Here is a 72089-nt window from a genome sequence, read left to right as displayed (position 1 = left end):
TTTTTCTAACAGGATGTGCCGACTGGGGCCAAAACCCTGTGCCAAAGTAATAGCGAAGTTGCTGTTCGCGGTAGTCCGTCTGAGTTCCCGGTATTTGGGAAATGGTCACTGAATAGCACCGGCTGGGGTGCAAGAGTTGAGGGGAGGACCCCAAAAACCACTGTGGTGGGAAGGGGGGTCCACGGGGGCTCCATTCAGAAAAAGAACAATTGGTGGTTTCAGGCAGCTGAGGTGAGGGTAGGCGGGAAATGAGACGGCCTATTAGGGAGAAAACACTGACCCTTGCCTCTATCCAAAAAAGGAAAAAAAAAAAAAGTGGTCTTGAGTGCACAGTGCTTCTTCCTTTAGCAGCTATTTAGCACTCTCAAAAAAAAAGGTTATCTCACCATCTCTTGTCTGCCTCAACTTCCTCACTTCCCTGGAAGGAGAAGGAAGTAAGCTTTATCAGGTGCCCAGCATACACCCAGTTTATTTTAGGACCCCTTCTGGCTATCACAGTTAATCTTCTCCAAGCCCCTCCCAGGAGAACACTCCCCTTTGCAGATACGGAAACTGAAGCTTAGAAGAGCAGCATGACTTGCCCAAAGTTACAAGGGTGGAGCCATGATCAGAATCCAGTCCTGACGCCACAATCTCTGCTACACTGACTCTATGCTACCCTGAGCTACGGAAAGACCCCTTCTCAGGCTCGCAAATCACTCATCCTTGAGCTACATGGACCCAGACTTAGACCCCCGGATTTGAAAACCACAGTTGAAAGCAGCAGAGAACACAGTAATATTTGCAAGAAGACAAAAGAATTCACCCAAGTAATCTTGTTTAAGACAGGGAAAGGATTCCTAGGATTTATCTGCTTGGGTAACCACGGTTTGTATTTGCTTCTGTAAAAATACCGGTTTATCAAGTCAATGGACTTGATGGCAATCTCCCTCCCATCCATCATAAGAGTTTTCTGTTTGCACGTTGCCCAGCAGCCAGGTCTACACAACTCCCCAACTGCATGAGCTCTGTCAAGATAAAAGGTGGTTTGGAAGGGATGTGACCTTCTCTAGGGTTTAAAAAAAATCTTGCAGAGCGCTTTACACTAAAAGTCACCTTGACTCCAATAAGATAAGGAGTTTCTGGGATTCGTTTGTTGAATCATCCAGCAAGATTCATTGAGGACCTACTACCTGCCGAGGATACCAGGACGACAAAGAGATAGTTCCAGTCTTTACAGTCTTTTACAGTTTAAACACTGAGAGGCGAAGTCTGAAAGAGATGCCTCAACAAACGCTAGAGGGTAGGTGCGCTAGAGTTGGTCTCCTGAACAACTGAATTTTCATATAGGTCCCATCAGGCCTGCTTGCTGTCTTTCTTTATCTAAAGGTAGCCCTGAAATCCTTTCTCAGACTTTCTCAAGTATTCTCTTTGGAAAGAATAATTATATTAGGTGTCTGATCCATTCCAGGGAATTTAATCACTGTGATCTTAACCAATTGCCGGCTCTTAAAAGACGGGAAATGTGACCATTAACTCCCGTTTACCCAAAAGTCAGGGGATGGAATAGTCTCATTAATTTAATAGTCTGGTGAATTTAAAAAGACTAGAGATAACAAAAGATGGATTTCTAGATTTCCAGAATACAATAAAATGTAATACATTTAACTTCATATGAAATAAGAATGCTTTACAGCTTAGAGAGGACTCTGAAGAACATTGCCAAAGATGATACAACAACGCCATGAGGGAAATAACAGGATTATCTGCATTAGAGATAGAAAAGCTTGGAGAGATTTGATTATGTTTCCCAGATCACCCAGCAAATAGGAAGCAGAACTAGAATCTGAGCTGTGTCTCTTAACTCCTCACTCAGTGAGCAATGTCCTGCCCCACATTTTTGATCACTCTTCCTTTCCACCCAAGGCAAGCATTGCCAACATGGATGGACAAACTGAACTTAAAGATAATGAGCAAACCATACAGAAGTGCAGTTAGTCATCTGTCTTAGTATAAAGTAAATGTGGAATTTATTATGGAATACAGATGGTTTATAAGCTCCTTGAATGCAAGGGCCATGTCCTGTTGACATTTGTATGCCTAGAGCTCAGCACAGAGTGAATGTTTGTTGAATTCGACAACTAACGTGTTACTATTCTATTTGGATAACAAAGTGTTTGGGGGGAGTCCTGAGCTATGAGTCAACTTTCTTCCAATTACTCTATCAAGTCAGATCAAATCGAGAGCTCATACTTGGGCTGAAAATATTCCTGAACAGAATCCTTTGCAACCTTTCACCTAACAACATCATCAGGTGCTGTCAGGAGATGTCTCCTTGAGAGCAATAAAAGAAGCACTAAATGACATCAGGCTGATGAAATCAGAGCCTCGTCCAGATCAGCCATTGGGTACCAAACCAAGGATGGATGTCCTTAAGAGAACCAGAGGATCAGACTAGAGGTATCCCCAGCCTCCTGTAGATGCCCTCGGTCATGGAGGCCTGACAAAGCTCCCATGAGGCCAAATGACAAGACTACATTTTCAGAGATGACCAGTTACCCGTCCTTGCTGTTGCCCACCGACCGCTGCTCATGCCTGTTGCCCACAGCCCAGATAGGTCAATGCAGATGGGAATGAATGGCCAAAGGCTTGGGTTTCAGACGGTTGTGGTTATAAAATCTTGATTTTGCTAGCTGTGTGACCTTGGGCAAGTTGATTAGCCTCCTTCAGCCTTAAATTCCTCTTTTGTAAAATGAATGGGCACAAAGATTACATGAAATAACGTGTGTAGAGCATCCAACACATAGTAATGGAGCTGAATCTCATATGACAAATAGAAGTTACATATAGCTCAAATTACCCTTGAGACTCCCTTAAATTGCCCAGAAAGGGCCATATACATTGTCTTTTATATTTAATCTGCCACAATAATATAAACATATAAATATATGATGTATACAGTAGTCAGTATGTATGTAAAATATATGCAGATATATAATTTTACAGTATTATAATTATATACAAAAGAGTATGTAGCTGAATTTGCATGGGTTAAATAGACATATGGGAAAACTCCACTCTAAATAGAAGCTGAGCATTTATGATATTACTGTCCTGGGGGTAGTAGAAGCAAAGAAACATAAAACTACTAATAATAGTGAATTAAGCATATTCCCTAATCAGGTTCTCGTCTAAGCACTGTTTCATTTTTCTTCATTTGATCTTCACAACAATCCTACAATGTAGTTTCTATTAGTATCCCCATTATTAAGATGAGGAAACTAAAGAACAGAGAAGTTAAGTAACTTAAATAAGTCAACATAGAGTCTGGCCCACAAGGGAGATTGTGACCTAGTTAAACAGATGAACTAAAACTGAAATCAGTACTCTCAGTACATAAATACTTACAGGATGACAGCCTGGAGGGATAAAAATGAAGGACAAAGGAGTGATACACATGGCGCTTCATAAACTTAGGGTCTCAAAGCTGGAAGGACCCTGAATACATCTGTTCATGTAAGGGAAGGAGGGTTCACTGCGGGGTCAGCAATTCAGAAAGGACATTCTAAAGGTGAGACCTAAGCTGTGCCCTAAAGGATGGTGTTTCCTAATCAGGCAATAAGAAAGTGGAAGCAAGAGTACGTATGTTGATCATGGGGTGAAAAACTGGAGGCAGGCACATGACATCTTGTTTAGTGGATATATATAGAAAAGCCTAGTTGTAGCTATGATGGGGAAGGATAGAGGTGATGTGAAAAATGGACCAAGGTCATATTATGTTGGTCTCTGGGGTAACACTCCAAGGAATTTGACTGTGGACCTTAGGGAGCCGCTGAAGACTCCTGAACTGTGGAACAAGAAGATAAAAAGGATATTTGGGGAAAATCGATTCTACTCCTAACCTAACATGTTTGGGCCATCAAACTCGATGGGCTGCCCCTCCAAAAGACACAGCTAAAAGCAGTTCTGCAGAGGTCATTTTTACTCAGCAAGCACATAACTAAACAAATATGTCTTCTTTCAGGATGAATCTGGACTTTCCGAGCCCTTGGGGGACATCTTCATACACAGCCCACGGGGCCTCTGCTGAATGTCCTTTGTACCCTAATGACAAAGCCATTCCTGGCACTTTACAGTGATGTTTTCTTTTTAACGTGCCTGGTTAATTAAGTCTCCTGGAAAACACCTTCCCTGAACCTTCTCCGCCTACACTTAATTCTTTACATTTTCACCGCTTCCCCAATTTGAAGTTATATGTATACTTGGAAGATTGTTGGCAGTGATGTAAACCTTGTCTACAGAGACATCCTGACTTCTGGTGCCTAGAGATTTCGTAGTAAAATAAAGTGTTTTGTCCCCAATGTCTTCTTAGTCTACTCATCCCACTTTTAAAATGATCCGCTGATTTAGGCAAGTTTATTTTGCAAAGCTAGGAACACAAAAAATTTAATCAAATGGAGCTCCATTCATTTTAAAGAAATTGAAGGTAACTCAGCATTAAAGTGGCTCCTGTGTTGTATGGCAGTGCCTAGTGGCAAAGCGTGATGTTATAATCGGCCCTGTTTATTTGAGAAGAAAAAATGTAAATCCTTTGGCCTGGAATTTCAGGTTCTTTATGTCTGACTCCAGCCAACAAGTCAAGTCTTTTTCTCATTGCTGCCCTTCGTGAAACTGACTTGACAAACAAAACCATTGTCCACTGTTCTTCATGGAAGCCCAGCATTTGCCAAGCTCTGTGCACCTGTTTAATCTAGTCCTTCTGTCGGGCATGTTCTCCAGGCCGCCAGTCTCATCTCTACACATGCAAATCCTTCCCTCATTCTTTCCATTCATTTAGTATCCACTGTATGTCAACTCTCCATTCGGTTCAGCGTTTACTGCAGTAAGTATTCTGCCAAGGTAAGTACAGGGTTGTGGGCGACAGCACAGAGGAGGGGCATTAGCCAATCAGGAATGCCTTCCTGGAGGAGGTGATGGCTTGGTTGAAACCAAAGAAGTTAGCAGTTAGAAACCATCTCCCTTTACTCTGAACATCCACAGCATTTTTCTTGATCTTTCTTAAGATGCCACTGTCTCCTTTATATTAATAGGGTTTTTTTTTTTCATCTATTTTATGACCCCTGCTACACTGAGAGCTCCTGAAGGACAATATCTGTGCTGTTTCATCTTTGAATCTTTTTTACAAAATAAGTCCTCGATGGTGGGCAGGAACACAGACTTTGGAATGAGCAAATGAGTATTAAAAAGGCAACTCCAGGGGCTTCCCTGGTGGCGCAGTGGTTGAGAGTCCACCTGCCGTTGCAGGGGACACGGGTTCGTGCCCCGGTCTGGGAAGATCCCACATGTCGCGGAGCGGCTGGGCCCATGAGCCATGGCCGCTGAGCCTGCGCGTCCGGAGCCTGTGCTCCTCAACGGGAGAGGCCACAACAGTGAGAGGCCCGTGTAATGCAAAAAAAAAAAAAAAAAGGCAACTCCACCATTTATGATCTAAGTGACCTTGGTTGGACTAGTTAAATTACCTCTGTAAGACTCCTTTCATTCCCACATGTGGCATACAGCAAAATCTCAGTAAGTGGTAGCTTTGAATTTCTGATACATAGTCAGTGATTATTTACTTATTTTACATACTTCTTAGCCCAGTACACAAGAATAGCCCCATGTGAACACGTACGAACTTGAATTATTTTATTCTAGTCCAAATCTATGCATATAAGCATAATCGCCATATTAATTAAAACTGTATCACAGATATTTCCCTTGCAAGGCAGATTTTTTTCTGACCCCAAAACTAATAAAGAAACAGCATTTAAGGTTGAAAAAGCTAGTGCTTAATCATATACCACCTTCTTCAGGGTTTATCAATCACTAAACAAGTAAGCCTAGTAAGTGATTCATTGCTGTCAAATGCAGGTATGTGTGGCAGGAGAGGGAGATGGTGTGGGATGGAGGAGTCATTTAATCAAAGAAAGAAAAGGAAAAAAATTTAAAGAATCCGCACCTAGTGAAAAGTTAAAATCACGTTATTCTTTCTAAGCGGCGACTGGTTTGTTCTCAGTTTAGATGGTGGTGCTTTTAAATTACCCAAGATACAGGAACACTGATCGAAGAAAGGAAATCCCATTAAATATTCTCAAGTTAACCTCCTTAATTCAGGCTAATAGAGAGGGAAGGGCAGATCATGAATTTGAAGTGTTTTCAAAAAAATGCCATTGTATTACCTTCAAGTGCACATGGGGACCTCAGCTACCTCACTACTAATTAAACAGATTCACGCTGAAATTCCCTGGATAGAATATATACTAGATTAGAATACTGAGCACACAATATGTGCTATACCACTCTAGGGGGTAGGGGAGAATACACTCATGAAAGAGACCTAAGGTCTTCCCTGGCTGGGTGAAAGGCGTTCAAATACCTAACTTCATTTTAAGATAGAGTGAAGTAACACAAAATGGAGGAAAACTGCAGACTGTATGAGCTTCCAGGATGGAGCAATTACTGTAGTTGGGAGTAACCAATTTCCTATTTTAGAGGAGATACCATTTTAGCTGGGCTTTGAAGATGAAACTCACAGGAAAAGTTAAGGCATTCATCTTTGTTGAGTACTTACCCTGTGCCATGTATGTTATATGCTATACTTCATTTAATTCTTACAGGTCTCTAAAGTAGTTATCCGTATCACACTCTCATTATAAAGAATTATAAGAAGGTCGCACCACCAGAGAGTAGGCCTCAGGATCCTAACATGGGCCTGGATGATCCCAGAGCCTGCGATTTTGCCTCCCCTTTTGCCTTGTAGTTCCTGCAAGTCAGTTTGAAGTCAGCTCCACGGCAGAAAATGGTTAAAACCATAGTACTAGAGTCTCTGTCCTTGTAGACAAAAAAGTGAATGACTGAAAGCCTTTGTAAGCAGTTCATTCCTGTAAGTAGATTATTCTCACTGCCAGCACTGCTTATACTATTCATTACCCAGTATAGATTAACTAATTTACAGCTAATTTATACAATGAATAAGGATGATTGGAGTGAATTGAATGAATATCTCTCTCCTCAGAGACAGTGTAAAGGTTAGCTTTAGCCCAGTGCAAGGCTAATTATAAAACATTTTACAAAATACTGAGTTCATCAAAGGTCTAATAAGGTATTCCCAGGGCTTCGATTAGGGCATCAGACCACCAGGTACTAACAGAGCTGATGTCTGTGTGAAAGACCAGGGAAATATAAGAAAGCATTGTTAAAATGTGGGTAGTAGAAATCTTAAAGTGCTTATAGAAATAACAACTCAATGCCTTTCCCCAGTGGAATGGCTAAGTAATTGTATTTCCTCCATACAGTGAAGTGTTAGGTAGCCGTTAACTACATCATTGGACACTATTCTTCCGTCTTTTCTACAGTCTCCTTCTCACCTCTCCAAAGAGGAGTCTTTGGTCCTTTTACTAATCTACTCTCACCCATTTAATCTCACGGATTTTAACACTGTTCAATGCTCAAAACCTCCAAATTTATATCCCTATACCTCTCTCCTGCACACTAGACTCATATATCTAACTTTCGGCTTGACCCCCACCCCCAAAAAGGTCTGATAAACATCTCAAACTTAACATAGTCCCAATTGAATGATTATAGAAGTACTGATTTGGACCTCTCCTTGCCTCCTGTCTGCATCCCTGATCTGTTCCTCCCAAAGTTTTTTTCAGCCTCAGTTAATGGAAACATCAGGCATTCCGTTGTTTTAAGCTGAAGGAACTTGGAGTCAACCCCTGACTACTCACTCTCTCTCATACTCCACATTCAGTCCATCTATCTCTACTATTATCTCATCTACTGTCAAATGCTCTACTATCATCTCAACCTATAAAATAGATGCAGAAAAGGAGCACTTCTGGCCACATTTCTGCTACCACCCTGGCCTGAGCCACCATCATCACTTGCCTGTATTTCTGCATTGCCTTCAATGATCTCCCTGCTTCCATTCTGGTCCCCTACATTCTATTCTCACAACAACCTGAGGGGTGATGATGGCTCTCCATCTCAACAGAGTAAAAGCCCAAGTCCTTGCTAGTAACTGTAAGGCCCTACATGAGCTCATGAACACACACACACACACACACACACACTTTCCCTCTGTCCTTATATCCTTGCCATCTCTCCCTTGTCAACTACAGTCTAGCTACACTGATCTTGTTGCTTTTCCTAAAAATGACACACAGGTTCTCACCTGGGTCCACCATCACATAGATTAGTAGGCCTCAATATCCTCATCTACTAAACAAGGTAATTGAACCAGATGATCTCTTGGGTCCCTCCACAAAGATATTATGACTTTGTAACTGTTTTCATCTGCAAAAAGTGAAGACCGTGAAACCCCAAGGCCTAACGATGGGGCAATATTATGAGTTCTGACCAATGGCAAAGAAAAATGTTCATTTCCATATCTCTTCACCATTGGCTCTGCAAATCAAAATTAGATCTAATAAGCCATTTTTATAGTGAGAAGTGGAAAATTAACAATGGTCTATGGGAATAGTATTTAACTATCAATATTAACTGTTATGGTCATTGTTACTGTATTATAATAATAAGGAAAAATATTCTGTTAAAATGCTAAGGGAAGGGAGGGAAACTGTTTTACAAATACTATTATAATGAAAATGTGAAAATAAGTAGGAAGATTTATAGAAGAAAAATCATCAATGTGCTAAGAGTAATGGGGCTAAAGTCATGGAATTAAGGGTGATGCTTTTTTCTTTTCAAACTTTTTTACTATATGGTTTCTACTATGTGGTTTACTTTATCACCAGTATAAATAATGAAGATGTGAGTGTTATGTGTATTTAATCTTTTAAATATTTAAACCAGGAGATTTCTCTCCAGCTAGAAAAAATACGTTATATTCTTTCAATTACTGGGTCCATACACTACAGGCAAATTAGACACAGTGTTCTTTGAACAAGAACATGGTAATAGGGCTTCCCTGGTGGCGCAGTGGTTGAGCGTCTGCCTGCCGATGCAGGGGACACGGGTTCGTGCCCCGGTCCGAGAAGATCCTACAGGCCGCGGAGCGGCTGGACCCGTGAGCCATGGCCGCTGAGCCTGCGCGTCCGGAGCCTGTGCTCCGCAACGGGAGAGGCCACAACAGTGAGAGGCCCGCATACCGCAAGAAAAAGAACATGGTAATAAAAGATTAACAGGCAATTTCCCTACATTGATGTGAATCAGCCATGCAGTCAACTCAGTTGGCAGCCAAGAGCCAAAACACATGGACTCGGGTATTTTCTTATCACATAGACAAGGTTAGTGGCGGATTCAAATTGATGGACGCGCTCAGAGGCCCTCGGAGGGATTCTGTATTCTTTTTCTTTTCAGTGATGCCAAGATGCTATTCTTAGGTAAGCCTCATCATTCAAGAATATTCACTGAGTCCCCCAAATTGCAATCCAGTCTATCCAGTACGTTCAATCTATATTATGGATTGAGGAATGTAGAGTCCAAAGCTGTAGACTCAGGGTTTTTGATACAGAAACTCTTTGACTTTGGCCAGGTTACTTAATCATGGGTCTCAGTCTTCTCATCTATAAAATGGGGAAAGTAAGACCTTTGTCACTCTTGAAGAAAGAAAAAAGGAAGGAACAAGGGAAGGAATGTCTTCGAACTTATGGGGTTGTTTTGTGCATTCAATATTATAACAAGTTAGCATAAGATTGGGTTCACAACAAACACTCAGAAATTCAGTCCTTTATCCATTCAACAAGTGTCTATTAAAAACAGGACGTGCCAGGTCTATGCTAGGAGATGTGGATACAACAGTGAACAAAGCTTATTCCTCTGCTCTAAAGACGTGTCTTGGCCGGAAGGAGAATTCAAGGAGAAAAAGACTATTACAATCCTTTATGATATTCATTAGGTGCACAGAAAGCATAGTGTGACAGGGGCAGAGGTGAGGATGGGATAGTAGGGTGATAAATAACCTCTAAATACACTAAAAATTGTTTTTAATATCAACAGTAACTTGAGTGTTCATTAAATGCCAGGCACTGTTCAGAGCTTATCAAAACTTTTTACTTGTGTTATCTCATTGATTGTATTCTATTATTAATCCCTATTTTAAGATAATTGAGTCACAGAGGGGTTAGGTAACTTTCTTAGAATCACAGAGCTAAGTAATCATTGGAGCCAAGATTTGAAGCCGGGAAGTCTGACTTCCAGTGTGCATTTCTAAGCACCATGTACACTGCCTTCTCCATTGGCTATTGTGTTTATCAAGTAAGGTAACAAATGTAAAGTTTATAGAATACTGCCTGTCACACAGCAAGCGTTCAATAAATGTTAACTAGTGTTAGTAATAGCAGTAGTAGCAAAAGCAGTAAGAGTAATAGCAAAACTAGTAATGAAATAGTAATAGCGGTACTCGTAGTACTAGCAGTGGTAGTGGTAGTAATAATAGTAGTAGCAACAGCAAAATATAAAGCACTCTACAAATGCCAGTAGTTATTATTAGTCTGGACTCAGACGCATTCTAAGAAGGAAGGTGAAAAGTGTTCTTTACTTCTGTGTCATATGGTTTCGCTCTCATGAAACCCACTTCTTGGTACAGAAGAAGGACCCACACACATCATACAGCTGGCAATTTAGAATAAAAACTATTTAAGTTTCAAATCCAAAAGTTGCATTTCCAAGAACCAAGTTATTTGTGAAAATGTCATCTTTTAGGGTCAGTGCGGAAGAAACATCATAGTTAAGTCTTACGAGCACAGTTAGCACACCCAAAGCACTATAGCAAGCACATCACAAGGACAAGGTCATCTATTCCTTACAAGTGCTGTGTGAGATAGATACTGATTTATCCCCTTTCCATACATGCGAACACTGGGGTTCAGAAAAGGTAAACTGTTTACTCGAGATGACACATCGAGTAAGTAGACAAGTCAGGATTTTAACCCAGAGCTGTTAATTCTGCTCACCTGGCCACTGGGATGAGGGTAAAGTACAACCCAGGTGGAGATGGATCAGACTTGGACAAGGAAGAAGACAAGCCAGGGCACACAGAGAAGAGGGGCTGCTGGGGAAGAAGGCTGGATGGAGGTGCATCCGCAGAGATGCGGGCAGGGAGGAGTGAGCGGGGCCAGCTGTCAGGCGGGAGCCTGGCCCTGCCCTCCCAGAGCTCCCCACCCAAGAAAAACCACACGGAGAGACCCACACTTGTTTACAATGTCTTGTTTTGAAGTTGCATTTTGTTTTGTCATCTCTGCCAAGGTGTACAAGACAGAAGACAGAACACTGAGAGAGACAGCTTTTGGTTTTTATTTGGTTTCTTCCAAAGTGCTCCTACATAAATAAAACTTTTTTTAAATGCTACTTTGTGTTTGGGACAATATTTGGGGCCACATTTATACACCCATTTGCCTCCCCCCCGATTAGTACTCACCTGAAGCAATCACAGAAGCTTTAAAATGACAGTCACTCATTCAATCAACAAACATTTATTGAGCACTTACCCTGTGTCAGACCACGTGCCCGGCAATGTACACATGGCAGTGAACCAGAAGAGGCACAATCCTTGCTCCCCTGGAATTCACATTCTATTTGGGAGAGGTGGGCGATAAATGTGAAACCAATAAATAAGATGATACCAAATTGAGACACATCCTTGGACGGATATAAATAGAGTAACATGAAAAAAAGCTATTTGGGTAGAAGGTGTATAATAGGCTGGGTGGTCAGGGTTGGCCCTGAGTAAGTGATGCTTGACCTGGGAAGGAACAGAAAGAAGGGGCCCTCAATGTGAAGGTCTGAGGCCAAAGGGAGCCAGGGGGAGGGAACAGCTAGTGCAAAGACCCTAATACTGACGAAAGTTTGGGGTATTTGAGGAACACAGAAAAAACCAGTTTGGCTGGACCACAGTGCGTCAGGGAGAGTATAGTAGGTGATGAACTCCAGGAACCAGATCAGAAAGGAGCTTGTGGACATGGTACGAGGAGCTTGAATTTGACTCGAAGTGCTGTAGAAGCCATTTGAGGTAAGAAGTAAGCAGTCCAGAGAAGGGGCTTATTTTTACTGGGGAAAGCATCTACTTGACAACTGTGTAGAGAATGGATTATAGGGGGCAAAGGAAGGTGGAAACCAGTTAGGAAGGTATTACAGCGATGAGGGTGGGTGAGGACGGAGCATGGACTAGGGTGTTTGGGTTTATTTGGAGCAAAGCAGAAAGGTCTGAAAAATGTTTTCAAGGTAGAGGTAAGAGGTCTCACTGACAGGGTGGATGTGGGGAGGATAAGAGAATTTGTCAAATCCAGGAAGATCCCTAGGTTTGGGCCTAAGGAACTGGATATGTGGTGGTGTCGATCAATAAAATGTGGAAGTTGAGTGAAGAGCCAGTTTTGGGGCCATTGGGAAGGGAAGTGAAGGGTTCAGTTTGGGCATAATAGGTTAGAGATGGTTATTAGACATCTATGTAGGAATGTCAAGTAGGCATTTATATGCAGGAATCAATCCACAGTTCAAAGGATAGGACAAGGCTGGAAATAAAGATTTTGGCCTTTTCATCATATAGATGGTAAGTCTGGCATGTGACTGGATAATCACCCTGGGGGGAGAGAGAAGGGGAAATTAGGTTCAAACCATCTCAAGATGGCCACTGTGAGCCTCAGTGTCCTTATTTATAAAATAGAGGTAATAGCTGACACCCCAAAAGGTAGTTTTACAAATTAAATTCTATTTGTATATAAGGCCCTTATCTGTATGACCCCAAATCCTTGGTCCGTTCCAATGTCATACTAAGGTCCCAGAAAGGCCAATTTCATAAAGGTTAGGCTTTCTCAAGAGACAGAGATAATTAGTTGATTTGCAAAGCCAAGATCCTGTGGTCCTGAGGTCTCCACCCACCCTGCTTTCTTTCTTCTTTCTCCTTGACCAACTGCATCTCCAACATGTTTTCACCTAGCACACAAACATGCACATTACATTTGGGCCATTTCCCCTGGGCTGCTGAATCCCAGGTCCTCAGGAAAGAAAAGACCTTCAAGAGTGCTGACCTAATGGCACATGACCCCAGGAAGTTGTAACTGGCATGGGTGAAGCCCCATTACACAATGTCAAGTGGCAGCTAATCCCCCTTGGCTGGCATAAGCAATGGCTATCCTTAGAGCTCGTGATTGGTGCCCAGTAGGGTAAGTGTCAGGCAAAGGAGTCTTCAGTCAGTGGGATCCTTGAGGACACCACCATGTGTGTGCCCTGAGCTACCCTCTCTGCCACACCTCGTTGTCCAAAACAAAGAGCGACAGTGTCCACAACAATAATAACTAACTTTTATTGAGCACCTATTCTGTATCAGGCACTTGTGCAAGCACTTTCCACATATTACCTTATTTAATCCTTCCGGCAATCCAGGAAGGTTGATATTATTAGAACTCCCAAGTTGCACATGAGCAAACTGAGACTCAGGGATGACAGGTGATTGTCCAAGGTCAAACAACTAAGAAGTGAAGGAGATTTGAATTCAGGTCTGCTCTCAGTCACTATGCACTATCATCTCTTAGCAGTATACAGTATTTACCCTTTTCAGTTTACATTAGCAGCACTGACCTCCCAGGCTTACAGTGGGAAGAGCCCTGGATGAGGAATCAGGATGAGTTATAGTCTCAGGTCTGTTACTGATGAACGACGTGGCCTGGAGTAAGTCATTTACCTTCTCTGAGCCTTAGTTCTCCTATCTTCAGGGCGGAGAGAGTAACCTCTGTCTCCTCAGGAGTACTGGGACCACACAATGTGATAACTGACGTGAAGATCATTTGCAAAGTCTCAGGGGAGGATTGCACATAAAAGATTATGAGGAAATAATGGTAATGGTGAAGATATTGATGCTGATGATAATGGTATACACACACATAAGAATGAACACATCTCAGAAGTCTCAGAAGAAGTTATTAAAACAATTAGAATAGAACCTGGCCCCTAGATAGTGTTCAATAAATATTATTAAATAAGTAAGTAATGAAGAGGAAAGGGAGAGAGTTGATAAAGGAGAATTCAGTAGGTTCAATGCTCTTCAAACATTTGGGTTCAGAAATGAATCACCTGAATACGCATAAAGTTGGGGTCAGCATGAAGTTCAAGGTTCAAGGTGTTAAGAGCAAGATAAGGATTCTGTACCTCTGTTCAATTGTAACCTTCTGGGACTTCAGGAAGGCTCCACCACGGCTAAAGAACATCCCCCCATCTAGCAGTTAGTATAGTGTTTAGCACACAATAGTTTCTTTAAAATGGTATCTTTTCATTATCTCCCTTTTCTTCTTTCTCAGTGTCCCTCCCTTCTCATTTCCCTGCCTTTTCCCTCTCTTCTTACCTCTCCCTTTTTCTTTCTCCCCCCCTTCTCCCTCTCCTCTCTCTCTTTCTCTCTCCCTCCCTTTCTCTCTCTCTCCCTTTTATATATTTTCAGACTTTCCTTCAGTCATTTCCTCTTGTCTCAAATTTTTTTCTCTTCTTTGAGTCCCTCCATATTCTTTTCTCTCTCCTCTTTCTTCCTAGATCTTCCTTTCTCTTTCATCCTCCTCCAATCATTTTCCCTAACCCACTATGTAATAAACATTTTTCTTTGTCTTTTGGGTATCCACTAATATGTGAATCCAGCAAGTGCTTTCCTCCCAAGTTTTGATCACATTAGATAAGAAGTTCAACCTCATGGGCAATGCAGAAAGACATCTTCCAGCCAACCCAGCCATTGTCATCTTTGAACAGCCAAAGTCCAGTTGCAATATCCAATCCGTAGATCCACACATCACCAAGGGCACCCTAAAAACCACTGACATGATCAGGGTCACTGTCTCCATTAATACAGTAAAGAGAAACTTGTCAGTTCCAGGAAACATGTGTCCTTTTGTGTTGCTATTAGCCTGTTGTTTTAAAGAACCAGCTATGTGGGGTTTTGTCTCCCCCTCTGAATTTTGACCCTCTGGAGGACCCTATTCACATTTATCCTTTCATTTAATTCCCACAACAACCACATGGGAGGACCCTACCACGCCCCTGGCTGTGATTTAGAGATAAAGAAACTCAAAAGAAAGAAAAGGGAGGGAAGGAAGAAAGGAAGGAAGGAAGGAAGGGGAAAGAAAGAAAGAAACAAAGAAAGAAAAGAAACAAAGCAAGAAAGAAAGGAAGGAAGAAAGAAATCTTCAAATCACATATTTATTATTTTATAATCACATATTTATTAATTTATTATGAAGAGAACATAGAGTTCAAGGCCATGTCCCCTGACTCCAGTGGTGCTGGGAAGGCACAGCTGAACCCCCAAATCCTTACGTAAATTTCTGAAGATTCACCATCAGAGTTATTCAGGATAAAGAGAGTACAGGTTAAGGTTGTAAAACCAGATTGATCTGGGTTTATTTCTTAGCTCTAGGACTCACTAGCTTTATGACCTTGGGCAAGTTATTTAGGCTCTCTGTGTCTCATTTGTCCCAAGAAAAAAAAATTATCTTCCTTGTAGAGTTAAATGTTATAATGCATGTAAAGCCCTTCTCAGAGCTCCTGGGAAATAGTCAAGGAAAGTTAGCTATTGTTACTGTAAAGTTTTGATCCCTGGAAAGAATGGTCCCTTAAGCCACCATCAGAAGAGAGAATATGAGGGGTCAGGATACAGACTGGAGGATGCCCAGAGATGAAGTTGAAGCAGAGTATCCTCCCACCAGCTCATGGACAAAAAGAATCAATTGAGGAGAAGCAAGCCCCCATGGCCCTGGTGTCCAATTTTCTAGAAATCATCACAGTGGCCAATACCTAAAGGCATCTTATCTCCCATAGGTTTTCTAGAACATCTCAATAGAGCTAATGACAACATGATCCAGGCATCCCTGGGCTCAGAGACAGTCATCTCAGGGGCTCGATGAGACTCAGCCCTGGGGAGGCCTGGGTTGCACCAGGTCTTCTTCCTCCAGGGCCTCGGGGTCTTTAAGACAGTTACATAGTGAGGTGTCAGAGAGGGGATGGCATCACCAGGCCTCATTCTCCTGTTGACTAGGAGGTGGATTCAGTATCTATGTTCATGCTCTACAAAGCCTACAGATACAACTGGGGGTTAGACAGGAGATCAGCTACCTCAGACACCCTGTGAAAAAAACACAGGCTCTGGATGTTAGAACTAAGGAATGACCTCATACTCTTCACATTTCATATCCCTGACGGTGCTTCCTAGACAGGGACTCAGAAGAACCTCACAGCATTACGTGGTAAGTTAAAGCCAGAGGTTCAAACCCAGCACAAAGTTTAAAGTATTCTTGTGGGTTCTTCAACACTATCCATCACACTTAAGCCTTTTATTCCTTTAGATTATTAAAGCTACTATGAGCAAGACATTATGGTAGGTATTGAAAAAACAGAGATGCATCATCTGTCTTAGTTGGCCAGGATGATTGTGGACGATAGAAATGGCTTGTTGGCTTGGTTTCTCTTTCATAATATTCTGAGAAGTTAAACTGATCTCCAGAGAGACATGTGTCACCTCTCCTTAGATCTTTCCATGACCCTACTTCTGTGACTCATTCAAAAGCTCATGGAATGGGCCTTTTGGAATATTGGCAGTTGCTTTTTGTGTAATTGTCATTCTGTTCAAGGTCAAGATATAATGTTCCTTCCTTTCCTTAGCCCAGACATCACCATGTTTGGCCATTGTAAGGTTGACCTCCAGCACTCTGTTAGTTTCATTGAAGCCTTTACTCATATTCTTTTTTTTTTTTTAATTTTATTGGAGTATAGTTGATTTACAATGTTTGTTAGTTTCAGGTGTACAGCAAAGTGATTCAGTTATACATATACATATATTCATTCTTTTTCAGATGCTTTTCTCATACAGGTTATCACAGAATATTGAGTTCCCTGTGTATACAGTAGGTCTTTTTTGGTTATCTATCTTATATATAATAGTGTGTATACATTAATCCCAAACTCCTGATTTATCCCTCCCCACAATGTTTCCCCTGTGGTAACTATAAGTTTGTTTTCAATATCTGTAAGTCTTTCTGTTTTGTGAATAAGTTCATTTGTATCATTTTTTTAATTAGATTCCATATATGTGTGACATCATATGATATTTGTCTTTCTCTGCTTGACTTAACTTCACTTAGTATGATAATCTCTGTTTCTTTGTTGTTTATACTGGGAGTCAGGAAAAGGCAAAGAACCTCAGAAAACCCCTATTCTGCCATCTTTGAACCAATCTTGTCATTTTTAAGTTAAGTAAATGGGTCCAGAGATACAGAGTCAAGACGCCCCAAGCAGCAGTGCTGTACCAAATCCTGGTGTCTTGGTTTCAGCTGAGTGCTGGACAGCAATGATTGGGAAGGAGGGCTCCCTGGCTTGATGCCGTGATGATAACTCAGAGGCAATGCTGAGAGTGCATTGCCTCCAGCGGTTTACCCCTCACTCTCATGGCTGTCCCCAAGAGACCTCAGCTGGTCTCAAACACTAGGAAATGTAGTTTGTCCAGTAAGTTCATTACATGTAATTTACTATCTCATTTGGTGTGGAGAATCAAATTTGGTGAGAGAATTGTGGTTCCCAGTCAATTAACATTTATTAAGATCCATACTATATTTGATTCATTTATTCATTCAATATAGTTTGTGTCCTTTTCACACGGGAGAGGCAGCAGCATGTGGTAGTCTTAGAACTCCAGATTTAAAGTCAGGCAGCTTTAGTTTGCCTCCTGGACCGGTTATTAACTAGCTATTTGATTTGGGGTAAATCCTTTAATCTTTATGAACTTGACTTTCTGCTGTATAGAACTTTTTAAGTAAAATCATGGTTAAATAATTCACAGTGGGCTTCCCTGGTGGCGCAGCGGTTGAGAGTCCGCCTGCCGATGCAGGGGACGTGGGTTCGTGTCCCGGTCCAGGAAGATCCCACATGCCGCGGAGCGGCTGGGCCCATGGGCCATGGCCGCTGAGCCTGCGCGTCTGGAGCCTGTGCTCGGCAACGGGAGAGGCCACAACAGTGAGAGGCCCGCGTGCCGCAAAAAAATAATAATAATAATAAATAATTCACAGTACATGGCACATTAATTGTAAATAATAATAATAATGTGTGCTAGATTAGGACCGGACTAGAGTATTTTGTATGAGCAGGCTATTTCCTATCTTATTGAGGAAGAACATTTGAGAAATCCTTCAGCTGTTTATTTTGCATCTGAAACAATGATCTGTTAGTAAAAGGGCAGTATGTTTGCATGTGTGTCCTACTTGGGCCAACACACATTGACACAGATGAGTTTCACTCTTGCATCTGCTCAGTCTTGTAATTTTTTTCTCACTCACAAAAAGATTTTGACTTGACCATGGTGTTTCCAGGAAATCATTTATAGTAAAAGGGCCTTTTGGGACATCATCTATGCCTTCATCTCCTTTTTGCCAAATTGGAGTTTATAGTCCATTGGAGTGGACTCTTGTAGTGGTAGTGTTTTTCTGCTATGCACATCCTGCAGTGAATTTACATCACACACAGGAAAGATCACCTCTTCCAGTCCAACAGCCAGAAGTAAAGAGGAAGTGAAATGAAGTCAATGGATTATTAATGTGAAAAATTAATGTGAAAAATCAAGATATACAATGTAATTTCATATTAACTCCCTTTTTAAAACTATATTCTTACATAGCAAAAACCATAGAAAAAACATACATTCAACGATTCATAGTGGTAAACTCTAGAAAGTGGGACTATAAATGATTTCTTCTTATTATCTCTTTTTTGATATTTTCAGAAAAGACTCAATATACCTGTGTTTTTTGTATTTTTGTATGATAAGGAAAATAGCATGGTAAAAATTAGATTTAAAAAGCACCTACTGAGCGTAGTACCTGGCAAATTTTAGATACTCAGTAGATGTCCAGTGATGTAATGAATGGTCCACAATCTGGGCAATTCCTGATGAGCTGACAGTTCAGCTGCCCTGGCATATCGATCATCCTGGCTCCACCACTGAGTGATCTCTCCAAGATAGCAAGAGAAAGAGGAAGGAGAAAAAAATGGAGAAGAGAATGGAGGAAAAAGATTCAGGAATGAAGTGCAATAAGGGACAGGTTACATCCCTTGATCATAGCATATTGTACCTGGAACACATGCTATGGAAAATGGACCCCAATTTCTTGGGCACTATGCAGGCATTTCATGGAGAACACAGTCTCCCACACTTCTGCAACTCTCATCATGTAGATGGGGAATTACCCTGACCCATCACAAGTGTAGTTAGTAGCAATGATTTGAATCAAGGCCTCCTAACTCCAGCTCAGGGCTCCTTCTGATAAAGAAGTATATCTATGAAATATATGAGTATATATGCAAACTTACTTTAACTTAGGAGCTCAGAAGGGTGATGGGAAATCAAAAATATCAAGAAGAATCAGAACACTGAAGAAAAAGAAACTTAAAGGCATATTTATGAGCCCCAGTTAAATATATACAACCTTCAGTCAAAAAATATTTATGAAAGGCATGAATGTTTTAGGAGCTACAAGAGAATCAATCCACAAAGATGAAAGAAGTAACTCACCCAGGGCAGAGAGCACATCATCAGCCCAGATACAACAGAACAAAACAAAACAAAAAAAAACAAAACAAAACAAAACCCAGAGAGCTATTTAGCAACAATCTGTTGCAGAAGAATCTCCATTGTGCATTTAGGATGTCATTCATTGCTCCGCTGAGTTCTTGTGTTCAAAGAAATAAGGCAAGGTCTATTTCTCTTTCCTAAATCCCTGGATCCTTGCCTTCTACCCACCCCAACCAAACCCCTACACTAAAAGACAGAAATTGGTAGCTGACTACATTATTGACTCAAATCCCCAAAATTGTACTCCCAAATGCCAAAGGGATGATTTATATGTACACTGCTGATGCACCTAGAGAACATAGTGTGCAGTCAACGGGAAGGAGAAGAATTGTGCCTCCTACCTTACAATTCTCTACTTAAAGGCAGTCCTTTTTTCAGAATACTTTTTTATTTTTAATTCAGGAACAAGACACTGAATTTTATCCAGGATCTCAATGCACTTCATGGATGTTATCTAGAGGCCAGTATTAGTTTTGTCTGTTCTTTAGACCCTTCTTGTACACAACAGTTTAAATAATAAATAAAAGCTTAACGTGATATGGAGGGTTTACATTTTGACAGAGATAAAGGTCAAAAACAGAGGTGATAGTCATTCCTTTCCATTCCAGGCATTAGTTCTCTGGCTGGGGAATGGCTTGGGAAAGGCCATAAGAACTTTGGAAGCCCTTGATCCCACCTTACTGAACCTCCATCTCTCCCGCTGCATGGGTACTGACTGACTCTACAATCTGAGAGACAACTCTAGGCAGTGATTGTAAGAAAATTTTAATCCTCTGGAAATCAACTCATCATAAACATGAGTTAATTGAAATTTAGGTTTTGATCTTCCTTTTATTAATAAGTGATAACATTAATTAAAGTATCATTATCTGCTATTATAAACAGATTTCAAAAATGTGTATTGTCCCAAACAGTAGAAATCTTCACAAATGTAAAAGCCAAAATGGGTGACATCGATCCGCTGTGGTCCTCTTCCTGATTCCAGGAAACAGGTTCCTCCATCTCATGGCTCCATCATCTTCAACATGGGGCTCCCCAGGTTAATGGCTCATCTGTGTCTGCACCAGGCTGGTCAACAGGGAAGAGCATGGAAGGGACCATGAGAAATCCTTATGTGCTGGACCAGGAAGTGAGACATATCACTTCTGATCACACTCTGTTGGTTAGAGTTCAGTCACATGACCACACCTTATACAAGGGAAGTTGGGAAATGTAGGCTGTGTGTCCAGGAAGAAGAGGAAACAGGTGAGTTTTATTGCTAGACAGTCTCCATGACAATAGGAAAATAAATTAACATCAGCACAATAACAACAAAATTGCAGTTTCCAGAGTATACCCTGGAGGCTACAGAAGTGAGACCTAGTCTCTAATAACTACATCTTCAGTCCTACACAAGATCTCTGTGTAGAATAAAGATCTTGTAAGGTTTTTTTTCTCTAAGAAAATTTCATCACCATGATGGGAAAACTCCTAAGAAATGAAAACAAAGATGTATTTTAAGGAAGAAAAAGAGTTTCAGCATCAAGAGTTGAAGGAGAAAAAAATCATTGAAATATCCCTAATTAGTTTGAAATTTTAATTTACCAAAAGGTACATTCTCATTCAAGCTAGTTAATTGGGGGGTTACCCTAACCAGTTAATAAGCCATGGTTATTAATAGCGATATTGTAGTATTCATTATACTAATGAATTCCTATTTACATATAGTCCACCTGAGATTAAATAGAAGCTGAGGGAAAGGAAGGAAGGAAGAAAGAAAGGAAGGAAGGAAGGAAGGAAGGAAGGAAGGAAAAGGGAGAGAGAGAGAAAGGAAGTGAGGAGGGAGGAAGGGAGGGAGAGAAAAAAAGGAAAGGAAGGGAAAGAAGTAGTTCCCCTCTGTGTCGGTGTTTTCTCCATCATTTGTTCACTGGACAACTACACTTGGCTTTGAAAATCAGTCACCCCTGCTCTAATTGCAATGACAAAAAGTAGCTCTGAGTGAAGAAACCCAAAAGTATTTGAAACCAGGTTACAACTCCCCTCAGTAATTTGGTTCTATAAGAAAATATACATGCCAACAAATTATCTTTCACTCCTGCAAGAAGAGATCCAGTTCTTTTGGGAATCTGAATTTATTTAAAGAGTGGGATGGGAAGGAAAGCACTCATTTAACCAGTTTTTAAAACAGATTTCATGACTATAAGCTTGAAAAAAGTCTCTGGCAGAAAAACACCTTAACTCTAATCGAAGCTAAACTGATGTTCTTGATGTTGGAAGGGTGCAGAGTGAAAGACGAATGGGCTGTGCTCCAGTGTCGTGCATGTCTGTGAAAAACCAAATACTCATACTAGCTTGTCCCCTTCAATCTTAGCCATCATCCAAGAAATGCAAATACTGAGGCTCAGTCTGCCTATCAGTATCAACTGATATTGATTAGAGTAAATGAAATAAATGCACTCAAACATCACTAATGGAAATACAATTTGGAAGGTAGTTTTTTTGGAAATTTGGTCAAGGTTAGATGCATTCATATTTTTCAAACCAATGATTGAATTTCTAACCTCATTTCAAAGGAAATGCTCTTAATTTCAGGGGGAAGAAGTCATATATAAGATGTTTGTTGGGCTTCCCTGGTGGCGCAGTGGTTGAGACTCTGCCTGCCGATTCAGGGGACACGGGTTCGTGCCCCGGTCCGGGAAGATCCCACATGCCGCGGAGCGGCTGGGCCTGTGAGCCATGGCTGCTGAGCCTGCGTGTCCGGAGCCTGTGCTCTGCAACGGGAGAGGCCACAACAGTGAGAGGCCCGCATACCGCAAAAAAAAAAAAAAAAAGATGTTTGTTGCAAAGCTATTTATGACAGCAAATGCCAACAATGGGATAGTTTCAATCAATTTGGCATATAGACTATAATGAAGATATTTGAAATTATGCTGTAGTTTTGGTCCTATGCAACTTATTACCCGTCATGAATCAGTAAACTTTTAATTACTGAATATTTAGAGCTCTTAGTGTCAAAGTAATTGAGACCTCAGTCTTTAGCTTTAAATGAATACTTTAGTTTGTGCTTTCTGAGCGGCTAGAATATTGTATTCCTGTTTCTAAGTTTGGGGCATTTTAATGGCATTACATTTGGGAATGAATGGAAATTGAATGCCAGGATCACTTTGAAAATGATGTCATTTTACAAAAACTTGGAGAGAGGCTTAAAAGATAATGTTAAGTGAAAAAGCAGGAAAGGAAAATTGTTGGTAGAGTCTGGTAACAAAAAAATGAAATAGGAATGAACATTTTGAAATAGAAAAAAATCCTATTTTTTTCCACTTTCCTTCATCTTTTCAAAATTTCTTCAAAAAAATTAGCATTTTCTTTGAGAAAAAAGAAAAGATATATTATATGTATAACTTAAAAAAAAATTACCTCTTAGGTCTATACCTTCCCATACCTTGACTGCAACTCTCAAATTGTAACAATCATGTAGGTTACACGAAGCCTGATATTAGCCAGGCGACTGCAATACCTCCTAGGAAACTGGGCGGGCCTCATTCCCAGAAGCAGTGTGAGCCCTAGGAGGGACGGATGTCCATGTAGCCAATCAAGTGTCTCAGGTCCACAACCACTTCATGTGGAGCAAGGATGATGACACTGAACATCCATTTAGAAAGGAACACAAGCAAGAATTCCATTCTTCCTCAACTCTGCAGCTCTCCTTTACCCTGGATCTAGAAATGACTTCTCAGGCTGAGGAAGTATAAGGCGGCAAAAGGACCAGAATCTGCCTCTCCCGCTCCTCTTTAAGGTGACTGTACCACCGATAAAAAGACAAGCTACTAGAAGGCAAGCTGAGTCAGGTCTCGTAGCCAGCAATCTCCTTATTGCTCTTGCGGGCAGAATGAGGTTTTGTTTCTCTTTCGGTGACAGCGACACTGAGCCTATCTTGGTCAGGCCTTCTGCATCATCCTAAAATGACTTTTTTTTCTTTCTCCTGCATTTAATCGTATTCTCTGCCACTAAACTTTTTAAAAAGTGGTGCTTAGATCCTGTTGAGCTGGGCATGAAAGAGCCCCTTTGCTCCCAGGGTTCTGATGGAGGAGACTTACCTTTAAATTGTGAAGAATCTCAAGGATCCCACTTGCCTGTGATCCCACTTTAGCCTTAAGTTCTGTCTCCTCCCCAGAATTCAGATATAGTGTTGGGCTTGAGGAGGTAATGGTGCAAGTTGACCGTGTCACTGGGTACAATGGTATTTCCTGAGAACCAACTTGGGTGTTCGGTAGCGCATTAGCTGCTGGATTAGGACAGTGGAGACATGCTTTAAACAAATTATTCCAACAAGTTACTAACTAATTAACCTCAACTGTCCAGAATGCTATAGGAGTGTCTCACAGGCAGACATACCTCAGCCTAAAGCAGTGATTTTTTTCAACCAGGGACAGTTTTACCCTCCAAGGGGACATTAGGCAATGTCTGAAGACATTTTTGGTTGTCACAATTTGGAGGAAGGTGAGGACAGGAACAAGAGTATTACTGACCTTCAGTAGGTAAGAGCTAGCATGCTGCTAAACACTCAACGATGTCAATAGTGTCTAGGTTGAAAAAACCCTGGTAATTTTCAAACTTGCCCAGTTTCTGATTCAGGAGGTATGGGGTGAGGCCTGAGAATTGCATTTCTCATAAGCTCCCAGGTGATGCTACTCTCTGTTGGACCAGGAACCACACTTGGAGAACTATTGGTCTGCATTTTCAAAGAAGTCATCCCCAGAAAATGACGTGTAAAGGCCCAGCGAGCATTAGCTGAAGAAAAAGGGAAAGATAAGCTTTTGCATGAAGTTTGTGCAAAAACGCGGGAGTAGGAAGTTTTGTCATGTTCAAGTAGCTGAAATAAACAAACATGGGGTTGAATGAAGCTGGAGAGGGAGCCAGAGAGATTGTGCAGGGCTATTGTAGAAGCATGGTCTCTATTCCATTGAAAGCTACGGAAAGGCACTGAAGAGATTTTTAGCAGGGGGTTGGGGAAACTTGACTGGGCAGTTGGGGTGAAGAGTAAAGTAAAATATGTTGCCTGTAGTTTAATATAATAAAAGAGCATGGCCTTTGGAACCAGACAGTCCTGAATTTCAATTCTAGTTAAGCCTCTTTGCTAGTTATATGATCAAGGGCAAATCATTTAACTTTCTGTGAGCCTCTGTTTCCTCTCTGTAAAATGGAACCATTCAGACCTACGTCACTAGATTGTTGTGAGAATAAATGAGATCATGTTTGTAAAAGTGTCTGGCACACAGGAAGGCTCAACAAATGTTAATTCTCTTCCATTAATCATCAACGATGAAAGGATCAGGGGCTTCTCCAGGACCTAATTTGCATCTCAAAAAGCACACAGTAAAGCATGATGTCAACAACACAGGTCTGTCCAAAGAGTGCTTGTATCACCTGTGTGTGCCAAATGTATGTCAGGGCCTGCTGCTGGCAAGTTTAAGGGCAAATTAGGCAACCACCAACCCACGCAAAAAGGCTGCAAAGCTAATGCTAGGTTTGCAGATACCATCACAGAACTCAGGCCAAAATTACCTAATTTATTGACATTTGGATACTTCCAGAGGCTCTTTTACCAGGTCCCTTATTGTTTTGTAGCCTGACAATGGGAAGGAGAAACAGTGCTTAAAACCACAATAAATAATAATAATACTTAGCACTTAAATAACCTCCGCCATCTTCAAAGCCATTTACAAACACTCACAAATTAAGACTCGCCCAGTCCCAGCCTTGGGAAAGTGTCATTATCTTGGTTTCTTCCATACAGCACAGAGGATGAACCAGTAGAGTTGTCCAAATTCTGGCCACTTGGCTTGAGAATCAGCTGCTTTAATTCAATCCAGGCATCACTAGTGGGCCTATTCTAGAAGAATCTGGGCATTTCTTTGGATCATAGAGTAGTACAGAATGTTTGATGAGAAGAGTAATTCCACTTTACAAGAATCCTTTAAAATAATAAATAAAGAAGGTAGAGGAAATGTTTGGAGGAGATGCGTAGGTTTATGGCATAGATTGTGCTATGGTTTTACTTCATCAAGTTGTAAACATGTGTAGCTTTTTGTATGTCAATCACACACTCAGTGAAGTGATTTTAGATAAAAGAAAAAATCCCTTGTGAATCTAATTTTGCACAGAAGTACCCAGCACAATCTGAATTAGACTTAACTGGAAGGTTGGCTTTTTGGCCAACAAAGTGCTGTCTCTGAATCCCCAACTCTCTTACTCTACCATCTCCCAGAAAACTGAGTGAATGTCAGGATTTTTGCATGTGTCTGATAATTATGTAATTAATAATGATAATATCTCAAAGTTTCCTCATCTGTAAACTAGAGATAATGGACCACAGGGTTCTTGTGAGGACAAAGTATGAAGAATGCCAGGGTGGCAATCAACACAAGAAAGCTTTCCTTATCATTGTTGTGGTTGATACCATTGCCATTAGATTTTTATTATTTTCCATATATTTCCCATATGCTGTGTCTTACAGGGTTCATCACAGTCCTCTTGTAGAGGTAAGCAGGTAATATTACCCTCTGCGGAAATGTGGGCTCAGAGAGAGAAAACAGACTCACCTAAAACCACAGAGCTCATCACTGTCAGAAGAGGGAGGAGCCCACGTGCTGTCTTTATATCATCCCTGCTTCATTCATAATTCCTCTCTTCCTTCTTCTGTGCTAAGCACTCCATTCCATTTTCTCCTTCAAATCCTCCACCCACAATATTTAATCTCACTTTTACAGGAAGCTCAGCATCTGAGAAGTTAAGTAAGATGTACAAGGGAGTGCTAATGTGGACCTTAGGATCTGGGTCCAGGTCTATCTGGCCCTAAAACCTGAGCACTTAATCAGTGCAATAGACCAGAAAACAATCTACAGAAAAAGACTTTTTAAGTCTAGCATGTTTTCATTCTCTCCCTCTACACATTCCAGGCAAAGAATGGCATCTTTTATTTTTGCTCTCGTAACTCCACAGCAACTCTAGACATTTATTGAGCCCCTATTATGTGCCATACACTGTACCCAAGGTCTATGGAATATCTTCAAGGATCTTGTACTCAAGAAGCTTCATGTCCAGTGGAAAAGGTGAGCATCAGCTCTTACCACTGCTCCTCAGAACCAAGATTGAGAAAGGATCATTCAAAATGGCCATGGCTACAATTCTGGATCTCGGAAATGCCAACCATCCCCACCTTCACCCCTACTCCTGTGCTACCAAGGGCATGATGATTTAGAAACAGAATCAGACAACTGCATAAGACGGTCCTCATTTGTCTCAAGGTATAAGGTATTTGTTCTCAAGGAAGTCCTGTATGCTTATTTCAAAGTGGATTATGTTTTCTAGTCTATTGCACTGATTAAGTGCTCAGGCTTTAGGGCCAGATAGACCTGGACCCAGATCCTAAGATCCACATTAGCGCTACCTTGTACATCTTACTTAACTTCTTAGATGCTGAGCTTCCTGTAAAAGAGAGATTAAATATTGTGGGTGGAGGATTTGAAAGAGAAAATGGAATGGCGTGCTTAGCACAAAACTGGGCACATGGTAGGTCTCCATAGATAGCAGCTATTGTCATTACTGTTACATTATTATGCTATTGTTGTTATTATTAAACCTCTATTCTTTACACAAAAATTGTATTAAATCCGATTGCAAAGTTTGGCAATGATGCTGCTAATATCTCTCCTATAGATAATCTTAGTGCAAACTCACTGGTTATCAATGAAGTCCTTGAAAATAATACAACTATCCATGATATAGTTGCAGAGATTAAATTTTTTTAATTCTTTGTGCTTTTTGGCAGAACTGCAAAGCTCAGAAATAAGGAGCCAACTCAAAGGAACGGAGTTGTTAGAATGAGAGAGAGTGGAAATCCCAGCTCTGCACCTTACTAGTTGTGTGATCTTGGGGAACTCAACTCTTTAAAGACTCTGTTTTCTCTTTTATAAAATGGGGACAATAAGATCAACTTCCCTGGGTTATTGAAGAGCTAATAAAATAATGTGTGGCATTTTACAAATCCTAATAAAATACCTATGATTAGGTTTTTACTGTTCTTAAAATATGGATGGCTTTAGGTAAAAAGACACTGGAGAATAAATTAATAACTATTTTATAAATATAGTTATATTGTAGATAAACTCTTTTAAAATAGATAGACAATTGCTGATGGAAAAAATAATGGAAGGGCTGCTTGTAGTAAAAGGGTAGAAAGGAATGCATCATAATCGTTAAATGCCTTTTGTGTGCCATACAAATAGCATGATATTAATAGCATGATATTAATAGCATGATATTAATTGCATGATATTAGTAGCATATTAATTGCATGATATTAGTAGCATATTAATTGCATGATATTAATTGCATGATATTAATTGCATGATATTAATTGCATTAATTGATTAATAGATCTAGACAGAACTGGGTTCAAATCCTAGTTCTCCTGTTTCTTGGCTGTGCAGCTTTAGATGGTTACTTAATCTCTCTGAGCTTCCTGATCTATAAATGAGATAACCAATATCATCTACCTCATAATGTTTTGGTGAAAACTTAGGGCATGAAAAGTACTTACACTGTACCTGAGAAATATCAGGCACTACATAAATGTCCCCTTTATTTTGACTCTTATACAAAAAAGAGGAAAAACAACCTAGTTAAAGTTCTCTATGTCTTTTAAGGGGTAGAATACATTTGTCTCAGGCAGAGCAGCAGTTACAAGAGTAACATCTGAAGATGCTACACTAAGTGAGAGAAGCAGAGGCATGGAATTGAAATCCTCAGTGCCTTTATATCAGAGAACTGCAACAAAGAAAGCAGAATCAAGGCTGGGTCCAACATGAGGGTAGCAAGACACTATACTGCCTGAAATGTCACTGCAAGCAGGGTGATCTTATATCCCAGTCTGCCCAGGCATTACAGTTATCTTTTGATACATAACCAAGCACCCCAAATTTATGTCTTAAAAGAGCATAATTTTGTTCAAGCATTTGCAATCTTGGCAGGGCTCTGCAAAAAGAAAGGAAGGAAGAGGAAGGAGGGAAGGGAGAAAGGAAGGGAGGAAGGAAGGAAGGAAATAAGAAGGAGAGAGAGAGGAAGGGAGGAAGGAAGAGAAAGAGAGAGAGGGAGAAAAAAAGAAAAGGGAGGAAGTGAGATAGGGAATAGACGATCGGTTGAAAGATAGAGATAGATAGATGATAGACAGATAGGTGATAGGTAAATAGGTAGATAGATAATTGAAAAGTTACAGAAGGGCAGAATTGGCTTGAACTCAAGAAGAAATTCTGAGGACTACCCCAACTTTGGTGGGCTCCAAAGGAAAGAATTCCTCTAGGGACCAGAGGTTGAAAAGTGACCTCTGACATCCTTTCCAGCTCTCAGATTCTGTGACCCTCTCCAAAGAACAGACGTGGTGGTGATTAACATTCCCTTTTTCCCAAGATGGGTGGTGCACGCTTTCATCTTTCAATGTTTATAAATGCCTTTGAAGGTGGAATGTGCCACATACATACTAAGAGCTATTATTAATATGGTGCCCAAACACCTCTCTCCACATGATAGTCAAAGAACAAAGCATTAGGGGTGCAAGTAAGCATGTGTGTGCACACACTCCAATTGAGGAATGTTCTTTATTCTCACCCTGCCTTGGGAGAGGCAGGATATGTCACAGAGGCCAGAGATGGAGCAGAATCAGGGACATGCAAGTGTCGAAAGGGAGAATTCGATGACAAGCTTGGAACATAATTGATCAATGCAGTTATCAATGCAGTTTTTATTTCTCCTATTTGCTATAGACATGAGCTAAGCACAAAAGAAAATGTAAAAATGTCATGGATACAAGGTCCTGCACTGGAGGACAGATATGACAAAGACATTGAGTCAGTATCTTCTGAAGTCTACTCTCAGAAGATACACTTAAAGACCAGTAGACCAAGTCCCAGATGCAGATAACCCACCAGGACTGAGCAAGGAGAGATCTTGTTTATAGAACACCAGGGATAGGTCATCTAAAATTTTTGCTGCAATTGCAGAGGTCATGTTTCTAAAACATTTTTGTTCATGAATACTTTAATCCCATGAAAGTTATTAACCCCCTTCCCAGAAAAATACACATGCAAATGAAATCTTGCATGAAGTATGTGTGGAATTCACAAATTTCCAAAAGCTCTGTCTTCCCTGGGCCCTTTTCTGTAGCTCTTGTGTAGCTGTATACTCTAAATTTTGAAATTATCTAACTCTGATCAGATTCAAAGCAGACAACAGATCTCCACCTCCGGATTCTGGGCATCCAGCTCAGTGCCCGGCAAGTCATGCACCTAAGATAAGTGCTTGTTTAATGGATAAACACGGAATTAAAGTATTTAAAAGAACAAGGAATCCTCCTTTAGCTGTATCTCTAAGGGTCTTTTTTATTTGTTTTATTTTTGGGTTGTTTTTTAATACTTCTCAGGCATTTGACCACCATAGGTTAGCAAGCCAAGAACAAATAAATGAATAAGTGAATCACCCAGAATTATTTCAAGAACAAAGGAAGGTTGAAACATTTGCTCTCTTACCCCCAACACAGGATGCAAACTCTGTCTTGAAGAGCTCTAAGGAACTATGTGTAAACTGCAAAATTCACACCTAACATGGCAAAATTGAAGAAGTCTGTTTTCAGAAATCCCAGAAAAATAGCAAAGCAGAACAAGTCAAGCCCTTGATCTATCTGAGCAGAATCAGCCACGGTAGACTTCTTAAGCTTTCAAAGGTTCCTCCATCGTGAAGAAATGGGAGTAGGTCGCGCTTAAATTCACCACCGGCTGTAAATGTTGCCAGGATAAACCCTTCAACAAGACAAGCGCCCCTGGCAACCATTCACTGGAAGAAATGGATCCTATCACTCAAGCAAGGTCCTCATTTACAAAAGTCAAGATGGCCAGAGAAAGAGAGGCAAAGACGAGAGAGAGTAAACGATTGAGGGTAGCAGGGCGAGAGGGACAGAGGAAGCCTTCAGGTCAAGTCTTCCGGCTTCCTCTCTTTCTAAAGTAGTCATTCCCCTTCAAGAGGTAAATAAAATAACACCATATGGGTATGACATTATGCAAATGAGGAGTCGGAGAGAAGACACCCTAATAGCTACTGAGAGCCAGATACCCAGATGGGAAGCTGTGCGGTGTCTCATCTCCGGGGGCCCTCACTCCGTGCCCAGCACCTTTGCATGCTGGTCCAGGACTTCAAGCCTTGAGGGCTTCCAACTTCCGGCCACCTTGAGGGGCTTTTTAGTAAAGTGCCACGAAGATAAAATTAGAAACCGGGCTTCCTTTTTTTTCCCCCGTCACTCTATTAGTTACACATAAATCAGCATCAACTGAGAAACACGCCCTCCCAATTTTCAATGACAGACACAAGAGTAGGCTGGGTTTTAGCCACTACCTCCAGGCTGCCTCTCAGATCCTCTCCACCTGCCACCCCCAAAACAAAAGAAAACCATGCCCCTCACCCCAGCATTCTCACCATTTCATCTGTTCCCTCTTCTTTCTAAATGTGTGACCCATAGAAAATAGCTCAAGTTCTTTGACCCTCATCTGTGAAATGAGAATTAAAAAAATCTGTCCACTACAGGTACACAAAAAAGATGATCAACATCGCTAATCATCAGAGAAATGCAAATCAAAACCACAATGCGATATCGCCTCACACCTGTCAGAATGGCTATCATCAAAAAGAACACAAATAACAAATTGTTGGCAAGGAAGTGGAGAAAAGGAACCCTTCTGCACTGTTGATGGGAATGTAAATTGGTGCATCCACCGTGGAAAACATTATGGAGGTTTCTCAAAAAACTGAAAATAGAACAACCCAGCAATTCCACTCCTGGGTATGTATCTGAAAAAAACAAAAACACTAACTGAAAAGATACACTCACCCCAATATTCATAGCAGCATTATTTACAATTGCCAAGATATGGAAGCAATCTAAGCGTCCATCAACAGAAGAACGGATAAAGATGTAGTGTATATATACAGTGGAATGCTATTCAACCATAAAAAGAATGAAAATTTGCCATTTGCAACTTGGATGGACTTGGAGAGTATTATGCTAAGTGAAATAAATCAGAGAAAGACAAATGCTGTATGATATCACTTATACATGGAAGCTAAATAATACAACAAACTAGTGAATATAAGAAAAAAGAAGCAGACTCATAGATATAGAGAAGAAACTAGTGGTTACCAGTGGGGAGAGGGAAGGGGCGAGGGGCAAGATAGGGGTAGGGAATTAAGAGGTACAAACTATTATGTATAAAATAAGCTACAAGTACAACATGGAGAATATAGTCAATATTTTATAGTGACTATAAATGGTGTATAACCTTTCAAAATTGTGAATCACTGTATTGTACACCTGTAACTTATATAATACTGTATAGCAACTATACTTCAATAAAAGGAAAATATTCTTAAAAAGGCTGTCCACCTGCAGAGTTGCCCTTATAATTGAGTGAGGTTTGGCAGCAAGCTGGTCACCAACTGCTTAGTGAAGATTGTTGTATGCAAATCATCATGAGTCCAGTTGGTTTATAACCCCAAATTCAGCCTCAAATATGATCCCCAAGGGCAAGGTCTTGTCACTCACTATAGGGGCTTTCAGTCTTGCAGGTGATCAAAAAATGCTGCAGATGCCAGAGATGGGAATAAAAGATTCATTGATCCTTTTCTTTCCTCAAGGCTGCTTTTTGTGCCATTTATGTTTATTGAGAGAAGAAAATGAGGGCAGAAGTTTCATAAGAGTTGTTTTTTTGTTGGTCATTTTGTTGTGTTTTTGTAAGGGTCAAGGCTTGGTTCATTTGTATGTGATTTACATTCGCTTTTTGGAGACCGTAATTTTGTTAAGTTAGCCTGAGATGGAGCAGGGTGAATCATGGAACCCGCAGCATCTATGCAAAGCCTGCCTCTGACAGGTGAGGTCTGCAGGACGTCCTGCTCAGCTTCCTCAAGTGTGACCACACTCAGGAGATGCTCCTTTGTGAATGTTACTAGATGAATGTTATTGTTCTGCTGTAAAGTTTAGAAGTGTATTTTAAATAATTATTGATAAGTATTGATACCTGTTTTCCATTTAATGTAGAAAGAGCGACTTTTCTTCTGTCATATTTCTATTTAGGTTTTTAAAAAGTTACTCTAAAGAAAATATAAAATGAACAGTAATACAGATGGTATCCAACTGAGTCAAAAATCTTGAACTGGTTCTCCAATGATAATTTGTATTTGAGAAACCATGGGTGAGTAGAGAAAACTTTGAAGAAAAGAAAAGCTATCTGGGCTCCAGTTCTAGCTCTAGTGATTTTTCTGTGAAAATGTAGGCATACCATATTACATCTCAGTTCACAGATTTTCCAGTCAGTGACAGTGAGGATGATGCTACATGATGGGAGATAACTTCTTCTCTCTCCTTCATTCCACTCATGAAAAGCATCCTTATTCTTTAAGAGTTACCCTACCCAACGACTCTTTGTTCAAAAAATGTATTAACTAACTTATTGTGGTGATCATTTTGTAATGTACACATATATCAAACCATTATACCTTAAAATTATGCAATGTTATATCTCAATTTTATCTCAGTACAGCTGGAAAATAATTGTTTAAATATTTTAAAATACACACACACACACACACACACACACAGAATAAGGGGTTGAATGACGATATGAAAGACTTGCTTTTCCAAGAAAAGCATACCATCAAGTTTCCAGAAAAGAGGAATTTGTTGGAAACCCATCACCCTCTGTTGTAACATCAGTCTCGATCAGAACAATATCAGTTTTTATCGAGGAGCTGCCATTTAGAGCAGAGATCTGTAAACTACAGCCCATGGGCCACATCTGGCCAACCACCTGTTTTTGTAAGCAAATTGTTATTGGAACACAGCCACATTTGTTCAGTTACATATTTTCTATGGGTGCTTTCATGCTACAATGGCTGAAGCCTGACTCAACTAATACAATAGACAATATAACTGGCTTGCAAGGCAGGAATCAGTCACCTCCAGCCTGTGAATTCCTCCTAATAAAGAAGAAAGCTGAAGGGTCAGTAACGAGGGGTAGTTTATTCGGTGCACGCCTCCTCATTTTGCCTGTTTGACATTCATGAACCAATGCGGTCAGAGAGAATATTACAGCTGGTATGGGAGCAAGATATATCATAGGACCTACCCCCATTCATCAGAAAATAAATCCCCACTTGTAAATGTTTTCCTAATTCCATCAAGATCACAAAAGATTACTAATACTACAAATCAATGTTATTAAAATGATATTTAACTCAGTAAATTGCATGAATGATCAGTAATGCTGAAAACCAATATCTTAAGCCCTCAAAGGACCTGCAGTTTGACTTCTGAGTCTAAAAGAGGCATTAAGTCTACGCTTAACAGCCAGTGAACCCAGGGAGGGGATGAGAAGGTAAGGAAACTGGAGATTCGTGAATAAGACTCTGAGTAAGTGAAAAAGAAGACTCTTTGACTCTTCTTAAGTCTTTGAGGTTGCACTCATTGGGAAATTGCATTATTGGTCAAGAGATATTCACTCTCCTTGCTCCAACACCATGGACAGGGCATAATTCCCAGCCTCCATGACTGGGCTTGGCCATGTGACTTACTTTGGCCAGTGGGCTGCAGGTGGGAAACGATAGGAGGTCAGTTTCAAGCTTTGTGTATTTCTAATCTATCTCTCCCACTCCTGTATTCTCCATGAGAAGTGGATGTCCAAGTGTCTGCTGCTGCTTCAGCCTGGGTCCAGGAATGAGAGCCACGTAGAGTACTTCTGAACCTGAAGTGCAGACAAGACCCAGTCCACAGACCGAACCTGACCAGAAGGCCCATAAGCAAGAAGTAAATCTAGTAGTGAGAGGCCACTGATATTGGGGGTTATTTGATGCTACAGTAAATCTGACTAACACAGGTCACTTCTTTGCCAATGAGGCTGTGGAAATGGTACGTTTATTATCAAATTTGTAAATTAAACACTTATGAAAGCTTGAACAGTAACTAAATGCCCATTATTTCATTTTGCACATAAGGAAGCTGAGATCGGAGAGTGAGTTGCCCAAAGGCTCTAACAAGTCAGTGGCAGAGCAAAGAGAACAGGATTCCTGCCTTGTAATACCTAATTCTTACCCTGGAAGTTTGAGGATCTGAAAGATCTGGTTTAAAACCCCACCTCTGCAAAGAACTAGTGCATGCCCTTGAGAAAATCATTAAATCTCTCTAAGGCTTGGGTTTTCCATCTGTTATATGGAGATAACACTACTACTACTTCAAAAGATAGCTCTAGAATTAAATTAACACAGATAAAGAACATGGTACAACATGTGGGACAATGAAAGCATGCAATAAATATTAGCCATTAATATCATTATTATTATTACTGGATCCCCAAAAGATGGTCATTTGGCCTACTTTTTGAAAATCAACTTTATTGGGGAAAAGTATGCATGCAATAAAATGTACCCCTGTTAAGTACATGGTACAGTTTGGTGAGTTTTAGCAAATTTATACATTCATGCTATCACCATCACTATCACGATATAAAACGTGTCCATGACACTAGAAAGTTCCTTTCTAACCGTTTAAAGTCCATCTGTCCCAGCCCCAGTCCCAGGCAACCGCTAGTCTGCTTTCCACTAATTTGGGATGTCATTATAAATGATTGTTTCCTGTTCTAGACTTTTATGTAAATGGAATACTGGTATATGTGTTTTGTGTCTGAATTCCTCTCCTCAACGTATGTTGAGATTCTTTCATGTTGTCGAGAATATCAATAGTTTATTCTTTTTTATCGTGAGTAATATTTACCATTGCACGGGTATATTACCATTTCTTTATCCATTCACTTGTTAACAGGCAGTTGGCTTGTTGTTCCATTTGGGGGCTATAATGAATAAAGCCGCCCTGAACATTTGTGTACAAGTCTTTTTGTGGACACATGTTTTAATTTCTCTTGGATAAATATCTAGGAATAGGATGGCTGATTGATGATATGTGAGTGTTGATCTTTATAAGAAATTGTCAAAGACCCCTTCAAAGTGATGATAGTATTTCATGCTTTCACCAGCAAGGCGCAATAACTCCAGTTGCTCACATCCTCACTGATACTTGATATGGTCAGTCTTTTTAATCCCAGCCACTTTAATAAGTACATTGGTAACTTATTATGGTTTAAGTTTGCATTTCTCTGATGACAAATTAGGTAGTGTATCTTTTCTGATATTTATTTGCCATCATTATATCTTTTGTGAAGTGTCAGTTCAAAACTTCTACCCATGGAGAGAAAAGGGCAGGTACTTTATAATTATTATTGAGTTGTAAGAGTTCGTTATATATTCTCGCTATATATAGTTCTTTATATATATTCATATATATATGGCAAAGGGCTTTTGTTTGATTTTTTATATATATTTTACTTTTATATATATTTATTTTTATGTATATTTATTTTATATATATTTTATTATATAATGTATGATATATATATATATATATATATATATATATATAAAGAGAAAAGAATATTTTTCTCCAATCTGTACATCCAGCCTATTTTAAACATACTAAGGAAATGTCATTCTCCTCCAAGACAATTCTGAAGTTTGATGGCTCTATGTATTAGGAATCTTGGGCTTATGTAGAAAAAAGACCATTTCTTTATAGCAAGGATTGACAGACTACAGGCAAGGGCCAAACCTGGCCCACAGCTTGTTTTTGTGAATAAAGTTTTATTGAAACACAGCTATACTCATTCGTTTACATATTGACCGTGTCTGCTTTTGTGCTACAAAGGCAGGTTGAATAGTTGCAACAGAGACCACAGGGCTTTAAAGCCTAAAGTATTTGCTATCAGTCCCTTTACTGAAAAAGCTGGTCAACTGTTATTTTATAGCATTGGCCTGTTTGTTCTAATGCAGCTTTTGGATAACAGAAAAGAAATCTGTCACCTCCTTCAAGGATTTAAGACAACTTTTCTGTCTCCCCTTCTTTTCTTCAGGCTTAATAAATATCTCTCACCTTTTCCCAAAATAGGTTTTCAAGCACCAACATCATCTTTGCCTTCCTTCAGCTTGTCAGTTCCTATTAAATTGCCAACCCCAAAGCTATCATAGTCTTCCTTGTGATCAAATCATTACAGGAAATGGGAAAACCATCTACTCCTTTAACTTGGACTACACAGGTTTTTAACAACCTCAACCTATGGCTTCAATTAGAAATGTGGTCAGTTATAACCCCAAGTGTTATTCTACTGAGAGAGATCTCTCCCAAGATTCTTTACTCATTCGCCCATCAGTTCATTCAACAGACATGTGAAGTGACTCTTGTGTTCCATGCATTGTATAAATGGTTATTTAAATCCAGATGCAAGATGCTGGATTCATACCTGTTCAATTCTATGAACTATGACTCGCATTCCAGCATGTCATCTATGGCGTGGGCTATTGTTAAGATTATCTGTTATTCTGCAACAAACTGCTCTAAATGCAATGTGTAAATAAAACGGTAACAATTTACATAGTTCATGAATATGCAATTTGGACCAAACTCAACAGAGAAGGCTCATCTCTGTTCTATGTGGCATCGAGTAGGGTCCTCAGGCACCTCTCTCTCCACGTGGTCTCTCCAGCATGGCCAGGGTAGCCATCCAAAAGCCATGTCTTAAGAGACAGCCAGATTGAAGCTGCATCACTGTTTCTAGCCTAGTGTTATAAATGACTTAAGGTCGCTTCTCTCACATTTTATTTGTCAAGGTGGCCATAAATTCCTGCCCCATTTCAAGCCAGAGGGAGAACTAGACTTCACCTCTTGATGGCATGTGAAAGAAGATGTAGACAGGTCTTAAAACTGCCACAGCTACCATCACTCTAATTGGAATGATGGTTCTCAAACCGGGGCCATAAGGAGCTCTGAGAGTCCACGAACTGAATTGAGTTTCTCCACTGTAAGGACAGAACGTTAACATCTATTCTCCTAACCATCCTTCTCAAGAAGTAAATATTTATTTCTGTGGATCTGCGTCCACTTAGGAGGCTCAGAAGCAAAAAAACAAAGCATTCCACTGGCCTGTGTAAAACAGGCTCTTTCAAGTTACTTTTCTCCAGTCTGGAATCTGTGGCCTGGAGCTCAGCCTCAGGAAGACGACCTTGATGTCTTTATGATTAAATTCAAAGAGGAGAATAAATGTTCCTGCTCTCCTTGGGCCTCTGAAAGATGCCGTGAAATTTTGCTGATGTAACTGGATAAAAGGAGCTCTTTATAATACGTAAATTTTGCCAGCATTGTCTCCTTAGACATCTTTTCAGGCTGGCAGAGAGGTAATGCATCCTGAGTGCATTTAAAGTGAACTGGGCTTTTCTATTTTTAACTAGCATTATTTTTTTAAATGTTAAATATGAATCCTATTACATTACTCAAGGAAAGGTGGATGGAAGTTTGAAATAGACCCCAGAATTGTTCACTTAGAAGCAGTGAGCGTGCTAAGGAGTACAGGCACGTGAATTTTGAAATTAATATCCCAGCTCCAATGACATCAGTATGAAACCTGAGGAAATCAGGTAACCTCTTTGTGCCTCGGTTTCCCCACTTGTCAAGTAGGAAGAAGCCAATGATAAGTACTCACCAATGTTCCAAGTGACTTTCAATAAATGTGGAGGGCAGAAATGCTTCGGGATTAACTTCTACCCTCCGGGCCCCAACAAGGAAAAAGAAAGTGCAAATTAGAGCAAACGTGGGACTTAGAACTAAAAATTCTGCTTCCAAATAGCTTTATGTAACCTCTCTGAGCCTCTGTTTCCTCATCTATAAACTGCAGGTGGCCATCCTTGTATGGCCCATATCCCAAGGCTACTGGGCTAATCAGATGAGATAATGCATGCAAAAGAGCACCATAAACCGTAATAGCCTCTGCATCTGCATCTGTCAATGGCAGTGTTAGAAAAAAAAAAAAAAAAAGATGTGCGAGTTGATCAGGTTCTAAGGTAATAATATTGAGAAAGTGGGAAGAAAGGGCAGGAGGTGGAACTCAGCTGAGCTCTCGCCTTTTGGTCTGAAGCGATAAAACAAAATATCTGGAGCATGCAGTGATGTGATTACTGGACATGTATTCTACGAGACAGCAGAAAGGGGAGAGGAGGAAGGGTAGGGCTAACTCGCTCGGATGGAGGACCAGCTCTATCCATACCAGGCAATGGTATGAATCCCGTTGCCTGGTTCGGATCCTGAATACAGCACTTCTAAGCTGCAAGACCTTGGCAAGATAATTAAACATTCTGTGGGGCTTCCTTGGTGGCGCAGTGGTTGAGAGTCCGCCTGCCGATGCAGGGGACACGGGTTCGTGCCCCGGTCCGGGAGGATCCCACGTGCCGCGGAGCGGCTGGGCCAGTGAGCCATGGCCGCTGAGCCTGCGCGTCCGGAGCCTGTGCTCTGCAACGGGAGGGGCCGCAGCAGTGAGAGGCCCGTGTGCGGCAAAAAAAAAAAAAAAAAACATTCTGTGCCTCAGTGTTTTCATCTGCAGAATTGGGTTAATAATTGTGCCCCTCCATGGAGTTGTCGTGAAGATTATATTAGTTACTGCAAGTGCTTAGAACTTGAGTGCTTCCGATGAATACTCAGTATATGTTATATTTATTCATTCATTTATTCCACTCAATTAACACATATCTATTGAGTGTTCAATCTGTGCCAATCCCTGTTTTAGGAACTGGGCATATAGTCATAAGTAAAACAAAATGCCTGCCCTCAAGTAGCTTGGAGTGTGTTCTAGAGCATTTCCAGAAAGACAACAGATGAATTCTTATACAGGATGTCAATTCAGGGCTCACCTGGCAGTCCAGTGGTTAAGACTTCACCTTCCAATGCAGGGAGTTCGGGTTTGATCCCTGGTCGGGGAGCTAAGATCCCACATGCCTCGCGACCAAAAAAACCAAAACATAAAACAGAAGCAATATTGTAATAAATTCAATAAAGACTTTAAAAATGGTCCAATCAAAAAAATCTTTAAAAAAATGTATGTCAGTTCATGATAAATACGATGGATAAAAGTAAGATGGGGTACAGGGGATATGAGATTAAGGGGTTGCAATTTCAGGTAGAGTGGCCAAGGAGACTTCCTTGATCTCTGATATATTGAACATGTAGGCACAGGTACGGTGGGCTGCCCAGATACACCTCAGGATGTAGGCACTCATCCCGCCTACTACCAGGACCTCTAGCTGCTGCTGCAAGACTCAGTCAAAGAGAGCTTTCATCCCAGACCATTTCTCAGAAGGCAGCCTGCATCTGTGACCGGCCAACATGGAAGTACAAAAGCCTAACCATTTGTCCTCAGCTGGGACAACTCTGAAGGGCCATCGCAGCTCCCTGTGGGGTTGCTGGACATCTCCATTGAAACTGCATCATGGTACAGCTTCTCCCTCTGCCCAGTCTAGCATCCCTCCCCATGTTGTCGTTGTTTCTGAGCTCACTCCCCAGTTAGCCTCCTCCACACAACCCTCAGAGACCTAGACTCTCTTTCCCAGGAAATCTGACCTATGACGAAAGCTAAGTAACTCGTACAATATCTTTCAGCGTGAAGCGGTAGAGCAAGGATTTACCCCGGGGCTGCCTGCCTCTGTGGTTTGGGGCCTCTCCTGTTGTTATCAGCAGTGGTGCACATTCCATTCTGTTCCAGCCAGTGAGGCAGCAGGAAACTTGGAATTTCTGAGCAACCCAGAGCACGAGGGTGGGTGTAGCTGTGGATAAGAAAAGGAGAGGAGGTGTTAATTTCAAGAGCAGAAGACATTAAATTGAAACCCAATGACGATGAAAATGCACCAACACATTTTGAAAAGAAACTTGTGATATTTTAGAATTTGACTCATTTTTTGCTATAGATTCCTAGTGCTTTTGTAATAGGTGTACAATGGTTTAGTTTATATATTTGAAAAATAAACCTCTTTCCAACTAAGTTCTAGCTTTAGTTTGGTTTTCTATCAAGTCTGTTTTCATACATTTTAGAATGCCATTTATATCTTGGGATAAAGTTACTTTGGGGAGCCCCAAAATGTGAACTTCCTCCTAATCTCAACGACGTATTTATTTTTATATCTGGATGCCTTGAAGGATACCTGCCTTTGGTTCAGCCTGCATCCCAGACACAACAGGTCCAGAAGCTGGCAATATGGTAAGTAGACATCCCAGACTGGGAAAAGGAACATAGAAATTCTTCAGGTGTTGGAAAAGTCTTCCTGAAGCAGTGTCACAAGCCACTGGAGAGGAATGTAGCAGACGAAAGAAAATTAGTCACTGTAGTAAAATCTTATGGAGAACAAAAACCAATAAAAACATCCAGGACCTGAGGAAAAGAACTAATTCCAAATTTACATAATTTTTTATGAGTACTTTGGACCCACGCTAGATGTATGTTTGCAAACTGCATTCTCACAATACCTCTATACGGAAGGGGATATTAAATTTACCTTAAAGTTGTGTAAACTGAGATTCATGGCAGGTAAGTGACTTCCCAAAGTTTATACTTGTGAGTTGAGAGTGAGTATTTCAACCCTGACTGGCCAACTCCCAGTGCCATGCCCAAAAGCAGGAATTCGTTTTTATGATGGTTGGAAATACAACTCAGGGGAAAAAAAATCCAGTTCTTTCATTGTCCTACTCTTTCCTGCCCTGAGATGCAACATTGTAACCCTTGTTAAACTCGAGCCAGGCAAGTGGATTCACCCTCTCTGGAGGTACAGTTGTTCCCGTTATCTGTGGATTTACTTTTTTCGGTTTCAGTTATCCATGGCTAACCTTGATCCAGAAATATTAAATGAAAAATTACAGAAATAAACAATCGATATGTAAATTTTGTGCCATTCTGAGTAGCTTAATGAAATCTCGTGCCATTCCACTCCATCCTGCCTGGGATCCCCAGCCATCACCATCATCTATCTGCTCCTGGCATCCAATCATCAACATCGACACAGTTCAATGATCCAGGATCACCCGAAACAGATGATCCTCCTTCTGAAGTATCATCAGAAGGTCGACAGGGGGCTTCCCTGGTAGCGCAGTGGTTGGGAGTCTGCCTGCCGATGCAGGGGACATGGGTTTGTGCCCCGGTCCGGAAGGATCCCACGTGCCGCGGAGCGGCTGGGCCCGTGAGCCATGGGCCGCTGAGCCTGCGCGTCCGGAGCCTGTGCTCCGCAACGGGAGAGGCCACAGCAGTGAGAGGCCCGCGTACCGCCAAAAAATTATAATAATAAAGAAGGTCAACAGTATCCTAACACTATGTCATAATGCCCACATCATTCACCTCACTTCTCATCATAGGCATTTTATCATCTCACAACATCACAAGAAGAAGGGTGAGTACCGTACAATAAGCTACTTTGAGAGAGAGAAAGAGGCCACATTTACATAACTTTTATTATGGTTCTGTTTTATTATTTGTTGTTGTTGTTAATCCCTTACTGTGCCTAATTGAGGAATTAAACTTTATCATAGGTATGTGTATAAAGGAAAAAACATGGTATGGTTCAGTACTATCTGTGGTTTCAGGGCAGCCACTGGGTTTCCTGGAATGTTATCCCCTGTGGATAAGGGCCAACTACTGTATTTGTAAAGACTAAAATCTCTTTTGCTCTCCCAGAATCTTTTAGACCTCCACTGTGGCATTAACATCAGTGGATGAACTCTGCATTAGCAGAGCTGACACAGAAAATGTTACAAAAATTTTAGTTGCACACCCACCTTTAGACAAGTTCCAGCCTCCCCTAGAGCCAATGAGAAGAATGATACATTGGTTCTTAGAAATGATTAAAAGAGAGGCCTAATGATATCTCTACTAATGACTCTGAATTTTACTTATGCAGTGTTGGCTTCTTTCCATTTCAGAATCTTGGATGAATGTCTAAACCCTGGTAATGCCTCAGAGCAAATGTTACCTAATCTCGAACTGAAGTTTATAAGAATTCAATGGAATCCTATCCGGCAGAGTATGAATTATTTTTATCTTCTGTTTTCCTTGAGTAGTGTGTCCTTGAACACTTAATCTCTCCAAGCCTCAGCTTCCTCACCTGCTAAATGGGGAGATCAATGGTCGTTCACTTATTATGCAGGGCTAACGAGAGCAACAAATGATCCCTTTGGTCTCATACTGGGTGTCGACCGCTTAATGGAAACAAATTCTAATCATGTTCCCTCCCCACTTCCCCATGCTCAGCAGCCTTTGCGAGTTGCCAGTTGCCCAGAGCAACCACTTGAGCTTGGTCCTCCAGACTTTTCACGAGCTGGCTTCTACCCCCTGCCTCTCCAGGCTCCACAGCACAACCTTCCTTCTCACCACAGTCAAAGATGCCATTCCTGAGACCCTTTACCGACTTTCACTTTGCATTGCTCTGTCCAGTCAGCTTCCTCTCTCTGAAAACCCCTTGCCCTTTCCTCTGTCTGCCTGGTGAAGTCAAGTTCATAATTGAAAACCCTACTCTCAAATGTTCCCCTAGAGAAACTTTCCCTGCCCCTCCCTGGCCAAGCCCTGAGCTCTATGGAACTTTGTCCATACCACCAGCCGCGACCAAAAGTGTTCTGGCCATACTCAAGGTTACCCCCTGGGATTAGCAGAATCACGATCCAGGTCTCTTGGCTCCCCTGCTCTCTTTCCACAGATGCTTCTGTGAAAAAAAATACAAAATTATTCTAGGAATTGTGGGAGACTCTGATGAATGCCCAAGACACTTATTCCATGTTTTACAGAGCTAATCTACCCAGTCATTCTAATAAAATTGTAGAAACGCAATTGACCAGATCCTATGACTCACCCACCGCTGGCTCTGGCTCCCTCAGATAAGGCAAAGAGAGCTGGGTACGGAGCTTATCCACATAATAAACCAGAACAAAAATGAACTCAGGGGCTGTAATTCCATCAAGGGTCTCTGATAGTGACAGAAACCCCCAGAGCAGGTTTCTGTGGTCACAGGAAAGACCACCTCCGTGAAATCATTAGTCCCTGCCATATTTGGCTTTGATTCTGACAGTGACAAGACTCACCAGATAAGCCCATTGGCTGCAGTAACAGATTGGGTTTGGGCAGCAAAGCTGTCCACAAATGAAGGATTCACTTTACGTCAATGAAAGCACATGAATCTCTGTTTAGTGGCACCTTGAGTCCACAACCTCGAAATAGAATTGCATCTCCTCCAACCAGAAAACCTTCCTGTATGCAAAAATTGAAATATATCAGGATGCATATAAGTCACAGGGAGAGAGCTTTGGCTGTTACATCCAACTAGCCATAAATTCTCATCAGGTATGGGATGCCAAGAGAATCTGTAGGCAAAGAGAAAGTGGGAACAAAGTGATGACTCTGCCTTAGAATAATAACATGGAGTCTTTTGCATAACATTGTACAACAATTATCTTGATAGATCCTCACAAAATCCATCAACGTAGGTGAGTAAGCAGCACAATTGTCCTCATTTCACACATAAGAAAAATGAGGCTCAAAGATTCTGAATGAATTTCCCAAAGTCACGCAGAGGAGAAGCTCAGGGCTAGAAACAGTCCCCAGTCTGACCCTTTTCCACTCCACTAAACAGCTTTCTACCCAGGGGCTTTCATGCACCATCAAATAGAGAAAATCAGAACCACTGAGCTTCTATAAAAGAAAATGGAAAGTACTACATTCCAAAGGAAACTGGTTGTTTCTGAAGCTATCAGGTGATAATATTTTGTATTATTAATAATAAATCCGGACTAGGTTTTCTCATCCAGACTTTTGGTCTTCACTCTCCATGGAATGTGTTTTACTAGGAAGAGAATAAAATGTATCTGGAAATGCATGGGATTTGGCATCAGATGTGGATCCAAACACCAGCTCTACTATTGACTAGCTGTGTGACTGAGGACACGTTAATTGCTTTGAATCTGAATTTCCTTATCATGAAAATAGGGATGATAATAGATTCATCAGAGAAATAGGGTAGGAAGTAAACAAAACAGCATGTGAAAAGTGCTCAACAGGGTGTACCTGGCACATAGTAAGTCCTCAAAAATGTCTGAATCTGGAGAAACAAACTCCTTCACCACATCACATCAGCTAATGATGAACAGAGCACTCACAAGCTCTTTTAAAGAGTGGCTTCAGGCAGTGCGGCCCCACCAGGGCACTGCTCTTTGCTCAGCGTCTCACATTTTGTGAAGCATGGGCACGTTCACGATTAGGGAATCAAATCATTGTCTTCAGATCTCTGTCATTGGGCGAGGAATTAAATCAGCCTTTTTATCCACCAGCAAAAGGGCAAGTCTTTCTTTTCTTTATTAATGGAGTTGCTGACTTATTAGTTCACATGGAACATGTCCTAAGCATCTGAAATAAACCCCAATACTGGGAAAGTGCTAGATGCCAGTTAAAATTTTGTGAGCACTGCTAAGTGCCAGTCTCTCTGTAAAGCACTTCCAGCCACATTGGCACATTTGAGCCTTGCAAGCATCCCTACAAGCAGATTCTCTCCATTTTACAAGTTAGGAAGTGGAGGCTCAGAGTCGCCCAAGGTCACACAGTACCTACAGTAGCTGAGCCAGGGTTCCACTTCTAATGTTCTTCCCCTTTCCTTTAGGACAAGGGGCTCACTGCCATACGGCTGCCAAGTCTCCATCAAAGTCAGCATCCAACAAAAAGTACCAAGAGTGAGCAGGGACAGATGAGAGTGAGAGAGGCCCCCATCACTGACTCACGACCAGGGGGAATCCGTGTCAGACCTTCATGCCCTCTGCCTCTTTACTTGTGAAATGGAACAGTACCTCACTTGGTTTAGATTTAAGTCAGTCTCAAATTACTAAGTGGCCTGATTCATTTCAGAATTTCGCCTGTGTAGTATGTTTCCCAGAAAGCCATTTGGAAGACTAGCCTTTCTTTAGGTTTGCTTTTTATTATTTTACTAAGAGAAAAATCTTCGTTGTTTTCACATTCACCCAAAATTTATGAAGTGAATGCTATGTGCCCGGCATTCTAACTAGGTTCTGGGGATAGAGAAGCCAACCAGAGAGACTCCATCTCTGCCCTCACGGAGCTGAGAGTCTACCGGGAAAGACTGGACTACTAACCACCCAACTGTAAAAGTGATTATATAATCAAAATTCTGATGACTGTCCCACAGGAGTTTAGAATGCAATGAGTGCTATCAAGGGACAGACCACAATCTCGGGGTCAAAGAGGGCTTCCTGAGAAAATGATGCTTCAAGGGAAAGCAGAAGGATGAGTACAAGTTGGCCAACTGAATGAGGGTAGTGGTACTCCAGGCAAAGGAAACAGCACTTGCAAAGTCATAGAGCCAAGAAGGAGCAGCTCTTCTTTGAGGAACTGAAAGGAGACCAGAGTGACTAAAGCACAGAGACCCAAAATGGAAGGAAAGGATATGAAAACCGGGCCAACAGAGGGACGGCATTGCTTTCAAAAGCACTCATCGGTAATGGCTTTAGTCATTGTGAACATACATACTCGGCCCCACGCACATGCTCTTGAATATAGCTGATACTTACAGATGTTAGACCTAAACAAACGAAGGGTTCAAATGATGAACTTTTTTTCTCCCTCTGTTCCTCTTCCACCTTCTATTCTTCTTGATCATGATCCTACTTTCTAAGTGTGGTAGGAAACAGAGAGACAACGAATTTCCTAAGAAACTGTAGGTGTTCAAAGGGTACAAAGTTCCAGTTATGAGATGAATAAGTTCTTAGGATGTAATATGCAGTGTGATGACTATAGGTAACAATACTGTGTTGCTTACTTGGAAGCTGGAAGAGAGTAGATCTTGAAAGTTCTCACCACGCACACCAAAAAAGGTAACGATTTGAGGTAATCTTATTGTAGTAATCACTTCACAATATACACACAGAGTGAGTCATCGCGTTGTGCACCTTAAACTTACACAATGTTTTATGTCAATTGCATCTCGATAAAGCTGAAAAAGAAAACAAAATTCAAAAACAGTGAAAAAAATCTGTTTTGCACAGCCTCATGGATGTCTCTAAGGGAACACGGTATAACCTTGAGCAAAAGCAATGCGTTTCAGGGAGTTTCCCTTTCTTCTGCAAAACTGGAGCGTTCAAACATCTCCGAGCACTTATAGGATTAAAGGGGGTGATGTACTGAGTGCAGTGACCGGCACAAATAGCTATGTGCTGAACGCCCCCTTCTTTCCTACCCACGTGAGGTAGGAAACAGGAAAGGTGCACTGGTTACGTGGGACTAACTGCCGTAACAAAGAAATTCTATGCACAATGGCTCAAACATGAGAGGAATTTACTTTCTGTTCACTCATGTCTAAAATGGGTGTTCCTGGCGGATGGCCAGATCTCTTCTGCACACAGTCCAGGGACCTTCATTCCCTCTCAAGTCTCCATCAGGTTCTTCTGCCTCAAGTTGGCAGAAAGGATAAAATGTGAAGGAGTACTGCCCACACATCATTCAGGCTTGAATATCAGGGCCCCGTTGCGTGGCCACACCTAACCGTAGGAAATCAAGACCCGCAGGATACCTGGGGGAGGAGAGGGAACGGGCGTAAGTGACTGGCCAGTCGTCTTGGCCACCCCACCAAGATGAGAGGGAGCTCTTTGTTACTAGCCTAAGTAAATTAGCGCACCTACAAGTAGGTACTACACACCTCCTTCCTGCAGCACTTCCTTGAAGGCTGGGGCAGGTGTGGCAATAGCAGTGAGTAGCGCCATTATGTTCCTCCCAACCTGGAGGCTCCTGAGAGCGTATTAGCAGCCTGGCTTCTCCCTCTCCTTATCTCCACAAGCACCCCGTCATCGGATTTGTTTGCTTTTCTCTCCTAAAATATGTGAAAATCCTTCCTTTTCCTGTGATTACCTCCACTGCCCTTTATCTTTACTCCCCTGATTCATGGCAACAGTTTCCTTACTTCATCTCTAGTCAGACTGGCTCCCGTCCATCTCATCGACTTCGGACTCCAGTCCACCCTCCTAGCCGGGGCCACCAAATGCAGTTGACACTGGCCTGCTTTAATCCTATTTGGCACATCGAAGTTTGCAGGATAACGTCCAAAGCCTCTAACCTGACAGCTGACAGGAAGCGGCCCTGCCTCCCATATAGCCTAATCCTTCTCTGAGTCCAGCCTTGTACCTACCTGTCCAGCACATTCTGTATGGTGTCCTGCGTACAGCCACCAGGCTGTTTCTCTCCTCCAAGGCCTCTTTGCTCCTGTTAACCTTCTACTGGTATGCATGTATTTAAAGTCCATCCCAGGCATCCCTAACTCCTGGAATCCCCCTGTGACCTTCACCTTGCTCCTCTGTGTTCTCAAGATACCCTTTGTATATATTTCTTGCTGAACTATCACTGTAGTGATAATGTTTATTGGTATTTCATCCACCCATCCCGCTATCCCTGAAACTCCAAGCAAGTCAACAATTTTGAGAGCCTTGAATGTCATTCTAAGGGCTTGGAAGTTAACCCTGGAATGTAAGAGGAATTGCTGAGGATTTTTGATAAAGGGAGCAATACAATATAATCAATATTTTAAGATAAATCTAGGGGGAGACCACAGGTAGATTATGGGAAGGACTAAATGGATGCAGGACTACTTGTATAGAAGGGAGAAGACCAATTCAACCAGATGTTATCTGTGTGACCTTGAGCACACCACCTCTCAGAGTCTTGTTTTATTTATGAACAAAGCGGAAATAATAAATCATGCCGAACCGTCTCACCAGGTCAATGTGAGGTCACTGCGGAATAATGTATACTAAAGTGCTTTATAAAGTCCAGTGAAATTATTAAGGCTAGTGGTTAAAATCCAAATAAATCCAAAGTGAGACATGCCTACCATGTCTTCAGTGTTGAATAGAGTCCCTTCTTGAAGTCAGATGCGTCCCCGGACTGCCCAGTATTCCCCTGTGCAATGCGAGGCTAAAATTACCCCTACTTGCCTGTCGCCCGTGAGCTGACTTCCAGTACCTGAAGGGTTGTCAGGCGAAAGAACGGGATTAACTCCATAGAGCTGTGTGACGGTTTCCAGGAGACAAATACTGACTCAACCTAAGGAAAACCTTTCTAACTGTCAGAGCCGCCCAAAGGCTGCCTGGGGCTGGGAGTGCAAGTGGGCCGTGAAACCCTTGAAATTAGAGATGATGAAAACAAAGCTGGGAGACCATGGAGGCAGAGTCCACACATCAGTGAGGTTTGGACTGGTCGGCTTCTAAATGTCCTTCCAATTCTAAAACCTCATTGTCTGCTGCCCCTGGGGACGCCTCTATAACTATGTGTGTTGCTCACATTGTCAGTTTATGACATGAGACAGTTGATTTGGAGTTTTCTCTCCTCCACTAGACTAGGGTCATCCAAGAGGCAAGGACTGAGCCTCCTCTAACTTGAGATTCTCAGTGCCCGCAGCAGCTTCCGGAGCACAGTAAACCCTCAGTAAGTGCTGGTGGAATGACTGGATGGACGAAGGAATTATGCTGGGGGTGTTGGGATGATGTCTTTAAGTTCCGGCTAAGATGAGTATTTCATAGTGAGGCTCGTGTGTGATGATGTTGGTCTAGATTGATACTTTCCAACTTGGAGTCTTTCAACTCCCAGAAGTCCTATTTTCAGTATTAAGAAAAAAGCTAATAAAAGTCTGGTGTTTGTCCATGTTACAGAGTGCCCCAAATTCGAAACCACCCAGTTTCTCTGCATTTAGCTGGGAATTTATCGACTTGGTGTGGTCACTCTTTATCTCCTATAGCAAACCATCACACCGGAACTTCAGACGTATCATCTCATTTAATCGTTTTGTGAAACCTGTATGTTAGGGCATGCTGTCTGTAGCTTATAGACAAGAAGATAGGGGCTCAGAAGGGTTTTGTGACTTGCTCAGTAATGGAGGTTTAGAGCGTCAGAGGCAGAATTTCGACCCAGTTCTGCCTGGCCTCTAAACTCACGCTCTCCCCACGTAATACTCGGCTTCGTTTCAGAGAAGGAGGCTTCTCTGATGTGTGTGTCTTTCACTGAGATGCTTCAGATGCGGGTCAGTCTTGGCCATTAGCATTTCCTTCCCTTTGGTGAGAACAATGGGTGTTCTCATCTTCCCTTCTGACCACTCAAAACCCCCTGAGTTGAATGAGAAGGCAGACCCACCAAATTATACCTGACCTCATAGATTTCCCACCTCACAAACCCCCCAACACCACAACCCCCGCTTCCAGCTGAATCTCCTTCTTACCCTCAGATGTTATTACATAGAAGAACATGCAGAGGTCTCCCAGGCCCTCTATTCCGGACCTTATATTTTTCTCGTGTTGACAACTTAATACATGTCCACACTTCCTTTTATGGGGAAAGATAAGACTCTGATGGTAATCAGAGCACCAGGGTAGGAAATGCCACATTCCTCCGTGTAAATATTTGACTAAGCTTTCTCCAGGCCATGCATCATTATGCCGAGCCCCCAGAAAAACTTCAGGTCCACAGATCTGCAGGTGAGATACCTTGGCAATGAATTATGAGAGGGCTTGTTTAAAAACCACGGCCAGAGCAATGTATTTCTGGAAGGGGTAAGGAGGCCTGCTCTACGTGACCAAAAGCTGTTCTGAGAAAGCCAAGAATAGAGGCTGGGTCTCAGCTGGGCTGGAGTTCCTCCTTCAGTCAACTAATCCCTGAAAAGAGGGACCTGTTTGGATGGTTTTTAAAGAAAGAAATGACTGCAACTATGTTGCTAATGTCCATGTAAGTGAAAAATCGGAAGCAACCTGAAGGTCGATAAAGAATTACTTACATCCACCAATGCAGTAGGCAAACAATAATAAAAGTATTGATAATCATAGCTAACATGTATTGATTGCTGACAACATGCCATTATAGGTTCTTCTCATTTAATCCTCACAACATTCTCCTAAGGTCTCTTAAAGTGTTCATTATGCCATTTTACAACTGAGGCAGAGAGAGGTTGAGGAACTTGGCCAGGGTTGCACAGTAAGCAAGTGATGGAGCAGAAGACTACACAGACGTCGGAAATTCTATTATAAACGAATATTTGTTGACTTTAAAATATGCTCATGATATTAAAGGGAAAAATGCAGTTTCCCAAATTGTGTGATTCCATTTTTTTAATTATGAGAAATGGAGAACCATGGCTACTATTAAAACACAAACACACACACACACACACACCAGAAAATAAAAAGTGAGGAAACTGGAAATGTAGAGAAATTGGAACTGTTGGTGGGAATGTAAAATGGTGCAGCTGCTGTGAGAAACAGTATAGGGATTCCTCAGAAATATAAAAATGCAATTATAAATTTTTTGATCTTTACATCTGGAAACTATATATTGTTGCTGCAATAATTTCTTCTTATATTTGAGACCAGATGTGTTGGTCCTAAAGGATGAAAACATTGCCATCAACATGCTGTCCATCTTCATGGAGGCTCTGGACAATAATCTATTTTTGACCTTATAAAGGTAGACATTACTCACACCCTAATTGTGCCCTGAAGAGCATATCTTGTGCACCTAGTCATCAGAGGCCAAACTCTTCTATTGCAGGCATTCAAAAAATGGCTTTCCCTATTTTTCCTTTTGTTGCCTGTGCTTTTGATGTCCCACTTTTTTTTCCTAATGGCCAACCAATTCTAAAGTTCAGCTTTCATGAACATCATTGAAATAAACACTTCTGTGACAGGTTGTGGCTCATTGCAAAGCTGTTGTGAACAATTCCACTTTTGGGTATATACCCAAGAGAATTGAAAGCAGGATCTCAAAGAGATATTTGTATATCTCATAGCAGCACTGTTCACAATAGCTCAAAGGTAGAAGCAGCCCTAGTGTCCATCCGTGGATGAAGTGGTCTATACCTACACTAGAATATTACTCAGCCTTAAGAAAGAAGACATTCTGATACAACGTGGATGAACCTTGAGGATATTATGCTAAGTGAAATAAGCCAGTCACAAAAAGACAAATGCTTTATGATTCCACTTATACGAGGCATCTAAAGTAGTCAAATACACAGAAACAGAAAGTAGAATGGTAGCTGCCAGAGCCTGGGAGGAGGGGGCATAGAGAGTTATTGTATAATGGGTTCAGAGTTTCAGTTTTGCAAGATGAAAAGAGTTCTGGAGATTAGTTACAGAACAATGTGAATACACTTAACACTAACGAACTATACAGCTAAAAATGTACCTGTGGTTAAGGTTCTTGAAAAATACCCCCATAACGAGAGAAAAGCAGTGAGGGAGAGTGGAAGCTGGAATACAAGGAAAGGAATCAGTTGTCTGCAGAGGAACAGCGTTCACCATGGCTTCTGCAGGTACCAAACAGGCAGGCTTTGTGCACTCCTCAAATTAGGCCCATATGCTCAGGTGCTCAGCCTTTGTGAGTGAGGGGCTTACAAGGGGCCTGAATAACCGGAAACAGGGGGTCTTCCTCCATTAACGTGCGTGGATGGCAGGAGTAGGGAGTCAGAACTGTAATTCTGAGCAGAAAAATACATTGCCTGAGTGAGCGTCTACAAAGAAGGTTGAAGGTCTTAGAATCCAACTGGAGGCGGAAAAAGTTTGCCTGCCCCTGCTTTAGGGTGTATGTGGTATTTTATCTGAGGCTGATTGACGCCTGTCATTTTCCTCCCCAGATCTCCAAGATGAAGTGGTGTAAAATGGCAAGAACAGCTGAAAGAAGGAGGACCTCATATTCTAAAGCAGACTGGGGATCATCTTTCACCAAATTCCTTCCACCTTTCTTTATGCTAGTGAGTGGTGTCAAGTTCTGCAAAACCAGAGTAATGTGGTTGTCAAGTGGCAGGCGGTTGGGAAACTTATTGGTTTTCCACTGGTAGATAAATTTGTTGTATCCTAAACACAGAAAAAAACCAACATTCTAAGAGGCCAATCACGAAGAGTCACAGTGTATCTGAGTGGTTAACCCTGTGATACTGAAATGACTCACCGGGGTCTGTGAACTTACTACTATTGATTTCACGGGTTTAGGTCCCCATTCCATATTCATGATACTCTGTTAATTCTACAAATACTGCTGAAAACTTCCATGCCAGCGTTAGCTGCGGAGGCTCTTGATTTGCCCTCACATTTTTAAAAATATTTTTTTGGCCACACCATGGGGCTTGCGGGATCTTAGTTTCCTGACCAGGGATGAACCTGTGCCCCCTGCGGTGGAAGCGCAGTCTTAACCACTGGACCGCCAGGGAAGTCCCACCCTCACATTTTTTTTTTTAACAAATTAAAATTTTTTTATTTGGTTAACATGAAGAGAGGGAAACATCTGAATGTCTTTTCTATCATGAATATATATATATTTTTTAACTTTTTATTTTATAGTGGAGTATAGTTGATGAACAATATTGTGTTAGTTTCAGGTGTACAGCAAAGTGATTCAGTTATACACATACATGTATCTATTCTTTGACAAGTTCTTTGCCCAATTAGGTTTTTTGGGGTTTTTTAAGAGCCTTTGGCTTGTCTCAGCAGCTGAAGATGCTGTGAACGTTTCTGCGTTACTCCACAGTCCGTGGACTCAACCTCCGAGCTGTTGATTTGTGTCAAAGGTGCTAAAGAACTGTCAAGAAGAGAGTGCTTAGCTCGGTCTGGTGTTTCTAAGCTTGAAATGGAAGATGGGAGGCTTTCTGGGTATTTCAAGAAGAAAGCGACTTAGTACAGGGAATTAAAAGTTTGAACAGTTGTGGTACGGGTTAGAGTCATGTCAGTAGGGAAATCTTCAAGGGCTGGAATCCAGGAAGCTGCTACCCCCGCAATCCAGGCAGTAGTGCTGAACTGGTGAATTCTCAAGAAAATGACTGGGAGGAAGCCATTGGCAACATCCCGCACGTACTGACACCTACTCTTTGACAGCTGCTGCAGCAGATAAGAACTTCTCCTTCTCGGCCTTCAAAACACCATCCCAGCACCTCTCCTTAGCAGAATCTAACCCTAACCCCTGCCGGCAAAATTCTAGGGAATGTGCTTCCAGGCTAGCTTCTCCCATGCAGAGGAGAATGTAGAAGGAATCAGGGAACTAGGTGGGGTTGATATTAAATAACCCAGCTTTGGGGGAGATTCAGGAAGACTTCCTAGAGAATACAGTACCAGAGACCGGGTTTTGAAAGACCAAGGTTGGCCAAGGCCTGGCCTTGGTCAATGATTCATCAAAGGAGTTTCCCTTTCTAGGCTGCAAGAGCCTGAATTAGGGAAGTACCATCTTCCCAAGAAGCGCTCGTCTTTTGCAACCAAAAGAATAGGTAGCTATAAATAGCCTGAGTTTCTCACCATTCTGTGTTCAAAATGGATAACTGCAAACAACTTCCTTCTAGAGGAAAAGATTTAGGAATGATAATTAATGCATCAAACAGCAATACCTTCCTCATTGGAAATGTAAGTGGGGGAGGATTTCTCTCAGAACATGTTTCATAGGCAGTTTGGAGTTGTGTCAAGAGAAAGAAACTGTCAACTACGGTGGCCGTCAGTGCAAGGCACAGAGTGAGATCCTAGCCTCTCCACCTTGACCTTGTCCTCCATCTCCCTGGTAGCCCCCTCCTAACCCTCCCAGAGACACATCAGAACTCTCCAGATCACCAGCCCACTGACTGCCCATCTTTCCCTCAAAGTTTAGATTGACAGAAATATTGAAGTGCTGGGAAGGTAAAGGTATGCATCAATTAAACACCTACACTTTCCCTTGCTACATTAGATGCGTTATGTACCTAATGTGTTGAAATCCTCTAAGGGACCTCTGAGAGAAACCTATTGCCCTCGCTTTCCAGATGAGGAAGCAAAGATCAAGAAAGGTAAAAATAATATTTCTGAGGTCACACAGCCACTGCTCTCCTCCAGAGAAAAGAGTGAGACCCTCATTCTTCTACTATAAGTGAATCCTGAGCTCCATGGAGTGTTCCTGGGTCACACGGAGGTTGAAACATCCTTACAGCTTTGCAAGACTATGGAGAAGCTTGAGCTCATCCCTTGTCCTTCCCCTCCTTCCCCCTTCATCCCAGGAAAACGTGGGACAGCCAGATCTCAACATTGTCAGTGACATTAGCCACAGTAGGGTTCCACTTCCACCCTAAGCTCTCTCTGTATCATTTTCCCAAAGACATGAAAAAAAGAGAGGGCTCCTTTGAGACTAGAGCCCATGTAGATATTCAAAATTTCAGGTCACATTCGTCTCAGGGAATTTAATTTTTTGTTAGCTTCTTTATCTTCTACTGTTTCTTTATGAATCAAGTAAATACTTATCTGAGTTAGGAAAAATAGAAGATACATGTACACCTAAAGAAAACTAAAATCTATAAACACATTACAAGGATGAAATCACAGGTCCTCTGTAAGACAATAAGTTCAGCACTTTACTTTTCTTTTCCACACACCATCTCATGTACTTCCCAGTCTTTTTAAATAATTCTTTGAAGTTTTGGGATCCAGCTCATAGTTATGACACTATTATTTTATATATTATAAGCATTCTGCATCCTGAATGAACTTCAGGCTTTAATTCCTTTTTATAACCATAATGGTGACATTGAAATTTATCTCTTCTTTAATTGTTATCACTGCTCACTGTGAGTCCTTCTATATGGTGACCATCTAATTCTGAGCTCTTGTGTTTCATTACTCAGTTTGCAAATGTGTCTTAAAGAAGTTTTTCAAGGAGGGACTGCAGATAATATATTTTGTCTCCTTTGCACATCCAGTGATATCATCCCATTCACTGCACACGTGAATGTTCACTGGAACATATATGGAACATTCCTGGATCACATCCTTTGCTTCTTGAAACTCTATAGATGCTACCAAATTATCTTCTGTCATTTAGTGTGCTGGAAAGAAGACGAAGGCTAGGTTAATTTTTATTAATATGAAACAACCCCATTGTTTCACCTCTGCCTATTTACGGGATTTTGTATGTATCTCGGGAGGCTAATCCTCTCACGCCAGGCTACATAGATTTGAGGCTCTTATTTGGGGTTTTCTTGAATCAGGGCTACTTGTTCCTGCCTCCCATGAGCCTTCTGCGCCTTTAGCTCAGCAATGCTAACTGGTGTCACACAGCTCTACATTTTCTGGCCAGCATTTCTGAAATCTCACTTATTGTTACTCTCGTCCTTTCAACCCTTTGTCTCCTTTTCCCTAAATTCTGAGGGACTTTCTCAGATATGTCCTCCACACCCGTGGTAAACCTTCACACAGCAGGAAATGGCGATACTGCCCATTGAGCACATATATTTTTCTTGCTTTCTCCCATCATGATTCCTCCATCTAATTGCTTTGCCTTTTTCCCCTCTAGATCTTTCCTCCAGACATTCTGCTTCCATTTCAGAGAGACCTTCATGCAGTATGTGGGAGTACCATACAGTTTTCTGAAATGACCATCTGGATTCTGTGATAAATTGTTCTCAGTATTTCTCTACCTTATTCCTCCCGCCCACCTTTTTGGGGGGCAAGATTTTTCATTGTCCCCTTCTTTGTATTGATAATGATATTGTTTGTTTTACTCATCCTTGGACAGGACAAGGTTGGTTTGTCAGTGTTTGTTAAAGCCAGGAAGAGTGATTTGCTCCATGCATGCCCTAAGGGTCAAATTCTCTTCTCCAGTTCACAATTTCTGCTCACAGATTTCAGTGCACTCCTTGCTTAACAGCTGGCTCTCCCCTGGGATGCCGTGCATTGAATATGCTTCCCTCTTGCTCAGATCTCAGCCCAGCCTCTGCTTCTCAGAGACAATGCAGGATGGGACCAGCCCAGCCCCTGCCAGGTAGAAGCCACCAGAGACTTCATGCCTTGTCAGCTACTTCACAGCTTTGGCAGGGTCACTTGCCTCCCCACACTGCTTCAGTCTCTCCCTATTTTCTGTTCAGGCTTTCCTGTGATTCCCAGCATCTGGCTGGACTGGGAGAAATGGGAGAAGAGGGGGAGATAATACTATTTTCAAGGACAACTCCTGAGAAGGGGAATTTTCTCATGAAGGAAAGCAAGAGCATGCCATATGCTGGAGTCGAGGTAGCTGATCCTCAGTCCAGATCCATCTACCCCATGATGACCGTGAACCATTCTAGCTTCTGTCATCAGGCTGTACATTCAGTCTTAGCGTTCCATCTCATCTACGATTTTCACAAGAAGAGCTGAACGGCTTAGCTTCCGGACCCACCAGACAGCTATCATTTGGAACCGGAAGTCAGCAGGTAGTTTACTTCAATCTTTTTCCATTTCCAAGCAGCTATTCATTCAAAGGGTCAAAAATATGTATAAGCCCAAAACTGAGGTCCGTGGGGGCCTGTCCTTGTCTCCTCTACACAGTCTGGGTGAAAACTTGGCAGAGCAAGAGAAAAAAGGTGACAAAATTTTAGTTCAGTTTGGATTCGTTTATTTTATTTTGTAAATTTTCTTCACAGAATCTTTCAAACTGCAAGTTTAGTTTTCACTCAACATCTCAGCCTCTGTAGGCTGTCCCAGTGGAGGGCTCTCCACTACTCTGCTGAGTGCCCCAGGCCGGGTCGGTGAAGTCCCTTTTCTCATAGCCAGTCATACAACCTCCAGAAGCGCTTTCTCACTTAGAGGCCCGCATGCTTCTTCCTGGGCAAGGTGGCTGAACTGGAGCCCCAGAGCCAGGGTCTGTTCTTAGAGAAGGGGGATGGAATTCCCAGTTACCTGCTGTACACAAAAGCATCTTTAGGAAAGATCCCATTGAAATCCTGACATCCGAGCCAAGCTTTGAGGAATCTAAGGTGAAGCCATGAGGCTCTCTGGGAAAGAGGGTTCTAGGCAGGGAGAACCACTGCTGGGAGCTTCTTAAGGAAGATGTGGGCCTGGCACACTTGAAGCTCAGCAAGGAAGCCAGTGTGGCTTAAGCCCAGGGAGCCAAGGGTTGGGATGGGGGTACCGGGGGCATCACGCTGACGGCCCAGTAAAAACTGGAGGACTATGGCTTTGAGTGAGTGAGACGGGAGCCTTGGGAGGATTTTGGGCAGGGGCGTAACACGATATGACAAATAACACTAAACAAGAGTTATCACACTTGCAATGAAAATAAAATACTGGTGAGGCACAGAGGACTCAACAGAAACAGGAAGAGCCACTGGGGACCAGCTTTTTCTGTGGCTTCATGCTGAGATGGTGGGATGAACAGGAGACACACCTAAATGGCCGGTGGAAGGCCCCAGAACAGGATACTTTGTGGGACCCTAGAAGAAAACCCATGTCAGGTCAACCAGAAGCTTCAGCCAAGCTCTCAGCCCATGCCCTGCATCCTCTGATTCCAGAAGAGTGTTCAGAAAGAAACATTCAGCCTGATCAATTTAACTAAAAGTAACAAGGCAAGACCACCTGATCAAAGACAAAGCCAAAAAGGAATAATAGTATCTTTCCACATTGGATCAGAGCAAAGAGAAGATCTGGGCAGAGCTCTCCATGTTAAGCGTGAGAAAAAAGGGAAGAAAATGGCATTTCAACTATGCAAGCATTCTAGAACACAAAAGGGAAAGGAAAGACAATCTGCAAAAGAACAATAAAAAACGCAGTATGGAGTCATTTATACAAGACTCAAAAACAAGATGATGAAGCAATATGCTGGGTTGAAAAGGCAGATTACCAGGTTAAGGAAACAATTGCAGGTCAAAGCAGCATCCTTATGGATCAAACAAATAAATGTAAACCGTGGAGAACAGACTAGGCACAACTAAAAATTCAAACAATGACAAAAAGAAAAGGCTTTAGCACCTCACAGTGAATGCAAAGGAAAAAGATAAACGAACTAATCAGTTACAGATGATGATAAATAGACTTCAAAGTTGGCCACATAAAGAATCATTTATATTTTTTAAGGAGAGCAACTAACAAATGGGAGAGTGTTTCAGAGATGTCATTTCATATATATTTGTGATACTAGAAGAATACTAAATCTGCAAATCATAAGAAATTAATATACTAGAAAAAAACAGTACAATTTACAAGGAGGCACTGAACTTATCCTGATCAACATTATCTACAGAGGAAGACTTTATCCAGACAGATAAAAAGGGAGTGAGGTGGGATCCAGCTGGCCTCAGACTTCACCACAGCAACATTCTTCGAGAAGAAATCAGATTTATGTCCCAAAGCCCTGACTAAAGGCAAATGTAACTCAAGAATATTAAAACTGAAGACATTCGGAAACATGAAAGAACTCAGAAACTATATGAGCCCTCTTGCAAAATATACTGGAAGACTAATCCAATCGCAAGATGAATTTATTAAAACACACACCTCTAGAGTGAAGAAGTTATAGTTCAAAGAACTAGTTATGGGGATCACATTCATTTAAATAAGGTTAAACAACAGCACAACAGCAAAATTTTTGATTGGTGAACACAATGTGTTATCAATCATTTTAACTTTAAAATTGTAAAAGTAACAAAACTCAGGACTAAAGAAAGGAGGTGGGAGAAAGTCAGAGGATGAATCACTTATCTTTTTCTATTTTATTGAAGTATAATTGATGTACAATATTATAGAAGTTACAAGTGTATAATACAGTGATTCATAATTTTTAAAGGTTATACTCCATTTATAGTTACTAGAAAATATTAGCTATATTCCCTGTGTCGTACAACATATCCTTGAAGCTTATTTTATACATAATAGTTTGTACCTTTTAATTCATTACCCCTCTATTACCCCACCCCTTTCCCTCTCCCCACTGGTAACCACTAGTTTGTTCTCAATATCTGCGAGTCTGCTTCTTTTTTGTTATATTCACTAGTTTGTTGTATTTTTTAGATTCCACATAAGTGATATTATACAGTATTTGTCTTTCTCTGTCTGACTTTTCACTTAGCATAATGCCCTCCAAGTCTATCCATGTTGCTGCAAATGGCAAAATTTCGTTCTTTTTTATTGCTGAGTAGTATTCCAGTGTGTGTGTGTGTGTGTGTGTGTGTGTGTGTGTGTGTGTGTATGTGTATGAATGTATATCTCACATCTTCTTCATCTGTTATGGACACTTGGGTTGCTTCCATTTCTTGGCAATTGTAAATAGTGCTGCTATGAACATTGGGGTACATGCATCTTTTTGAATTAGCATTTTTGGTTTTTTTCAGATATATACTCAGGAGTGGAACTGCCAGGGAGAAAATATTTGCAAGTAATATGACTGATAAGGGGTTACTGTCCAAAATACATAAACAGCTCATACAACTTAACATAAAAAAAACAAACAACCCGATTAAAAAATGGGCAGAAGACTTGAATAGACATTTTTCCAAAGAGGGAATGCAGATGGCCAAGAGGCACATGAAGAAATGCTCAACATCAGTAATCATCAGGCAAATGCAAATAGAAACCACAATAAAATGTCACCTCACACCTGTCAAATGGCTATCATCAAAATGAACACACATAGCAAATGTTGGTGAGAATGTGGAGAAAAGGAAACACTCGTACACTGTCAGTGGGAGTGTAAGTTAGTGCAGCCACTGTGGAAAACAGTGTGGAGGTTTCTCAAAAAACACTTTATCTTTTACAGTAGGAGGTTATTTTTAATTAGTATTGCCTGAAAAATTGGAAGATGTATATTAAAAGAGAAAAATGAAACATTTGATCTCATCAAGTTTTTACTTAACCCTACTTAGAGAGATATTTGAGGAAATACTATCACTGGCAATGGAGGAAAAAAGAAACATGATCTAAATTTCAGCAGTTTCTTCAGTTTCACTTCAGTTCATTTTTCTTTAGTTACAATCAAGTGTAATTACACAACGTTTTTATTTTAAAAAGCATTATGATCTCTAACTAGTTAGCTAGCTTTTTATCTACCTAACTAGCCTTCCGTTCTTCCAACCCATCCATATATGCACAGGGATGTTTGGAATGATGTCCACCAGAGTTAATGTTGGTTATTTCTTGCTGGTGGAATTCTGAAGTGATTTGCTGATTTCTTCTTCATACTTAAAAAAAATATTCTTTAAAATTATTTTATTATGAACATTTATCATTTAATAAGAAATAAAGTTGTGATATTTTAAAATACACATGTTGGGAATTCCCTGGCAGTCCAGTGGTTACGACTCTGTGCTTCCACTTCAGGGACACAGGACTAAGGTCCTGCATGCTGCACAGTGTGGCCAAAAAATATTATAATAATAAAATAAACTAAATATGTTTACTTAAGTCTTATATAGTAATAAGTCAATATTTGATGGTGTTCTGAAATCAGAATTATTACTCAAGAGTAACTGATGTATTGAGGGTTTGCTATATATGCTGAACACACTGTAAACGGGCCTCATATAGACAATGCTATTTTTTTTAAACCTCACAACTTCATGAGCATGTCCCCATTTTAAAGATGAGGAAACTAAATCTCATATATGTTAAGTGATGACATCACTCACTTCCAATCAGCTGAAAAGGAGCTCAAATCCATGTTCTTAATTCCAAGTCCACTCATTCCTTTATCAATTTTGTACAGAGGCCCCACTCTGTCCCACATATTATATACGCTCCACTATGGCACAATCCCTAGACTTCTTCCCGAGGACAAAGTTAAGCTTTTCCTCTTTAGACAGTTAAAGAAAAGTGCATAAGAAAGATTTTACAAAAGAAAGATTCAGAGACCCTGATTCCTAAACCATCCTGAAATGGTACCCTCTATTAGCTTGCCTTTTATCTTCTCTTCTCTTTTATATTCTCTTTGGAGATGATATCGTGACTGATTTTACATATACCTTGCAGATTTATTTTATTTAAAATATAAAATACACTGAAATTGGGACCAGGGTGTTTGTGTATGATTCTTTCAGGTGCACGTGGATACCTTGCGTACTTTCTGTATGTGGCTATATTTCACAATTTAAAAAAAAAAAAAGAATTTTACAGCCTGTTAGCAAGGTTTATCAGCTTGTTTCACTCAATAAATTAAATATTGACCTGTGATAAATAGTAAAACATAGATGATCAACCATATTTAGATAAATGTCTATAGGACAGTGTATTATTTACCTATTGCAATATATACAAAATACCCCCCAAATTACCACTTTAAGCCAGCAAACATTTGTTTATCCCACAGCCGCTGGGTCAGGGCACCAAGCGCAGCTGAGCTGGCTGCCTCTGCTCGCTCTTTCTCACACACAAAAGCCAGAATTCGTGTGTTGATGGGGCAGCCATCATCAAGCTCGACGGGAGAGGAGTTGCTTCAAAACTCACCCATCTGGCTATTGGCAGGCCTCAGGCCTTTGCTGGCTGTGGATCAGAGTCACCAGTTACTTAACCACAGGGATTTCTCGATAGGTCTGCTCACAGTACGCAGTTTGCTTCTCCCCAAATGAGCGATCTCAGAGAGAAGAAGAAAAGGAGACTCAATATGAAAGCTGCAGTCTTTTTATAACCTCATCTCAGAAGTTATGTTCAATTGCTTCTGCTTTATTCTGTTCATTAGAAGTGAGTTACTAGATCTAGCCCTCACTCAACAGGAGGGGAGTACACAAGGGAGTGAATGGCTGGAGGTGGGGGTCAAGCTAGAGGCTGTTTACCATAGGCAGAGACAAAAAAGCCATGTACAAAAATGGTAACAGTAGCTGCCTCTAGTAGTGGATCGGAACTATGGGTGCTCTTAATATTATTTTTATTGTTCGCCTTCTTTTCTAAATTATCAATGGTGCAGAGGTAGACATGGTTGAAAGCATGGGCTCTGTATTTAAATTCTGCTTCTGTCATTCACCACCTGGATAAGACAGAGCCTTACTAAGACTCAGTTTCCCCCGTGCCTACTTCTCATGTTCTTGTGCAGATCAACGTAATCTGTCTGAAAAGCACTCACAAGTAGCACATTTTAAGAGCTCATTAAATGTGGGCATTTATCACTGATGAGTATATAATTTTTGAAATATGAAGAAGAAGGTGGGTAGAAGTTATAATAATACAAAAAATTATTATTCCATTTATGCTTACACTTATTTTCATTAGCAGGGGAGGGATACGAACACATAAAACACAGGAAAAGTGAGAGCAGATAGTATAAGCAAATGCTAAATTATGTAGATCAAACCACAAGTGAAGTCATTAAAAATAAAGGGAAAATGGAAGATGGAGCAATTGTGGAGAGGAATGCATTTCAGAAGAGGCAGGGCAGGCTGTGGAGAGGCTGATGGGCAGGATTAGAGGATCTGAAATTCTGGTCAGTTCCTCATTTACTGAGTGCCTCCTCCATGCCAGCCACTGAAGATGCAGCACTGAATAAGGCAGAATGTCTTCAGAAAACTCACAGTCTAGAAGGCAAGGACATCAATAAGAGATCCTTTCAAAGTATTTGGTGACTTCAGAAAGAGAAATAAGCATTTAATCAACAGCTATTTATTGAGCAACTACTATGTGCAGGCATTATAGGAGATACCAAAACCCACTGTCCCCAAAGAGCTCATTGCATAGTTCAGGAGATGGACAATTAAACAGGCAATCTCAAGGCAACGTAACAAATGCTGAAATGAGAACAGCATCCTTTTTTAAAGAGATTACATGACATGGAAGAGCAGAGGAGTGGTTCAGGGAGTCAAGGAAGGTCACATATAAGCTGAGACTATGTTAGCCAAGCCAAGCATTTAAAGAGAGAGTTCTAATTGAAGGAACATCCTAAGCACAGGGTTCTGAGACAGCGCAGAGAAAGATGACATAACTGGGAGACAAAAGGCTGGCAGGCTTAGGCAGGTTAATCAAGGCCAGATCATGGAGTATTCAGAACTGCAGACAACAGAAAATAGAGTGCACGCTTAAAATTTGCAGAGAGCAATGACATCGTGGAGGCTCTATTTAAGGAGGAACTTGTGTTTCCCTCAGAGGAAGTGTGGATAAGTGGTGAGCTCAGAGTCTGGAGAGGAGGTGACCTTTGACCTCAGAGGTTCATTTCACCTGGAGTGTTCCTCTCAGGATGACTTCCTTAAATTCCAATGACATCTGATCTGGAAGTCCATTGTAACTCCGTCTAAGCTCTGCAGAACCACATGATGCTTGAAGAAACAAGTAGTCTCACGCGTCGCAGACAGTGCCGGAAAGAATGACAGAGAAGAGAGAGCTTTCAAAACAAATAAAAACACACCAGGACTCAGCTGGGGTCTTTGTGGAAGGCATATGCAATGGGGGACGTGCCTGCAAAAGCAGAATAGAGCCAGAAACAGGATGGGAGAAGTTCTTAGTTCCCACCATAGTGGGACAGCCATCTGATTTTACTATTCTGGAGCAGGGTGACATTGGGCTAATCCCCTAATCTTTTTTTTTTTAAATTTATTTATTCATTTATTTATTTTTGGCTGTGTTGGGTCTTCGTTTCTGCGCGAGGGCTCTCTCTAGTTGCGGCAAGCGGGGGCTACTCTTCATCGCGGTGCGCAGGCCTCTCACTGTCGCGGCCTCTCTTGCTGCGGAGCACAGGCTCCAGACGCACAGAGCTCAGTATTTGTGGCTCACGGGCCCAGTTGCTCCGTGGCACGTGGGATCTTCCCAGACCAGGGCTTGAACCCGTGTCCCCTGTATTGGCAGGCAGACTCTCAACCACTGCGCCACCAGGGAAGCCCTCCCCTAATCTTTTTGACCCAAGTTTCATGTCTGTAAAAGATAATAACCTCTATTTCAAAGGACTGCTGGAGGGATAAAATGAGATTATCTCTATGAAAGAACGAAGAACAATCCAACGGTAAGGTAATTTTACTATTATTTTTAGGTAGGGAAGAAAGTATAATTCTTAATGCTAGAACTCTGGAGTTTAAGCCTGGGTTCAAATCCCAGTCTTGCAGTTACTAACTGTGTGATCTTAGGCAAGTTCCTTAACTTCTCTGGGTCTCCAGTTGCTTGCTCATAAAATGGAGAAAATAATAGTAGCCACTTCCTAGGTGTTTTAAGAGACATAAATAATTAATTCATGTAAAATGCCAAAACAATGTAGATGTATAATGAACTCTCAATAAATATCAGCTAGTAATAGTAGTTGTTGTTATTGTTGCTATAATAGTAGCATCAGTTGTAACAGTGTTAGTAGCAGTAGTATTTTTGGATTCTATGACCCTGATTTTTATGTTACAGATGGGAATAGAAAAATAACATATTAATGCAAATGAGATTTAATTAGCACCTCAACGTAAGTTCATGTATTTTGTGTTTTTCAAATCTAATAGCAAGGCTGCAGCATTATTTCCAGATTAAATTTGAGGAAATAGACTTGAAGAAGTTACATGAATTTCTTATGATCACACACCCAGAAAAGGCTATGCAAGGAGTTGGCCTCAAGTTTCCTGATGCTAAATTCAGTGTTCCTTCTGACAAGATGAGCTGTCTCTCTTTGCTAGGTATTGCATGCTTTAAAAATAATAATTTTCAGGCATTTCAGCAGGAATTTCCTTTAGGTTGAGCTAAAATCAAACTGTATGGTATTAGCAAGTATTGTTGTTCTTTCTACAAAGCTTTTGTCCTTTTTGGTATTGTCTTCTAGCTTTCTCCTCTAAGAAATTTTCAATTAGCCATTAGCTTATGTCACAAACATTTGTTCTTAAATGCACACATTCATTCTTGTAAGTGATTAAGGATGATGGGTATACAAATACATAAGTACATAAATGACAAGCCAACCATGTACATATGGTAATTTAACTTTGAGATGACTACCATGTTTATGCACTTCTATCAGGCTGCCTACTTTTGATGAATGTGCAATTTCTTTCCCACAATTTTATCACTGCCAGTATTTAAGTAAATACTCTAAGCGCAGGACTAGAGAAAACCGTCTATGCCATCCAGATAATTTGCAGCTGGGAAAAATAAGCAATAGGGTTCTGTTTAGATTCTAAGTCTGGTAAGTTGTTGCTCCCCACAGGTGTCCAGTGATTTGGAATGTGCCACTACTCTATGACCACCCTGAACGCACCTGATCTCATCTGGAATGTGCCACTGAGTGAAAGAGCACTGATCCCAGATGGGAGTATAAGACTTAGGATGAAGTTCAATCATTTGACTGAAAATTCCCGAGAATATTTCAGACATTATCACAGATTACGGAATTTTAGAGTTACTTAAGTAGACAGAGAGGGTACAAAATCTAGCTAAGTGAGATTAACCCTGGATAAAAGAAGAGGAAGCACACTCCAGAAAGCAGGAACTGGATGAAAAAAATAGGATGGTTCTGTACAGGAACCCATAGGAAGTTTGGTGTTGCTGAAGACAAAATGGCAGAGATGAGGCAGAGGTGGGCAAATGTCAGGTGGTAGAGGGTCCTGAATGCTACACAAAGGGGTGTGAAGTTTACCCTGAGGCCATGGAAGGTTTTAGGGAAGAAGTGGCGCAGCCCATGTGCATTTCAGGTCAATCACACCAGTGGAAATATGAAGAGGATTTGGCAGGATGGTGTCATGTCAACAGCAGGCTGGAACTCCCAGCATTCCTTGCTCTTCACTCACAGCTGAATATGTTCTGAAGCTTTCTGAGCACCACTCTCCTCCCTCCACAGCAAGGAGGCTTAGAGAGTGATTCTGGGAAGTCAGGAACATTCTGGGTTGTCAAAGTCAAAACTGAAAAACCATTCCTAACCAAGAGCAAAGTTGAAATGTTATTAGGCTTCCTAGAGGACAGTGCTGAGGGATGGGAGCCCTTCAGATATAGTGTGCAACCAGAATTGAGACTCTGGGTGGCCATTCACTTTCCTAGTGCTTTGTTGCATCCTTCAGGGTGTTGGCTGGAGCTGAGTGACTGCACAATCGTGGGTTTTGCAAACCTGAGCTCCTAAATTTCTTTCCTCAAGCTGCCTCTTCCCTGTACCTCATGCTGCAACTTCACCCTTCTATGAACCTCTGACATCTCAGGGTTTGAAGTAAAACTGAAAGTTCCAAAAGGACCACAAGAGACCTTTCCTCCCCAAACTTCTCCTGCCCAAGTATACCCTTTTCTTTTTACTGCATGTCTGTTTCACAGATGTTGGGTTTACTCTGAGTCTGAACTTTGTAGTGAAAGGATGTGATGCTTGGAGTCCAGGCACTTGGGTTTGATTCTGGTTCTGCAGCTTTCTGACCACCTGAACTGCCAATCCATTTAACACATTGAGTCCCAACTTTTCCATCTGCAAAATAGGAAATTAACTAGATGATGCCTGAGGGAGCTTTAAGCTCTCTAATATTCTGTGATTGTAAGAACATCCTGTTACCCATCATTGTCCTAGATGCTGAGGAAAAATAAAGTGAAACAAGCCCCAAGCCCACCATCACCTTCATAATATAGTCATGACACCGATAATAGGCAGATATGCAAATGATGTTGTAGGCAAATGCTTACGACATGGAAAATTCTTCAGCTCTATTGTCAAGTGAGAGAAAAGGCGACAAGGAAGCACAGTGTGATCTCATTTTTGTAAAATAAGTAAATACATAGAAAAAAATACCCAAAAGGTGATCTCACAGTCGTCTCTGGTCATGAAATTTTCTGTGTTTTTGTTCTTGTTTATTTTTATTTTATGATTTTTTTACAAAGAAGGTACATTATTTTTGCAATAATAAAATAAATCTTATAAAATAATAGGAGTATTCTCTGGAGGATCATGGATCTATTGACCATTCTTATGAGGAATTAATGAAGACTTTCCAGATGGCCTGACATTTATTCTAGAACGTGATGGTCAAATAAGAGTAATTCATTTCTCAGCAACCCCTCCATCCATCCCTTTCTTTTCTCCTGAGTACGTGATATGGTTTCTCATGAATAAGCATTGACCTCCGCCTCTAAAGTATACACTACTTGAAAGCAAAAGACAATTCTCCTGGTTCTCCAGTATCCTCTCTGAATAAATACCAAGCATTTGTCCCACAGAATATACAGAGTAAATAAACTTGCACTTACGATGCGGATTTTGTTGAAGGCAGAGATGTTGATTTATACTCTGCTCATGCTTGTGCAAAAATCCTCCATCTCTGGTTTCTCAGTGGTTGGTGCACCAGTTTCCCGAATCTAAGGTCATGAGTTTACTTCCTGCATCACTTAGCTTCACTGTCTTCTTCTGTGGCTTGGACCAAAATCCCAACAACGTGTGGCAGTCACTGCACTGGGAAAGCTGAGTAGAGACAGAAAAATAAACCAGCAAAGTACAAGGGACCTAAGATGTGAATGGATGGTTCTATCCTATGAGGTATCATGGAGTTATTGGGGTAGAGCAGAGGTAGAAGGAAGAATGGAGGGAAGAGAAATTAGGGAAAACCCCACTTCTTAGACGTAGGCTAAAACAAGGTGAAATCAATCTTGGGAAAAGAGCAGTTGTCTGCTGCACTGCATCTCTTTAAATACCGTCTATCTACATGCCAGCAATGCCCAAATTTATGTCTCTAGCCCAGACCTAGCTCCCAAACTCCAGATTAAAATTCAGCTCTCAACTTGATATGTCCACTTGGATACCAAACCAACCTCTCAAACTCAACATGTCCTAAACCAAACTCCTGATCGTTCCTATCCAAGCTTAGGCCATTGGCTGCTTCTCCATCTCAGAAGATGGCAATCAGCTTTCCAGTTGCTTAGGTGAAAATCTAGGAATAAAATACAGATGGCCAAAAAGCACATGAAAAGATGCTCAACATCACTAATTATTAGAGAAATGCAAATCAAAAATACAATGAGGTATCAGCTCACACCGGTCAGAATGGCCATCATCAAAAAATCTACAAACAATAAATGCTGGAGAAGGTACGGAGAAAACCCTCCTACACTGTCAGTCGGAATGTAAATTGATACAGCCACTACGGAGAACAGTATGGAGGTTCCTTAAAAAAACTAAAAATAGAGCTACCATATGAACTAGCAACCCCACTCCTGGGCGTATATCTGGAGAAAACCATAATTCAAAAACCACATGCACCCCAATGTTCATTGCAGCACTATTTACAATAGATAGGACATGGAAGCAACCTAAATGTCCACTGACAGAGGAATGGATAAAGAGGATGTGGTACGTATATACAATGGAATATTACTCAGCCATAAAAAAGAATGAAATAATACCATTCGCAGCAACATGGATGGACCTAGAGATTGTCATACTGAGTGAAGTAAGTCAGACAGAGAAAGACAAAAATCATATGATATTGCTTATATGTGAAATCTTTAAAAAAAGGAAAAAAAATGGTGCAGATGAACTTATTCGCAAAACAGAAATAGAGTCACAGATGTAGAAAACAAACTTGTGGTTACCAGGAGGGACAGTGCGGGGGAGGGATAAATTGGGAGATTGGGATTGACACATAGACACTACTATATAAAGATTAGATAACTGATAAGGACCTACTGTATAGCACAGGGAACCCTTCTCAATACTCCATAATGACCTATACAGGAAAAGAATCTTAAAAAGAGTGGATATATGTATATGTATAACTGAGTCACTTTGCTGTACACCTGAAACTAAGACAACATTGTAAATCAAGTATACTCCAATAAAAATTGTTTTAAATAAATAAAATAAAATCCAGGAATAGGAATTATCTGTGCTGTCTCTCATACCCCACATTTGTCAGGAAATACTCTTGGCTCTATCGTCAGAAAATATTAAAATTCAGCCATTTCTCACCAGCCCACCACTACCACTCTGGTCCAAGCCACCATTATCTTTCACCTGCATTACTGTAATAACCTCCTGACTTTTCCCCTCCTGCCTTAACCTCCTACGGTCTATTCTAAGCACAGCAGCCAAAGTGATCCTCTTAAGATACACATTATTTTATGCCTTTCATGCCCTGCTCAAAATATTGCACCGGCTCTCCATTCCACTCAAATAAAAGTCAAGTGTTTTGTAGACAATGGGTCTGCAGACCCGATGTGATATGGTTCCCATTAGTTCTCTTGCCTCTCAACACTCAGCTTTTACCACATGGCTCTCCTTCCCACTCCTACACAATCACCCACTGCTTACTATTCATGTTTGTGTACATCTTATCTAACTGTTGAGTAATAGGAATAGCTAATCTTTGAAATCTCATATTTGCGTAGCAGTTAACAATTTACTTCCATATATAATATTTCATTAAATCCTCACAATAGTGTTGTAAACTAAGTGTTCCTTTCCCCTTTTTACAGGTAATCAATTTGAGGCTCAGAGAGGTTAAGCACCTCACCAAGCTTCACATGGTTAGTAATTGGTACACTTGTATTCAAATATAGGTCTGTTTGACCCTAATGGGTGAAAAGAAGACTTAAAGTTGATTGATTCCTCTTAGATTAAGGTCCTTTACTTAATAATTTTATTTAATCTCCTTAATCTATCATCTTCTCTCCTTCCGTTAGGCCCTACTCCGTTACGCAAGGTGTCTTGTACATAGCAAATGATCATAAAATGTTGATAAGCATCATTGTCGTCCTCATCATCATCCTCATCCTTACATTACAAACTCTATCTTTTGAGCCCTTGCTTCAGTCTTCATGGGTCATGTTCTTTTTAGTTCTTCATTCATGAACTAAAGAAAGAGACTTGTGGGCAGCAAGGATGGATAAATTCGGTAGGCAATAACTGTCTGTGTTTCTTTTTCTTCTTTCTAAAAATTGCTACCTATTTGTTCCCACTGTCTGTGACCATTCCCAAAGAGATGCTTGGTTCATTGAGTTCCTACCTAATTCCCTTCCCACCAGCAATGCAGTTATTCAACTTGCCAATTGTCTGTTTCCAAGTGGCCTCACAGTTCCCATTTGTAAAAGTCAATATGGTCTAACTCATCATTATTCCCTAAATGGTTCACTTATATCCTGGGATATAATTCCTTTTCTTCCTTTTCAGAAAGTGTTCAAAGCTTGTTCAGTTATCTAGTCAACAAGTATTTGTTTAGCAACTAACATAGCCCAACCTCTGATATAGGAATTGGGAATAGACAAAGAGACAGGACCTTGGCCTTCTGATGGTATAACAATGGACAAAGATAGGAACTGAGGTAATTTTAATCTGTACCTAGGATATAAATATCTGAGATTTACCTAGGAGATCAATCAATCTCCATTTTACGGATTTTAAAACTGAAACCCAATTTTTAAAAACAGTTTTCAGTTTTTTATACTAATTATTTTTATCCCAACAGGCTTTAAGTTTTTAAAAGATCATGTACCCATTTTTTAAAATACTATTTTTAAGTGATTTTGATGGTTCACAGTTTTCTTAATTGAAGATGCCAGTTAAGGCTTCTAATTAGCATGAGGCTGTGTTGCTACACTAAATTGATTTCATTCCAGCAAAATTAGAAAAACTTGACATTTTGCTGAGCCTGTGCATTACTAATAAGTTTAAATATATTTTTTCTATTATAATTGCCACAATTTGTGTGTGTGTGGATTCCTGGGGGTTCAGGGAGAACAGTTTAAGAAAGTCTGCTAAGATAGGAGAATAATGATGCCAGCATCAAGACCAGGGCCCGAAGTCTTGTTGTCTACCCATATTTCTCCATTGATCATTCATTCAACAACCATTCCTTAAACCCCAGCTGTGCTCTGGTTTCTCTGGTATGTACTGTGATACAAAGAGCTACAGAAGCTCTCAGATAAGAAGTAGGCTGAGAATTGTAGGCTTGTGAGCAGTGAACCGTTCAAAGAAGTCAGACTAAGCGGAGGAATAGTGAACAGAAGTTTGGAAGAGGTATGAAGGGATCTGGTTTTAAGAATTTAACTCTATTTCTGCTTTGTTCCAGACCTTTTGTCTTTTGCTGTGTTTCTCCTTTTAATTATTGTTCAAAATTTTTTATACCAGCATGTCATAGTTTATTCAACTTGCCCCCATCATTAGATATTTGAAATTTTTACACTGTTAAAAATAATATGTATGACCTTCATTTATTCCATAAACACTTACTGAGCATCTACTAAGTGTATGACACAATTCTCTCGTATGTGGTTAGGAAGTTGATTCAGGCAGACATTCTGCTTGCAATAAGTTTTCAGCCTAGTAGAATATAGCTAGATCATTAGGTAGATCTACTCATGCCATAAGAGGAATTGCACGAGTGCTGTAAGAGATGCCCAGTTACACTTCTAGAACAAATGATTCTATAATTCAGGGTCAGTGAATTATAAAAGACAGGAAGATTAAATTAGAATAGTTAGGGCAAATCATTCAATGTCTTGAGCTCCAAGTTAGAGAGCCTGTGCCACTTTTAGAGATCAGTGGGTTACCATCCATTAAGGCATCATAGAATAATGGTTAAAAGAGCACAGATCCAACAATAAAACATTTAAATAAATCATGATATGTACAAATAAAGGAACACCTTGAAGCCATTAAAATAAGTGGTAGAAGAATAACTAGTGGCTTGAAAAGGATTTGTAATACTATCTGCATAGAAAAGTCAAATCATAAAGCAGTATATCCAGTATGATCCCAATTTTGTATCAGAAACAAAATATAGAAAAAAGCTGGAAAGACAAGCTCAGCAATTTCTTCCTGGTTATTTCAGAGTATAGGGATTATGAGGGATTTCATTTTTTTCTCTGTGTTTTGCTTTCTTTTTTCCATTTTTTTCAACTGAGCACTTAATA

At 40.9% G+C, this 72089-nt stretch overlaps 3 long non-coding RNA genes across 6 annotated transcripts; all 3 read right to left on the bottom strand.

Annotated features, from left to right (window-relative positions):
- Positions 1–20328: 20328 nt before the first annotated feature.
- Positions 20329–25185, bottom strand: LOC113633836 (uncharacterized). 2 transcript variants are annotated; one of them, XR_003438367.1, is made up of 4 exons: positions 25121–25155; positions 24085–24346; positions 23653–23840; positions 20329–20644 (listed from the first exon to the last, which is right to left on the bottom strand). It is a non-coding gene; the product is annotated as an uncharacterized LOC113633836 (long non-coding RNA). The 2 variants fall into 2 exon arrangements; XR_003438366.1 differs by lacking the exon at positions 24085–24346 and having other exon boundaries at positions 25121–25185.
- A 119-nt stretch (positions 25186–25304) lies between these two features.
- LOC113633837 (uncharacterized) lies at positions 25305–40342 on the bottom strand. 3 transcript variants are annotated; one of them, XR_003438369.1, is made up of 4 exons: positions 40205–40342; positions 38233–38290; positions 34226–34395; positions 25305–25530 (listed from the first exon to the last, which is right to left on the bottom strand). It is a non-coding gene; the product is annotated as an uncharacterized LOC113633837 (long non-coding RNA). The 3 variants fall into 3 exon arrangements; XR_003438368.1 differs by lacking the exon at positions 34226–34395; XR_003438370.1 differs by lacking the exons at positions 34226–34395; positions 40205–40342 and adding an exon at positions 39434–39475.
- Positions 40343–41756: 1414 nt separating this feature from the next.
- Positions 41757–63913, bottom strand: LOC113633835 (uncharacterized). Its single transcript, XR_003438365.1, has 5 exons — positions 63474–63913; positions 61776–61902; positions 46373–46546; positions 43635–43913; positions 41757–43258 (listed from the first exon to the last, which is right to left on the bottom strand). It is a non-coding gene; the product is annotated as an uncharacterized LOC113633835 (long non-coding RNA).
- Between the last annotated feature and the right edge of the window lie 8176 nt (positions 63914–72089).

Source organism: Aethalodelphis obliquidens, unplaced genomic scaffold (genome assembly GCF_003676395.1).
Source record: "Aethalodelphis obliquidens isolate GAN/ISIS:26980383/991018 unplaced genomic scaffold, ASM367639v1 scaffold41, whole genome shotgun sequence".
In the NCBI taxonomy this organism is placed as follows: Eukaryota; Metazoa; Chordata; class Mammalia; order Artiodactyla; family Delphinidae; genus Aethalodelphis; species Aethalodelphis obliquidens.
The sequence above is the reverse complement of the archived record's forward strand: the minus strand, read 5'-3'. Positions and strand labels throughout refer to the sequence as shown.